Source organism: Falco rusticolus, chromosome 4 (genome assembly GCF_015220075.1).
Source record: "Falco rusticolus isolate bFalRus1 chromosome 4, bFalRus1.pri, whole genome shotgun sequence".
NCBI lineage: Eukaryota > Metazoa > Chordata > Aves > Falconiformes > Falconidae > Falco > Falco rusticolus.
In genome coordinates, this window is record NC_051190.1 from 29,911,383 (window position 1) to 29,964,643 (window position 53,261).

The 53,261-nt window shown below is 43.2% G+C and overlaps 2 protein-coding genes across 10 annotated transcripts; one reads left to right on the plus strand and one right to left on the minus strand.

Moving 5' to 3' along the window:
• Positions 1-14,974: 14,974 nt before the first annotated feature.
• On the minus strand, positions 14,975-24,402 carry BRAT1 (BRCA1 associated ATM activator 1). Of its 2 annotated transcripts, none has more exons than XM_037382420.1 (13): positions 23,967-24,402; positions 23,508-23,662; positions 22,580-22,724; positions 21,290-21,662; positions 21,077-21,196; positions 19,842-19,933; positions 19,468-19,586; positions 18,788-18,974; positions 18,330-18,403; positions 17,675-17,777; positions 17,300-17,398; positions 16,159-16,337; positions 14,975-15,949 (listed from the first exon to the last, which is right to left on the minus strand). In XM_037382420.1, the coding sequence occupies exons 1-13, from the start codon at positions 24,139-24,141 to the stop codon at positions 15,218-15,220; spliced, it is 2,553 nt and encodes an 850-aa protein (XP_037238317.1). In that variant the 5' UTR covers positions 24,142-24,402; the 3' UTR covers positions 14,975-15,217. The 2 variants fall into 2 exon arrangements, with proteins under 2 accessions (XP_037238317.1, XP_037238316.1); XM_037382419.1 differs by having other exon boundaries at positions 22,580-22,727; positions 23,967-24,400.
• Positions 24,403-24,542: 140 nt separating this feature from the next.
• On the plus strand, positions 24,543-51,594 carry IQCE (IQ motif containing E). Of its 8 annotated transcripts, XM_037382422.1 has the most exons (24): positions 24,543-24,735; positions 26,078-26,125; positions 26,766-26,808; positions 28,232-28,372; positions 28,630-28,785; positions 29,742-29,812; positions 30,466-30,579; positions 31,192-31,239; positions 31,772-31,842; positions 32,055-32,127; positions 32,528-32,577; positions 35,239-35,396; positions 35,890-35,945; positions 36,259-36,467; positions 37,241-37,345; positions 38,097-38,199; positions 39,723-39,818; positions 40,538-40,561; positions 41,616-41,711; positions 42,752-42,882; positions 43,594-43,712; positions 45,156-45,262; positions 48,025-48,161; positions 49,124-51,594. In XM_037382422.1, the coding sequence occupies exons 1-23, from the start codon at positions 24,694-24,696 to the stop codon at positions 48,130-48,132; spliced, it is 2,169 nt and encodes a 722-aa protein (XP_037238319.1). In that variant the 5' UTR covers positions 24,543-24,693; the 3' UTR covers positions 48,133-48,161; positions 49,124-51,594. The 8 variants fall into 8 exon arrangements, with proteins under 8 accessions (XP_037238319.1, XP_037238318.1, XP_037238324.1 ...); XM_037382421.1 differs by having other exon boundaries at positions 48,025-51,594; XM_037382427.1 differs by lacking the exons at positions 45,156-45,262; positions 49,124-51,594 and adding an exon at positions 47,076-47,142 and having other exon boundaries at positions 24,545-24,735; positions 48,025-48,155.
• The last annotated feature ends 1,667 nt before the right edge of the window (positions 51,595-53,261 follow it).

The window sequence follows — 53,261 nt, forward strand, 5'->3', positions numbered from 1 at the left end:
CCCCAAGATCCTTCAGTGGCCAAGCGGTGCCCTGGCCACCAGCCAGCTGTGCCAGCCCGGAGGGTTGCTGGGGGAGAGGCATGTTCTGGAAACGCTGCAGGAACGGGTCCCGCGCCTGGGACACCCGGGCCCCCCGGGCCCGCTGGTTTGGAGAAGGGGCAGATGCTGCTGCCCCCCGCGGCGGGTGGCTGCTGCGTGGGGAAGGACCACGGCCCCCAGCACCCCGGCACGGCGCATCGGGCACGGCGCCGGCACCCCAGACCCCCGGGAGGCTGCACCAGGGAGGGACCCGGCACTCCAGGAGAGCGGTCCGAGCGCGGCCCCCCGCCCCCCGCCGGGGGATGCCCCGGGCTCGGACCCCCGCCCCCGGCGACGGTGCAGCCCTACGCGTGACCCGCCACCCGCCGGGGGAGGACGCCCCGAGCGCGGCCCCCATCACCCGGGCAGCGCTGCCCATCACCCGCGGAGATGCCCTGAGCCTGCGCTGCCCCGCCGGGGGGGCTCCCGCCGTCCCCCGCCGCCGGCCGCCCCCCTCCCCTCCCCGCCGCGCCGGGCTGTGCCCTCCCGCCGAGGGGGGCGGCCCCGCGCCCCCAGCCCCCGGGGAGCGGGGCAGGACTCACCGCCCGCCGGGCCGGGGCTGCGGAGCCGGGGAGGTGCGGCAGGGCCGGGGCACCCGGCGCGGGGCTGGCGAGGCGGAGCGGAGCCCGGCAGCGGCGGCAGGAGGAGAAGGAGGAGGAGGAGGAGGAGGAGGAAGAAAAAGGGGGAGCAAAGGGGGGGGCTCAGCCCCTCCGACGGGAGCCGCCTCCCGCCGATGCGCGGGGCAACCGCCGGGGGCGCCCTGGGGGGGGCGGGGGCGGCTCCGCAGGCTGGGGGGGGGGGGGGGAGGTGTCCGGGGAGGGTCGCAGGCTGGTGACAGTGGCAGATCCCGCCCGGCTGGCTGGAGCCTGGGAGAGCGGCGAGAGCCGTCAGACCCGGCGGGGGGCGGCGCGGTGCCGACCGAGCCCGGGGCTGGGCGAGGTGACAGCACCCGGCGGCCACCGGCCCCGTCGTCTCTGCTCGCCACCAGCAATCGCGACGGGTGGGTGCCTGGGGACCACAGCGCTGGTTACATACTGTGATGCCGGCGACCGATGCCATCTCCTCCATGGGAGCCGCGTCTGCATTTGCCTTGATGCTTCATTCATCTCTCCCACATGACCTGGATGCGTCTCTGTGTCCCATGATGTCCTTTAATTTGGGAACATTATCTGCTCTCGGAAAGGTTAATCATGTTAAAGGAGTGCATCTCCGTTTCTCATCTCTTCATTCATTCCAGCTTTCATGTTTTGATCCCTTCAGTGCTTTGATCCCTCAGTTCTGCCATCCCTAGATGGAAGGAACCAGGAATACCCTGGCTGGGACCCAAGCATGTCCCTAAGTGACATAAACTGAAATTAGGAAAAAATATATAGTTTACAGCCTCAGGAGCTGTAGTGGTCCTGGCAGCCCCCGTGCTGTCCCCACACCCAGCACAGCCGAGTGCCTTGCAAGGGCCAGCAGAAATGTCCTGCCGGAGCCAAGGTGGCCACAGATGCCCACCTGCAGTGGGGTCAGTGAGCACCAGGACAAGACCCTCGCTGTGTGCCGCAGCCTGCCGCCCCCAAGACCTGCATCACTCTTAAGGCACTGACAGCATCGCTGGGGAAAAATTGCCCTAATTTGCTGCTGTCATCGTCGGGCCAAGAGGTGAAGCAGCAGCTTATCCCAGAAGCATCGGCTGCTCGTGAAGCCCCTTTGTGGGAAACTTTCCTGAGGGTCAGGTGGGGGGAGGGCAAGAGGGAGTCCGAAGCCTTGCAATGGCATCATCCTCCACTTTGGCTGCTACCCCAAGTGCAAGAGATGCCCTCTGTGCAGTTTTAACTGGTTGCTGCTTGTAATTAGAGTTTATTTGCATTAATTAACTTAAATTAGCTATTTGCAAGTTGCTCATAGTACACCATCAACATGTTCAGAACCACACAAGCCTCAGAGAGCTGGCTCCTGCCTGGAGGAAGCCTTGAGCTAAAACCAGACAAAAATACTGTCCCAATACAGCGTGATCCAAAATGCTTTTTTTTTTCCTAAGAAACCTATTGCACTTAAACTTAATAATTAATATTTGGCTTAGTGGCCAGACCACTGACTGACCAGCAAGGTAAAGAGGACTGGTGTTGCTATTAAATGCACTCATAATGATGCATTTATCGATGCGTTTATCCTGGGCATACCCAGGAGGAGCTGGGCAGGAGGTTACAGTGAGGGTGATGGAGACCAGGGGCAGAGCCAGTGATGAGGAAACACGCACACAGTCACTCTTTGACTTTTTAGGAGGCTAGTGGTTTTATGAAGAGACGATCAGTACGATGGGAGGGGAAAAGGGAGAAGGAGGTGGTCAAAAATAGGGTGAGAAGACAGCCAGGAGTTGGAGAGGGCAGATGTGAGTGAATCAGAGGGGCTAAGGCTGGGGAGGGAGTGGAAGAGCCCCGGGATGGCTGCCCTCCGCTTTAGCTCAGCTGTGATTAAAGCTGGTCACAGCAGAGACGTGGTGCTTGCCACAAGCGGCCTTTATCTGCAGTGAGCAGCAGCAATCATTATGCTGCTTCTGAACTCAATTGGTTATGCCAAGCTGCGTTTCCCAGAGAGGCCACGATCCATTGCCTCCGTGTAGAAGGATGTAAAATAGAGGCGCGTGTCTGGGGTAGGTGACTGCAGGAAACTTCATGGAGCAGCACGTCCTCAGGGGGAAGCAGAACGGAAACATTCCCAAAGTGATGCCTAAGACTGGATTTTAAGCAACTGTGGTTGTTTTAGCTGAAGAAAATTGTATAGCGATACATAAACAGCTCCACAAGGAAACCAGGCAGGTACCCAAGAGCTGTTTAAGCCAGAGAGAAGAGACATGGCCCAAGCCCACAGCTGCAGGTTGAAGCCAGACACATTGAAATGAGGAAATAGGTGTTAACTTTTTAAGAATGAAGTTGATTAGCTGCTAGAACAAATTACTGGGGAGAGGGAAAGTCTTTCCACATGGTAGTGTTTTCTAATCAAAGTAAGATGCCTTTCCCCAGATGGGCTTCAGCCAAGCACGTGTTCCTGGGTTCAGCAGAGCGGGGGTGGGATGCAATGCAGAAGTCTCTGCTCTGAGGAGGTAAGGTGACTGTGTGGTCCCACCTGGCCTTTGGGAAACGAAGACTCTGCTCTTGGTGTAAGTTTCTAAATCCGTCCTGGATAGCTGTGGTGATGCTGTACCGGGCTGTTCCCTTTGAACAGCAAGCTGAGCCAAGGTGGCCAGGGGGTTGCTGAGACCCAGCCTGTCGGGGGTGGGGGGGTTGGTGCAGACCTGTGTTGGGCCTCTCTGTGTTTGTCACTGATGTTTGTTTGCTGATGTGAGGCTGCTGGGTGCCTGGCTGGAGGTAGGTGACCCCCAGGCAGCATCAGTCAGTGTCCCTAGGCTGATGGTGAGTGAGCTCTGTGCTGGCAGCCGGGGCCTCTTTGGTTCTGCTGCTGACCTGCGGTGTGACTGGGGCAAATAATTTTGCTTCTGACTCCCAGTTGCATTTTCCAACTTTGCTTGCCCTTTCAGTTTGACCAGGGTTTTTGCGGGGGCTCGCTCCTGGTGGGGTTATGCTCTGAATATCAGTGCAGTTATTTTTCAGAAAGCAAACTGCTCACTGCAGGTGCAAAATATTCCCCTGTTATTGGAGTTCTGGCTATTCAAATGTCAGGGTGTTATTTCTGCACCTTTGTAAACACGAGGCAGTGTTGTAGAAGGGACCAAGATGCCACTTAATTTGAGTTTGTGCTGCCATCACAAAGCATAAATGCACAGGAGCAAAGTTTCTTAAAGTTTGGGTATTTATAGCAGTCTGGAGAAAGCCCTGTGTGTTGGGCTCTTGTTGTCTCTCTGCTGGTCAGCCACAAAGCACTGATCCCTGTTTGGGCAGCAGTGCAGAGCTACGAGCAGCCACTTTGCTGTTGGTCCTAATGCAGTTACATTAGTCTCATCTTTGGACTGTGCTGTGCAAAAGGAGGGGAATTAGGGAATGCACACACAAAAAAATATAAGGATTTAGTCTCATGATACCACTTCTATGAAAACGAGGTGGCTACAATATTTGCTGGGAGTAACGGGCACAGAAACCAAGAGGTGAGATCTGCGACATATTAATGGCAATGGAAAGGAAGAGGAGAAACAGGACTGACTGGTTTGCAGTGGAGATTGAGAGTTACCCTCTGGGAGTTACTGGGAGGGTGCAGCGTGGGCCTGTCTGGGGACAGGTTTGCTCCCTCTGCAAGCTGAAGATGTGGTGGCATGTTTCAGGTAGGCAGAGGGTCTGAAGAGGAATTATTAAAGGGGATGAGGAATTATTAAAGCAGAATTTCACCTTGAACAGGTGAGTCTGAGGAACCACATCCGACAGGACTGCAGGAGCTTTGTGCTTCCTCACCGAAATCCGTTGTTTTGGCTCTCTGCGTACACAGAGGGTGTGAAAGGGACTAGAAATGCTCCTTGTCTCTTCTACTTGATACCCTAAAAATGCTGCGTATTGTGCTGGTGCCCTGGAAAGGCCCCCCCCCTCGCCCAGCTGCCACCCTGGACGCTGCCCAGGCCACCCCCGCCTGCGTGCCAGGACGTGCCCTGGGATGCTGCCCTGTGCCCTGTCCATCACCCTTCCCCAGAGAGCCCTATGGATGAACCTCCTGGAGGCATCAGTGAACAGCGGTGGGCGGGTGGTGCTCCAATTTCCCCAGGATTCACCCAAGGAAATCCAAGTGAAGCAGCTCAGATCGGCAGCAGTGGACAGCTTCCCTCCCTCAGCTGGAGGCGGTGGGAGAGGAGAGCAGCAGGCACCTTCTGGTAGGTGATGGAGTGGAGACATCAGCATCCCTAAAGCGGTGCTCGTGCTCCATCTGGAAACACACCGGACCAGCCCAATTGCCCCTCTCTGCTGTGTCCTGGCACGGTCCAGGCTGTGTTGGCAGGCTTGGGGAGGAACATTAATGAAAACAAGTGTTCGGCGGGGGTTCCTGTAGTGCCACAGACTTTAAGAAACAAAACGAGCCCAGCCCTTCTTTGGTTAGCAAGCCAGTCTGCTGCCACCAGCTGATGCTGGAGGAAAAGATAAGAGAGGGAGAAAGGGAGCAGCTATGGAGCGAAGATGAAAACACTGGGCAGAACATCTGCGGGGGAATGAAAGGGAGCCATTTATTTGCAAATAAGTTCCTAGATCGTGCTTCCATGTGCGTCCTGGGCCGCTTCTAATACTAGGGGTTTATTCAGAGTGAGACTTTTTACTGGTGTTAAAGGCTTTGGAGAAGAGGCTGTCAGCCCACAGAGCTAGGCAGTAGCTGGTGGTCCAAATCTGTCTCATGCCAGTCTAAGGAAAATTTGTTTTATCCCAAGCTGTGCCCATATGGAGGGTCGTTTTCCCTTTTTACCACTGATTTCATGTTTGAAGTCTCTCTGTAGGAAGTCAGTGTGGATGCTCCATGATTCATTCCCATGAGGAAGCGTGATTTCAGGCCCCCATATGGTCGCAGAGGCAGAAGAGGGGGCAGATATATATTTTTACAGCAAAGAGAATGCAACTTTGGTGTACAAATTTGGCCTGATGTAGAAGATCTGGGCAATGTACAAAGTGTTTCTTAATTTTTTGTTTGTTTTGTTTTCGTGCTCACTTCCTCTTGGCTCCTGATTAGGCTTTAGGAGCAATGAGGCTGCTGCCTGAGCAATCCATCCCAGGATTTAAACCCAGCCTGATATCTGCTCTGTGTGTTCCCTGGGATTCAGCAGGGTCCACCTATTGAGGCCAGCAGAAATAGCATCTCGCTTCCTGGTTTCAGAGGAGGTGTTAAGTAGGACATAGTTAAATTTGGGATTATTAGTAAGAGAAGAAGGACAGCTATTTCTTTTTAAATGCTTTGGTTTGACAATAGATCTTTGGGCAGAGAACTGCAAAGTGCTGCCTTTTGTAGAGGGCTCAAGGATGAGATGTCTGCAGTAAGGGAACTGTCTCTGATGCAATGACTTATTGGGCAGAAGTAGATAGTTGGGAGCGTTTCAAGTTTTGATACGTGTAGCCCTGCCTGGCACCCAGCCCTGCAGCATCTCAGCCCAAGGAGTATCTTGCCAATATCAGTGACCACTATAGGGCTGGGTCACATCCTGCATCCTGGTCTACAGGAATCCGGGGATCAGTGTGTGACAGGGCAGGTGGAAGGGTTCTTCTTGGTGGCATCTGCATTTTAAGGTTTATCAGAGTTTTCCCTAAGACAGAGACACAGAGACATCACGTTTCACATGGGCAATGATCTTCTCGGAGCTGTAGAAAGATGTGCTCCGCACAGCAGAACGGAAGGCTGTGAACGAGAGGCGAAGCCCCGCAATGAGCTGTCTGCATAATTAAAAAGCTGCAGTGAGATGGAATAGGAGATGGAGAGGAGCGATAGTTGGAGGCAAAGAGAAACAGAAGTGCTTTCAAGTATTTCGCTGCAGAGATGACTGGAGAATTTGCCAGGGGCCTGATACTCTCCTTGCGCTGTCCTCACCAGGTGACTGTGCAGCCTGGTGGGCACCGGCGTGACCCAGCAACCTCCAAATGCTGACACAGGTGTGAGCCCTAAACCCAGCTCAGGTGTAAGGCATGGAGAGTCACAGAGCTGCAGAGTTCTAAGTCAGAGCTAATATCTGTGTCTTGTTGGAGTGATGCATGGCTGTGACTTTTTTGACACTTTTTTTGGCTTTTTTTTTTTTTTTTTTTTTTTTTTTTTTTTTTGCTCATGGGTAGCCTACAGCCTGCGCTGCTCTGGGCTAGGTGATGCTCTGCTTGCACCCAGTGATTCTGCGAAGGTGGCAAAAGGCCAAGTGCTGTCACTGGAAACCAGCTGCAAATTAATACATGGTGTGTGATTAATGTGCTTTTTAAGTACATTCATGTCCTGTCGCACTGGCTGTGGCTCTTGTGTCACATTTGGTGTTCTCAGAACATTTATTAGCCTTACAGATCCCTTGATTATTGCTTTCTCCTTATAATTAAGCTATGAAACTCAGCATGGCGCAGCTTATGCGGTATTAATTCATGGCTGGCGTATTCTGCCTGTGCCCTAGGATAAGGCTAAACGCTGGCAGCTGGATTGCTGTCGGCACAGTTGCTATTCTGAAATTCTTTAATATGATTAAAAAAATCACATTCTGCCTGCATACAGGCAGCTCAGGGCTCACCGCTGCCACAGACAGTAGCGAGATGGGGTCTGAGTTCCCTGGGAGCAGGATCTGCCCCTAGCAGCGCTGTGAGATGGGGTGTCCTCCTGCCCCCGGCGCTGGCTGATGCTCTCGGTCAGTGCTGTCAGCTCTGCTAACGCATCTCCACGTGCTCCCTATTCGCCCTTCTCAGGGTGTGCCTGTGAAAATGTGAGTCTTGTTAGCCAGTTCTGTTTCACCCCTTTTTCTCCTGGCTTTTCTTCATAAGAGGTTTAAGCTGAATCCGGATTTCCTGCAGCTCCGCATCCACTTTGTGTCGGCAGCAGCTGCGGTGGCGGTTTGAAGGGTTTTCCCATGGCTGGGCGCTCCTGCCCCCGGTACAACAGTTCCACAGTTTGTGTGGCCATGCGGTGAGCTGTGCAGGGAACTAAAATATTGTAACCTGTGGCTGGCTTAGTTTTTTATCCCCCCTCCCCGTTCCCTTCTTGGGAATTAGTTGTAGGAGTGTGCTGAAGGAATGGGAGCTCAGTGCTACTGGGAGGGAAGTCACTGGAGTGCCCCAGCGGCTGCTGGCCCAGGGGTAAGGGCTGGAATGCAGAGTTGATGAAATCTGCTGGGCTGGGTGTGGGGCCGCTTGCTGTCTGCATCGGGAGAGCCCAGGCAGCTCTGCAGCCGCTCCCTTGGGATGCAGAGCGGGCAGTAAGGGGCCCTGGTGGCTCTGCCCTCTGGTCTCTACATCTGCTGGAAGTCCTACCAGACTTCAGCTGCAGGGACAAAGTGCTGGGGTGCTAGCTAGTGAAGAACACAAGTGTTGGTGTCCCTCATCTGCTCTGGACACGAGGGAAAGAGCCTGGAAGCCGTAGGAGCTGGGGCACGGGATGCCTCGGTTCTGCGTGGACCGCAGATGCTGTAACGTGGTGGCAGCTCTGCGCGGCAGCCCGTGCCCCGGTTATACACGTGTGCACGCTGCTTGCGTTATCGATTGTGACTAATCAAACCGTTTCTGTACAGACCTGAATGCTGATCGTCTCAAAGCTTCTGTTTCACAAACAGTGCCAAAACCTACGTGCAGGATGTAAAGCCGTAGTGCAGAAACTCTTTGAGCTCAGATGTTTCCATGGAGATGGATCTTTGATCTTGCTGTAATAAATAAAGGGTGGAGAAGATGCTCCAAACTAGGGAGGAAGGCAAGGCTGATCCCTGTGGGGCAGAAGCTCTCAACAGGAATTAGGGTGACAGGAGATATTTCTTTTTTTTTTTTTTTTTTCTTTTTTTTTCTTTTTTTTTTTCTCTCCTCTGTGATGCCCGGTCTGTAGTAACAGTGAGGTTGAGCTGTCTGCCTGCCAGCACTGCGGCGTATGCAGTGTATGTGCCTTTCATCCAGCCAGCCAGACGGTGTGCTACACCTTTGAGCTGGCTTGTTTAATGCTGCTGAAAAGTCAGACCTTTGTCTGCATGGCAACATCCACCCTGTGCTGCGGGATTCAGAGAGCAGCGACACAGGGGTTTAATACTGGTATGAGACATGCTCGTCTTCTCGGCTGTGGCCAAGCAATCTGAGGAATAAGAACAGCTAGGGAAAGTGCAGTGTTTATATAATCAAGGGATCTGTAAGGCTAATAAATGTTCTGAGAGCACCAAATGTTCAAATGACCACCCAGCCCTACAGTGTTCACTGTCATCAGCATGATACTCCTTGGGCTGAGATGCTGCAGAACTGGGTGCCAGGCAGGGCTGCACGCATCAATATAATAAAAATATGATAAAATATAGAGGGGGGGGGTGGAAATCACATTTTACACTGGCACGATGTGCAAAAATAGAAGTGTTTAGGATGCTGACATGGAGACAGTGACCAAAGGCAACAGTCAAGCTGGCTTTATCCACGTGGATGAGCTTTGACTGCGCTGGCAACTCCTGTGTTGTCAGAGCTGTCGGCCAGCGCAGGGCTGTTACTCCTGGCACTGGAAACTGAGGCTTCTGTGGATGGAGCCGAAAAAGAATTCATTAGGAAAGGGCATAATTAGCTTCAGTAGTCGCTGAGAACTGCGGCTTAATGTGGTCACAGGCACTCTGGCGGGATGTGTCACGCCACGATGCGCTGCGTCAGCAGCCGAAGCTGGTCCCTCGTGTTGGGGTGCCTGGATGTGCCCGTGCAGCTCTTGTGAGCACGCTACGGCCAGTGTGTCTGCCAAGCTGTGCACGCCTGTTTGTGCTTTTCTTGCTCTATCTGGCAGCCGGGTGGTGGCTGTTCCTGGTCACTTCTGATCTGCTCGCAGGACGCTGACAGATCTGTCCCATCGTTTCCGCTACCAGCATGGCATCAAACATTTTTTTCTGCAGCGTGTGAGAGCACACGGGGTGAGCAAGCTATTGTATACAGCCTGTTGCAATGCTCTTTTCCCCCCCCCCCCCCTTTTCTTAAAAATGTATCTTCCTCAGATGCATCAAGCTGCCAGTTGTGCTAATTAGGGTCTCTCTGCGTTGGGGGTTTGCAGTGCTCCTCCCAGGCAAAGTGATGCTTAAGTACCTGTTACGGTCCTCCCACCCAGTCTCATTGCTGTTTTCACCGGAGCAAGTGACCCTTCGTGCCTTGCTGGATCCCAGACTCTTTAACAACTCAACCATCGCTTTATGTAATATTAAAGATACTGTATTTATAAGGATGTATGTTGTTTGCAGCTCTGAAAAAGTGAACATCTTTCCTCGATATCTCTGGTGTTGAACACAGCCCGCTGGTTCACTGTAGAAGCTGACAGGGGAAGTTTTGTTGATTTTTGTTTTTTCAAACGACCCTTACGGAAACTACCGCCTGTTTTTCAGAAATGGACTGTTTAGCCGAGAAAGCTGTGTTGTTGTTTATACACGACTTCACTGGGAAGAAAATATGTTTAAAGAGCAAGCGATATTATAGATACCTTTAATCAAACTCACTTCTAGTGGTTTCAGTGGAGGCTGTAGCTTTGTTTTTGCGAGCCTTTTTGTCAGAACCTAAAGCATAAAATATTCTGACAGGTCAAAGTTAAGGTTATTAGACAGTAAGGAAAAGTGTTTTTATCGTCAGCTACATGGACAAGACAGGATTGCTGTGCAGCTGTGGCTGTTGGTCCCCTGGCTGTGACAAGCCTGTGCAGATGCTGTCACTTAGCAACCATTGCCATTTGTATTTTAACTGCAGCTTTTTGGATGTTGGCACATAAGGAACGTTGTAATCATGAGATCAGTCCCATCAAAGGTGTTTGGTTTTGAGGGCAATGGGCTCCAGGGCTCACCTGTGCTCCTGCCCAGCCTATACAAGGGTTAAATCAGAATTATTTCAGGTCCGATGGCTAATGCGGCTTAATAAGGGTTTATTTTGGAACTGGCTTGGGTGGACTAGGCCGTGTTTCAAGAGGGACAGCCTGGCTTCGCCATCTGCCAGACCTGGTTCTGCCGCTCCTTCCTGCTGGTCACAGCTCAGCCCAGGAGCTGGTCTGAGGCCAAAGCTCTGGGCGCGGTGGTGGGGGACACACACCAGCCAGGCAAACCTGGATGTCCCTACAGACAGCAGTGCGAGCCGAGCCCCCTGCCCCCTTCAACTGACCCAGCCTGAAAGCTCAGGGAACATGGGGTCAATGGAGATGGGAAACACGAGGACCAAGAGATAATGAAATGGGAGAAGTGAAGATCTGAAGGTGTATCTAGCGACTAAGGGCAATCCCCACCTGTCTCGCCCTGGAGAGGGGCTGCCCTGCCATGGTTCGAGCCCTAACGCCCTACAGGAGCTGGTTCAGGCTGTAATTTTACTTTACACCTGATCTGGTCTCATTGGGCTGTGTCCCCCAGAGGGGCAGGGGCACCTCTGTCCCAGGCAGCAGCTTCCTGCCCTTGCACTGAGTTTAACAACCCTGCAACTGCCGAACAAGCTTGGTTTGGGTGGGTTGCTTTGGGAGGCAGCCATGGGAAAGGCGCCCTCGCAGCTGTTACATGTTTACAGTAAATAAGCACATTAAGCTGCTGTGCTCTAAGCAGAGACTTGACATTGATATTACAGATAGAAATGCTGGTTTTAATTTCTTTTTGCTTTAACTGGAACAGTTGTGTAATTGCACCTGTAGCATTGCAAGGACTTTTGATGTGGACTACTTGTTTCCCCTTCCATCTGAGGATGTGTTACGTGTACCCATGATGTGTGTTTGCAGGTACTCAAAATGCTGTGCATCACCAGCTTTGTTCCACCTTGTTCAGGCAGACACACAGCTTCTTTGAAAGCAAGCCCTTCCACTTCCCTGTGTGCTGGCGTGCCGGGCTAGAGACAAGATCTGTCCTGTCTGTGGAGAAGTGCGTCTGACGCGAGCTGAGGTCTGGCAGGGTTAAAGTGGTGCTTTATTTGTCAGCAGGGGACAAAACCCGCTGCTCTGAAGGGAAATGACACAGACTACAGAGGTGCTGCCACTGATCTGTTTTTCCATTGTAAATTGCTGAGAACTTCTGCAGTGAAGCTGGTTGATGAGTTTTCTCTTTAACACACTGTGGTTTTTAGAAACCTTGATGAGTACGTATTGAAAGGTAGAGCAAATTTTATTAGAGGAGGACAAAAGAAATTGCAAAGGTGTGTGCAAGTTGATTTGTAATCACAGATCACATATATCTAAGCTAAACCAACAGTCTTAGACATTTGTGGCCCATTTTTGACTAAGTTGTGCAATTAGTATAATTAGACAAAGAATACTCTTTGGATTTTTAATGTCCAGTGTATTAAAACAGAGAATTAACAGCTGTTCTTTTGGCAGCTTTTATAAGGCAGTTGCTGGTGTTGGGCTGAGCCAAAGATGCCGATTGCCCCGTGTCTGAGTCCGAGCAGTTACAGGATAAATCCTTTCTTCAGAGCTTTGTTGAAAGCAACTCCAGGAATTTCATACCTGGTACAGATCAGGCAACAGGACTTACGCTGCCCCTGTGCACATGAAGAGCCAAAACGAGCTTTGTAACCTTCTTCTTTCACAGTACCAGCTATCAGAGAGACAAATTTTTCTAACGTGATGTTCTGCATTGATACCACTTGTATTGCCGCTCCTGCTCTCCACAACCATGTTAAAGTAAATGACAGTCCTGTGTGCCAGTGACTCTTGCGTTTAGCAAGGCCCATGTCTGGCTGCAGCTGAAATCAGCTGGGGTGTGTGTGGAAAAACTCTCACCTGCAGAAGTGGACACAGCTACAGCGCTGATGGCATGGAAGAGCTATTTCCAAGAAATCCATCCCAAAAAGGCAGCTTCAGACTTTCTCTGTGCCCATAACAGCAGCCAGAGAGCCGCATCCTTGGAGTCCTCGGTGCGTTACAGGAGCGAGCTGGGTGTGTAGCTCAGGGAGGGACCACTGCTGTCACGTTGCAAAGTGGTAAGGAGCAATAGCGCTTGTTGAAATGAATGCTCCAGATGTACGTGGGGGTAACTAGACTGCTTCTCAGGACTGTCTCCTCAAGCGTTAATCCTTCCCCCTAGGTGCACCAAGACCACAGCTCCTTGGCAAGACATATCACATGGTGTAAATTCATCACGTGGTGTAAATTAATCACATGGCAGAAAGCTGTGTGGCAGGGATAAGCATCTTGTGGAGATACAAACTGGTAGGCAAGAAATGGGTTGCAAAGAAGTTCGCAGTGTAAGTAAGTGGGGCAGCACTTGTGAGAGTTCTCAAGTGTGCAAAGATGGGCATCCTAGAGAGGGTATCCCAGCATGATATATGATTCACATTAGTAGCTGCCGGTGAGTGTTTACAAATTTGGTAGCTAAACTTTCAGCTCACAAATCCCACTGTCATCATCCTCTGTAGAAAGTATCGCAGGGTTTTTAGCTTGCTTTCATCTCTTTAGTTTGCTTTCATCTCTCTTAACATCTCTAGTACCTGGCATTTGTTCCTCACACTGCTCAGATATTCATGACCTTTCATGTTTCTCCCAATTATCAAGTGTGGGACGTCAGTGCAAGCATCTTGGTGTTAATAAGACTCTACTGTAAGTAGAGCAGCAGAGAAAACAAAGTAAGGCAATGCAGAGAGCTCAGAAGAGAGAAGTACAGAATCAGCACTGAGTCACCTAATTGCTGGAGGCGGGTACCTGTTTTTAATGAAAGATGAAAGGACTTAGCTCCCTTTCTAAAGATAAGGAGCCCTCCCAGCTTGTTGTACCTTTGGGTTTTAGTGTACAAGCATCCTGTGTATAAACAAGACTTCGGACTGCAATTAGGCAAATGGTATAAACTTAACAATGTCACCATCACCCCAGTAGTTTAAAAAGAAAAAAAAAATGCATTAAAAATTAATAGGTCTGGGAGTCGAGAGACCTTGGTAATAAGCAGTGAGTTTCCCTTCTGTAACAAGTCACTTTTTCAATTTGCTGGTATTTGATTAATTCCTTGGCATCTCCTAAACTGCACAACTCTGAAATCGCAAGAATTCTAGCGCTGATCAGGAGGCACATGTTTACTCAGCAACTGGCTGTCTCCTTTCCTGGAATATATCTGACCTATTGTTAACACACAGTGCTAGTTTTGGAACTATAATCCCTCCACCAGACAGAACTACTAAAACTCCATGAACAATGCACACTTTAAAAGCAAAGCCCTTCTCTCTCACTAACCCTTTCAATATCTGAGAAAAATGCAGCGGCAGGAAAGGGCCTGATTTCTAATATCTTCTGTCTTTTGCCAGGTGTGGACCCTGCTCTACCCAGGTAGAACTGTGTATCAGAAGCAGAGCTACTTTCTCCGAATAACAGCTGCTGGTGCAACACCCAGGGGCTCTGTCATACATAAAGCTGTGCACAGAGGGATAGGTAAGCGCGCTGACTTCATTAAAAGGTATAGAGCACATCTTCAACCTCAGCAGTAAGATATTCAAACTACATCCCACCCCATTGTACTGCTGCAGGGATAATATTGAAGGAGCAGACAGTAGTTCTCCCACTGTGTTAGATACTATAGCCTCCATTAGCCTAAAATGAGGGTGGTGCTCCTGCCCCTATGTAGGCTGCATGAGGATAAAGGATACTCCGTTAACACCTCAGTGCTGGAAAGGAATACAGTGTGGTTTGACCTACTGATAAAGGTAGGTTTTGGGTGGGTTTTTTCCCTCCTAGGTTTCAGAAAGCTTCTTAGCATGTGACAAGACATTTGAGTAAGTTGCAAGCTACAGTATTCCTCGAGTTTCTAAAAAAATTGTATTCTCAGAAAGCAGTGTTGCCATTCGCACTATAGCTGCTGTTTTCTCATTGTTTACCCAAGCTAAGCACAGATCTATTGGATCACGGAAAAGCTGCAGGTGTCAGTTTCTCTTACTAGTTAGAAGCTATCCTAGTCCTTCCTTTAGGAATGGAGAATTGAAGCTGTTGAAAAATTCAACAAAAGGGACTTGCTTTTGGCTTCAATTAAAAACAAAGTCAGCTTTTTAGTGTCACTACTGAGATCAAACAAGTATGTTATCTATAGAAGACAGGTTGTAATGTTAAGGATGATCAGGTTTTGACTCCTTCAATGCCACCTTCTGCTCTAGACCTCAAAATGCAACAGGGAACCCGAGAACTCAGGTTTTATAATGGAGATATGGACAAGGTCAAAACAAGTGTCCTTTAATACCAGTTTTCTTTAGTTTTAGCTACTCTAGCTCTAAAAGGAGCATGCAACAACTTGCTTTCAGTCACTGTTTTGCTTTTTAAAAATGTTTCCTTATGTAGGGATGGTTTGGTGCTTTCTTAAAAGTCAAAGGACTTAAAGAACAAATGCATTTCTTAATGTGTTTATTTAGAAAACCAGGAAGTTTATTGGAGACTACACTTTTTAACAAAAAAATTATCAGTATTAAACCAAAATTTTCTAACCCATTTAACAGCTAACAGAACCATCCTTTTCTCTGTTAAGCGTAGATTTTTTTTATCCTCTCTCAAGAAAGACTTATGACTGGTAGCAAAAATCTCTCCAGAAGAAAACTGCTTAAGCACTGCTCCCTCAGAGTAAAAGATGGCTTCAGTAACAGTCAGCTTCATTCTCTTCTACGGCCCCCGCAGTAGCGAGGATGTCCTGCAAGAGGGACTCGGGGCTTTTCTCCACATAGTCACTACTTTTACTTAGCTCATAACATAGCTCTATGAAGTCTATTGTACCCAAAGCTAGCATCATGCTCTCTGGATCTTGAAAATCCACCCCATTACCACCATCTGTGGGGAAGTTCTGGGCCAGAGAACCCTGCTTTAGTGTCCTCTCTAACCAGGCAATGCCATGTTCTACAGGTGACTCTTCAGTCCCTTGTGAATCCTGCAGGGTACTAATCGGATAGAAACTGTTACTTAAGCCAAGCAGTATATTGCAGGCTCTCTGACCTACTGGTTTGTCGCAGTCACACAAAGACCGAAACAAAAAGCTGAACAGTTTTGCTCGGCAAAATATCTGCAGCGACTCGTTCTGATGAATGGAACTAGTGACTGCAGATGAGACAGGAGCATATGGGCATTTAGGAAGGCTAAGCTGGCAAATTGTCTGAGTACAGAAAACTTGAACCAGTTCCAAGCCACCAAGTCTGACCTCCCAGTCTAAGTCATGCTCCACCGTTTGGACTACTCTAGAGACAAACTGCTCTGTATCTTCCAGCTGACCTGTGCAGCCTTGTCTCAGCCACTTGGTGAAGATGCTGATCACAGCCCTCCTAGGAAAGCCCTCTGGATCCGTTGACAAAATTTCTTGAAGCTTTGCTACAGTGTTCTAAATGTAAAAAGAGAAAGCACAATGAGGGGAGGAATGTGCAAAGAAACAACAGCAGAACTAAAAAAAAACCTAGTCTGCTCATTACTGGCTGCAAAATCTGCCTGCCTGAGGCTGCAGATAACTTGTGAAGAAAGTTATTAGTACAGCAGTACACTTGATGTGTAGTTCTGCCTGATCCTGCAGTGGGCTACATAAAGTTGTCATACCTCTTTATTATACTGATTCCCTTCAGCAGGTGACTCCGGAGCGAAGTAAGTAATGAAGGCCAAGTGTCCCACAGCAGTGACAGCACTTGCTCGCACATAGCTTTCTGGATCCTCAAGGAGACTTTCTGTAAGTCTGGGCACCTCCGAAGACAGGAGAGACTGCCTGAACTCATCCTGGTCTGCATACAAGACAGCAATCCAGAGAAGCAAGTTTTTATTCTCTCAGAGCTTGAAGCTGTTTCCAATGCAAACAGTTCTTTGCGTCATACGAGGATGTGCACTGACTGCAGGGACAGCTGCCAGTGAGCTGAGCCACTACAGAGTCCAGGCATCTGCTCATAAGAGCACAGATACTCTGTGTCAGGTTCCCCATTTTCCAGCAGCTTGGTGACTTTCAGTCAAGCCCTGCTAGATACTGGAACTTGGAAAAATCCATTTACGGTTGTTATAGCAGCAAGAAAAAACTTTCTCTGGGCAAGCAGAGGCATAGTCTTCCCTTCTTGTTGTCAAGGCATATGGCAAAAAATAAGAATGCAAGCGCAGCACTGAGAGGGGCTGCAGGATAAACTGCTAATGCAGCTGAGTCTGCTGGATACTTCCTTTGTGACCTGGGGACAACAGCAGTCGACAACAACCCGCCCTCTCTTCCAACGTTGCAGAGCTACTGTAGGAGAACTAACATTGCCTTAGTGCTACCTGCTGCAAAGCCTGAGCTACCAGCGAAGTGGAAAATCAGTAACTAATCCGAAGCACGCAAAGCAGATCTAGGCTTTTTAGCCTCCTAAATCCCAGCCCCCAGCCTGAGGAGTGAAACCAAACAGATTCTACTGCAGAGCAAACTGAAAAAAGGGGAAGTATTATCTGCCATTAAGCACTGTCACCTGACTTGACATACAAGTCTCAACACCTCTCAGTTTAACTCACCAAAACTGCCATTAAGGTGGGCACAGCGATCTGAGCTCAACAGAAAAATAGGATAGGCTTATTGATCTTTTTGTCAGATTTTGATTGTGATCTAAGAGTAAAAGTCTTGACACTTCCTTCTTTTCATAGCCTTCCAGTTACAGGTCAGATGCCTTACCAGCCTTTCATAACGTTAAAATAAATACTCCTATCTGAACCGTTACATCTATGCACCTACCTCTCAAGTGTTTAATCAGGACAGTGAGGAACTCCAGAGAAGAATCTCTTACTTCCCAGCAAGGACTGCACAAACGCTTCTGCAGCACCAGAAACACATCTGTAAAAGCCAAGCGACAAATGTGAACGGACATGAGAAGCCACATGCCTTAGTGCAGCAATCGTTGCACAACTTCCACATAACTTCAGCTGACCCAATCCCTTTTGCTGCTGCTGTGTGTTTCTCACAGGGTTCTTCAAAGCACTATTTGGGCAGCTAAACCTAAATTCACCATAATTGCAAACAAATGAATACTAAGTGCTTTGAGCAGGAAAGGCAGACAAGAGCAGACTTCATATATGCTGCTGTTTGTCTCAACTCGAACAGCTTTCTTACCTTCCAAAATCTTCTCAGTTTGTTGCTGCTGACTGTTGGAGCAGGACAGCTCCTGCAAGCGCACCAACCACTTGGATGTAGCTTGAAATGTTTTCTTTAGAACCTGAAGCAACATCAAGCAGATTTACTTTACTACAAGAGGCCACATTGTTGCCTTTATGCTAAATACAATTCGGTTTAGTCTCAATCTTACAGAGAAATTCTCAATTTAAACAAATGCATATGCTTCTCTACTAAGAAGCAAGCTACAAATAGCTGCTGCTTATATAACATTCCTAACAAACACCTGGAAAATGCCTTTTGATTTATATATAACTTTTGATTTGTATTTGTCAGTGTCATTTGAACAAAACAAAGCAATAAAATATATCCCTTTACCGCAAAGAATTCAATACTTCAAGGCCATGTTGAGTATGTTTGCGATACTCTCAGATGGGACAGCTCCTGTCTTTTCAAGAACACTTGATGTATTGCTCAGTTACTCGCTCATTAGCATTTTAGCAATTTCCTGCAAGCCACCCAGAATCAAGACAACTCTCCTACATATCCTAATAGAAACTGTGCTAAGAAACAATTATAGTCAGACAGTTTCTCAGAACTACGTCCCACTGGGGCAAGCTGGTAGACTTTGATGTCTCCTTAGTTCTATACTCACAGTAGGGCTGGTGTTCGGACTCTCCAGGTATGCCAGAAGGACATCAAATAGATTTTCGATGAGCATGTCACAGCCTGAAATGTGGAAAACAAAACTGAATGAACAATACTGAGAGAAGCAGCAGCTGAATCACAATTCAACTACTGAAATACAGAAAGACATAGGATGGTAAAACTGGGTTTGGTTTTGTACAGTCTTCAGAGTAAAGGAAAACCATCCAATTTCTCACAACCACTAAAACCTTTTTAATCACAGTATTACCTGCCCTAGCTCATCAACAGAAATTAAGGCTAGCCAAGACAGTAGGAAGAATTGGAAAAATGAGCAAGTTTCAGAAATGGAAATGGTAGTCTTCGTTCTGAACAATCGGTGAAGAGGAACAAAAAATTCCGTGACTACAGAATAGTCAAGTATTTTTAGAATTTAAAAAAAAAAATAAAGTGCGAAGATTAACTCACTTCTTTGCTCAGAGAGTGCTGCTAGGACATCAAGAGCTGACCTCTGTACTCTGAAGCAATTGATCAAGATTCGGCTTATCGTGCTTCCCAGAGGGGAAGCTGGTCTCAGGAAGCCATTACAGAATTGTAATATTGTCATGAGAGAGCGTAGCAAAGATGTACAGGGTAAATCCACTGGCAAACAAATCTAATGGGAGGGGAGAAAGGGAAAAAAATAAGAAAAAAGTTTGCAGCTAAAGTCTCAAGTGTGTATACAGAGCAGGAGTTTTTAGTCAGGAGGCAGCAAAAATTGTAATTTCTAGTGTGTTCTTAAGGTATCAAAATGCTAATAACTACAAAAAAATTATATTCCCCTCTCCCCAAAACCCCTGCACAGATGGAATATGAGATTCTTCTCACTGCTTGGGAAAGCAGTTCAATTTATGTTTTTTCACTGGATCAGTAATTGCAGTAGAAGTAACGTATGGTAACAAAGCTCGTGAAGACGGACTTAAAATTAAGTGCGCTCCCTCTTTACAAGCCTCAGTATTCCTCTGTTTTCCTATTTGGAGTCTAAGCTCTCACTGTCAAGGTCTCTCCACATTCTGTTAAGCTGTACTGCAAAAGTTTGTAACAAATTTTAACACTGTGTTTCAAGGACCGATTTGATCCCTGGCTTTTTTTCCTTCTCTCAGCATTACCAGAGACAGCAGCTCCTCCAGATGAGCGAGGGTCTGACACAGGACAGTAGCACAAGTTGACTTGGAGGACAGAAGACTTTCAACAGCGATGGGATCACTAACAGACTCATCCAGCAGACCTAGAGGAGCAAAGGAGGGAAGAGTTTGGGTTGTTAGTGCATACAAAGGGCTGTGATTTTTAAAGTTAATCAAGACATTTAAGTGGTGTAGTATGAATATCCCCACAAATGCAACTGTTAGTAGGGTGCTGTACTTCACCGCAAACACTGCTGCTGTCCTTGACTTCTACTCTTCCTCCTCCAGTTTTGTCTGCACCAGACGCTTAAAAGCACTGGCAGGCAGACTAACCTCTAATTTTTCTATCACAACTGTACCTGCATATTCCAGAGGCTGGGAGGCTGCTCTCAAAATACAGTCCATTGGCTGAAGTAGAACAGTCAGTGCCTGAATCTTCACATCTTGGGGGCTTCAAGGAGGAAACAGGCAGTTACCAAAACAAGAACACTTTAACTCCTTCCCAAACATCTGCCCCCAAATGCTGAGCAGAATAATGTTTTTCACGCAGGCTCTTAAACAAGCCAGCAATGAAAGTATTATCATGATTCAAGTCATCTTTGAAGCTTCCCTGGCTAACTGACAGCAGAGAAGAAATGGCTGTGGAATTTAGAACCAGCCTTATCAAGCTATGTAAATGAGAACAGGATTCTGTGTAAGAAGGGGGTTTAGGGAGAGGCATTTCTTTTCAACAAAACCTTATGTCTTAAGACACAGGTGTTACTTATCCTGTAAACCTGTATCTGTATGTGCTGTATTCATCTGATTATTTCTTGATGATTTTCCACTACCTTAAGGGAGGTTATGGAGAAGATGCAGGCAGACTTCTCAGAGAGGCACAAGACAATCTTACATTGCAATAGGGTAGATTCCAACTGGATATACAGAAAACACTTTTCATAGTGAAATGGAACTGGTTAAGCACTGGAACAGGTTGCCCAGAGAAGCTGTGGAATCCTCCTCCTTGGGGGTATCTGCAACTTCTTGGGGATATCTGCAACCTGAATGGTGAAGGCCCTGAGCAACTTGATCTATCTTTGAAGTTAGTCCTGCACTCAGAAAGAGGTTGAATTAGATCACTTCTATAGGTTCCTTCTAACCTAAGTTCTTCCACAACTGCTGACGGTCTCCAGATGCACGCTTCTGTTGGACAGCAGTGAAAGTTCTTACACTAGTCAGTGGGTTTGTGACAGAGAAAACTTAACAGAGGTTACTGAATTTGACACGCAGTCAAAAAAAAAATCTTAGCCAACCTCAGCAGTATAAAATTAAAGGAATATGCTATTTCTTCCTAAAATCGACTGGCTGAAGGTAAGATGCAAGTGTGTACAATGAAAGATTATATTGGCTCATTTAATTTCTCTGTGAAACTTCATTATTCTTACTACCAGTGTCTGAAGTTTGTTAGCTACTGTCATGGTTCTTGCCAACCAGTCTTACATATTAAGGAACGTAGTGGAAAATGCACAGGAACAAACAGTTCTTGGAAAGACACCAGAGATACTAGCACAGAAACATTTGTAGAGTGCAGAAATTTCATTGCAGTAAGTCCTACCATTTGTAGAGCTTCAGAAGTCCCACTGCCAAAGGGCCCACTTGTACTGGGGTTAAGCGCTCCAGAGCAGAAGTCACTAACGCCCAAAAACTGCCTTCGGTGTCACAAAACAAAGGGGACCTGAGAAGAAAGCAGTTTAAGTCATGCGTCTTATTAGATGGTGGAAAACAGGTATATCTCATCACTGGATCCAAGGTCCCAGAAGGTCTTTACCATGCCACGTTAAGCAAAAGATTCGCCAGCATGTGCTGTGCTTGAACAGTCTCTTCTGTTAAAAGGGATTCTATTTTCTCTGCCATGCCTAACCAAAGCGCTACAGTCCACGGAGCAGTACATCTGCCAAACAAAGTAGTTAACAGTTTTAATGACTGCTCGATGTGAGAGGCAGAGCTGGACTGAAGAGAATCTTCTATACGCTTTATAATCATTCGGGCACATGCTGGCCAGTCACAGTCCTTTGTACTGAGAGGTGTAGCCGTTTCAGGCTCTACAGAGAGGGTGAGCATGTCCACCAGAAGCTGACTGGCAGCTGAAGCCACAAACAGGCTGGGATCCCCTTGCAGAGTGAAGATCACATCTATGCCTCCTGTGTGAAAACAAAACAAGTCACTGGACGGAAAAACAACCACCTTCCTATCGTCACGTGGAGCCTTGTTGCACTCCAACCATTTATTACTCTAATTCAAGTACCACACAGCTTTAAATGGTGTTGGTGGGGATTTTTATAGTTTATTTTGTAGTCTCTACAGCATTTCGAAGTCAGCCAGTTCTTAACAACACAAGCAAACAAAAGAAGAAAGTAAAATTGTTTTCAGATCTCCAGGTGGTTTAATAACTCACGAAGAGGACTTCAAAATAACATTAGTAATTTTGGGAGAGTTGACAGCACACTCGCTGTGTGTTTACAGAAGGAGCCTGTACCATCTCCAGACACAACCAGTAGGAAAGACATGAACAGCAGCAGCGCTACTCTTCCGTTGCATGGACAACAGCACATGCTGCGTGTTAATACCAATCCAGTCTTTTAGGCCGCTCTGTACATGGGATCTAAAGTTGGTGTTAACAACAGAACTCAGATTACTGCATAACAACAATGGGACTGCAAATGTGTGCAAGTATTAAGAGACACACGAGCCCCGTGTTAGTCTTTCTACACAAAAATCATACTGAAATGTACCTTTTAGTAAGAGTTACAAATAAGAATACAGAAGGCTTTTCTGTTTTTCAGAACACTTTTATCATGTGATTTGTAAGACGTGCCTCTTTCCCCTCTAAAAAGGGCACCATCTTCAGTGTTTGGGGAAAAAAATAATTAAAAAAACCTAAATGCACAACTAATTTAAGAAAAACCCCACCATCTTTCAATGACTTCAGTATTTTTGACAAATTACTTATTTTTATCTTAAATAAATGAAAACTCCCATCTCTCTCACCTGATATCTCAGCAACAGACTGGAAAAGACACAGAGGATTTGGGGAGTTACCAGCCCGAGAAGTACTCACCACCATTGCAGAGGAAGTGGAGGGCAGGGTGGTGATCCATCATGCTGCGCACACCCTCCACCCAACCACTACGCACAGATGCATCTTCCCACGCTGCGCTGCTCAGAGGCCCATTCCTGCCAAAGAGCCTGAGCAACAGATTCTCCTGCTGAGGCCAGAGGAGAACACACAGAGGAAACAGTAAGCAAAGGGGCTCAAGGGGACTAGAGAGGCTGCTCTGTCATCCAAGTCAAGCGTATCAATACTGTAGTAAAACCTTCTCTTGCTAAAAGTATCACTAAAATAGAAAATTTTCAGAATCCCATGCTTAAACTCAACATACGTTTCTTTCATGAACTAGGCAACAGAAATGTTCAAATTAAAATTGCTTGTTTTTAAGGTGCTAGGGACAACTTAGGTATGTATCAGTCCTATTAAGCCTGCTTTATGCAGTTGTCTGCATCTCTTTCCTGAAGGAAGCCTTTTGGGTTTTGAGTTTTGTATTGTAAATGTATTCTATTGCAGAAAACAGGGCTTTAAAAAGCTCCAGAGTTTTTGCAGGAATCAGGTGTTTCCCATCAACCTACTATGGAAGGAAAACTACATATGTTAGTGCAGTTTAAATCTACAGGATCTGTCCAGGGCTACAATATTTTGCAATGCCTACTGTGAGAGAGTGTTATCCCATTTTGAGCTGAAAATGAGCAGCACTACCTATTAGCATTCATAGTGCTACTGTGGCAAGACAGAAGCAAGAAGACAGCATCTTTACATGAGAAAATGAAAAACAATGGTACGATTGTAAGTCCTCATTATTGTATCACCATCTGCTGCATAGTTTGATATATGCCGTTAAGTTTTATAAGCAGAATACGTACACTTTCAGGTGTCCCCCGTACAGAAGGGGGAAACAGACACCTGGCAGCAGGTACCTGGGTAGCCGACTCACCTGCAGGTGTTGGAAGCAGGTTTCAGAAGAGGCAAGTATCCCAGCCAAGCGCAGGGTAAAGGAGAGGATGCTCGGGCTGGGCTCTGGCAGTGCCAGTACCGAGGTGATGAACTCTGTCAGGCAAGGGTTGTCCTGCAACAGCTGCATGGTGGGATCTAGCGAGCGGGTGTCGCCCGAGAAGAGGCCAGAAAACAGAGGGTCACTGCCAGGCCTTCTGCCCTCTCTGAGGGCCTTGCCTGAGCTGAGCGTAACCCCTCACAACCGCCAAGGGCGAACCGGGGATCAACCGAAGCCCAAGCCCAGGTACAGGCCTCAGGTACCGAACAGGTTTTCAGGGGTCACCGAGGACACAGCACCTGAGGGAGGCTTCCCCCGGGGTGCCGCCCCCCCGCCAAGGTCCTGCCGGCCATCAGCGGCCAGGGCGGGGAGGGGGGGCGCCTGCAGGCCGCGGGCACTCACCTAACGCCTTCAGCTCCCGGAACCAGTCGAGCAGCTTCTCCAGGCTGGTGTCGTCGGAGCCGGGCTGCCGGGGGTCGGCCAGGGCGGCGCAGACGCGCGGCAGCAGCCGGGAGCACTCGCGGGTCATGGCCAAGGGGCAGCGGCAACTCCACTCCATGACCGGCTGCAGCGACATGACCACTGCGCCCCTACCGGGGCGGCCCGCTGCCGGGCTCGGCCGCAAAGCGAGTGTCGCAAAGCTGGGGGCGTGGCCAAGGGTACAGGTCAAAGGGCGCAGGGGCGCTGGCGGGTGCGGGGCGTTTCGCGGCTGCTCTGGGGGCAGCGCCCGTGAGGGGCCGTGCCCTGCCGGGGCTGTCTCTGCGCTGCCGGGCAGAAGCTGTGGGCGGGGTGGCGGAGCGAGGCCGGCCCTCCCAGGGGCTGCCCACCCGTCGGGCCGCTTGGTGGCAGCCGCGTCGCGCAGCGAGGCCTCGGCCCGCCCGGCTCCGCCCGTAGGCGGTGGCGCGGCGCCCTCCCCCCCCCGGCCGTTCTGCGCATGCGTGGCCGCCTCCGCCCGCCGGGTGGCGCTGCCGCTCGCTCCGCAACCGCGCGGCTGGTTGCCATGGTTTCCGCAGCCCGGAAGTGCCGCGCGGGGCGGGCCGCCACAGCCCAGGCCGCCCCCTGCCCGGAGCCGGGCGCCATGGCCCCCGGGGGCCCCCGCCGCCCTGCCGAGCGCTGAGGCCTTCCCGCCATGGCCCGGGGGGCCGGCGAGGTGGCCGCGGAGGGGGAGCTGGTAAGGAGGGGGCGACGGGGAGGAGAAGGAGGAGGCCCTGGACCCGGCCTGGGAAACGCTGCCGCCTGCCCGCGGGGCCGGGGCGAAGCCTGGCGAGGAGCGGGAGGAGGATGGCTCCGTCTGCACTGACCCGCGGGGCGCTGGGTCCTGCCCGTGTCTCCCCGGCTGGCCGGTAGCACAGCGGGGCTGTTGCCGCTCACCTCCCCCGCCCTCGGCAGCCGGAGGGAGGTTTTGGGGCCCTTTGCTGGCAGCCACCCTGTTCCCTTGTTGTCTGTCGTAGGTGGCTCTTGTTGGGCCTCTTGCGCAAGAGCAAAGGGACTGTGAAGGTTTCTAAGGACAGCAGTGTTTTTCTTACTGCACATTTATGTCATGGTGAATGTTTTCTTGTTTACCATCTCCTGTTGAGCTGGGCACCTTCCATGTTTTCTGATTCCTGATGCGATAGCTGCAGTTATATAGGGAGATCTCCCAGAGTGATCAAAAGGCCTTAAAATAACAAAGGTAATCAGTGTGCTGCAAAGAAGATTGCCTCAGGAAATTAAAAACTATATGGCATGGTGTCTGAGAGGTATACCTGCTTGATCTCACACAAAACACAGCACAGAAAGCCGTTTTACCTGCTCTGTTGTCAATCCCAGCTCCTGTTATGTCAGCTAGGGTTCTCAAAAATACTACACACATACAGACGCACACACCCCTTACAGACATAGATCAGCATCTGCCCAAAGCAAGAATGGTTAAACACCATGGAGTCAGCAGCAAAGTGAAAATGTTCTTCATGCAAGGGCAGTTTACATTCAGATAATTGGAAAGCAAAGTGGAAATTTTCCTTCTACTGTGGATAGGCTTACGTGTGAACTGACAAGTTTCCCCACTTCTCAATCTGAGGAAAAATGAACCACCTTTGGTTCCTTGGTTTGGGGTTTTTCCTCAGCCTGATCACTCCTCGGGTCGCGTTTACTGGACATTCCCATAGCATAGGAAGGGTAGGAACAGCTGAGTGAGGAAGGGACAGGTGGGTGAGTTGCTGCTTAACTCTTGCTGGTGGAGAAATTCATGCCGAATCAGCATCGTGGAAGATGGGGCACCTGAAGCTTCAGGTATTGTAGTGCTGCGCACTGAAGTGCGTAAGTGACTTGAATCTGAAGTGACTTGCACTGGAACATACAGAATGTTTGTGTTAAAGCAAATGATGCTGTTGTTTTGCAGTACTGGTGACATACTTACCATTTGAATTTATTGCAACTTTGTTGTGATAGTAAAAGGATATAAGATCTTTTGGATGTGTATTCTAACCAATTATTTGGTAGCGAATGTCATTGTTAATGTCTCTATTTCCTAGGGAGATGACAGCCTGTCTGCAATAACCTGTGGATCAGATACAGAAATGGTGAGATTTAGTAATGGCGCACTGTGGAGGAATGCCTTGAAAGGCCTCTCAGCATGTTCTTACACATACTACATCCTTGTAACTCCTGGTTGGTAAGACGCCCTTCAGAGAGGAAAGCTAACAACGTTATTGCGACGTAGTTTGATTCAAAAACTTCCTAAACCTAATGTAATTCTGACTTCTGAATTCTCAGCACTGGGGGCTGCAAATGGTGATTGGCTTCATTTTGCTGTTCTACCAAGTTACGGGCCCAAGTAATCCTTCTACAGAGTTTTAATGGAATTGAGTAAGGCTTTCCTTTAGTGAAATGGTTCTGCAGATCAGCCTCTACTCTGTGATCATCTTGAATTTGCTGCTACTCGTATTTAATACTGATGGGGAAGGTCTTAGTGTTCCGAGCATGAACAGACTGCTTTGTAGCATAAAACTTCAATAGACACCACATTAATTCTGGTGACCGTTGCTGTGGTCAAATCTGCATGTAGGGAATGCTGCTGGTTTTCTTTTCTACACTGAAGATTTTATGTTATTAGAACAAATGATCTTCATACAAAATGGAGATTGAAGGCAATTTTGAAATTATATGCTGAAATCCTTGAAGAGTATTTTAAATACATTAAAAATTCTTTTTCTCTTCCAGAAGTTAAAGAAGAAAATTTTTCATAAGCCTCCAAAGTCACCAAGTAAGTGTTCCAAAATTTTTTCTTCTGCTTCCGTTATTGCAGAACAAGACAGATTTGTGGGATGTAGAAACTGGAAGATTTACTTGAAAGAACATCTTATTATTCTCTTTAGAGTTATTCACTGATATATGCAGAGCATGCCTATCTGAGATTTGTTCTGTAACCTCTGAAGTGAGACTTTTATAGGCTAAATATATGAAGTTTATTATAGATGTAATTCTTGAATCTCCAGCATAAACTATTTTCTTCTTGTGTTATCCCTTCTACTGGCAACCATTCTGAATTTCTTTTTCTCTTTGTCTCTTTGGAGAAATGATGATACTTGCTGGGTAGAAAGAATCTAGAATTACTGGAGTTACCTACCATCCAGTAGATATCTGTATTTGTAGAATAAGCAGTTTTCGGTTTCATTTGTTGGGTGGGGGTTTTTGTGCTTTTTGTTACGTGACCTTAGAAGTACAATGTTATTATTAGATCTGTAGTTTTAATGTGAGGTTTTGTCCTTTTTTTCTGGGGTTTGTTTCTTACTGTACTTCTCCATTTATCTTGCTTTTTATACTTCCAGTGAATATTTCAAAGATGGCATTTACCTCAAAGTGTTGCTGATTGTTGTTACTTTGTTTTGTTTCTAATAAATCAAATGATGCTGTACCTAAAAATATTGGTTTAGGTTGAGGAAGAGGCATACTTTTCTAATAGGTGTACATCTATCTTTCTTTTCCTAAAATCCCTTTGCTTGCCTAAATCATGGAATTTAAACTAACTGTTGAATCTCAACTATTTTGTTTGTGACATCAGTTCGCACTGTATATACTTCTCGTGGTAATTTGAAGACTGACTAGTGAGCCCATATAGTGCATATCTATATTAATAATTTGAAGTGGAACTGATGTCAGTATTTGACCCTGACTGCCATACCTGAAGCAGTAATGTGGGGGGCTCCCCAGCAGTTGTATCAGACCGATTCTGTTCTTCAGTTACTACAAGAAAATTGCTGGTGGATTAGTAACAACAGAGTTACTTCTGTTTTAGCCAGACATATTTTTCTCAGTGATAGGACGTTTGTGTATACATTCATTGAAGGGTCAATTTAATGTATGAATTCAGACACTCGGGTATCTTAAGGATGCCTGTCCAAACTGTAGGTGTAAATATTTCTACATGTGTTGAGTCATATTACTGTCGTTATGCCTCTTTCTAAGCCTTTTCATTTTTTGGAACTGAATTTTTGCTTTGTTGTGATTTTTTGTTGTTGTTTTTAGGTGAATGTCCCATTGCTCTGTATGAGCCATTTGTAGTATATAGTTAAATTCTGGTTTTGTAAGAAATAGGACTGTGTCTAGGAACCTTGAAGCACAAGACAGAAAATTTTTGTGACCTTGAGCTTTTTAAGGCAACACTGAGATATTTTCTTTTGTCGTAGAGTCTCCATACAGCTCTAGCATACAATGGTATCCTAAAAAATCTGCAGTTTGTCGGTCTCTTCAGGGAACAGACAGTGCACGTCTTGAGAGTGCAGCTGTAAAAAACCCAAGGAAGATGTGGTTGGGATCACTGAAACAAGGTATTAGTATAGAAACTTTATCTGCATATATAGATAAAATTCAGCTTAACATATAAACTCTTAAAAAATAGATTGTATTTGACTATAGGCTACATAGGAAGTCATTTCACTGTTGTTTATTTGGGTGGTTGGAATTATCTGATCTTGAGCATTGGAGTTTATACAGGGAATAATTAACAGCATCTGGAGCTTTCTATGTTGCATTTGCTCAGAATAAATCCACGAAGTTAATTCACAATTATCCCTGATTTTTGCAGTTTTTTTTCCATTTTTGTTGGCAGGAATGAGCCATCCTCTGAAATCAGATGTTGACATGGGGCATATGCGAACTAACATTTCTAGTAGCACTCCAGAATACTTGAAAGAAGCTCTAGGAATGAAGAAGCCAAAACATTCTCGTTCTTCTAGTAATGGTAAATTATGCAATAGTGTGGAAGATAAAAGTTAATGATCTTTTTTCTGTGTAAAAACACACATTGCTGAGGATCTTAGCTTTAGTAACCGAAGAGCCATTTAAGTTTAGCCGGTATTAAAATATATATGTCAAAATGTGATTCATGAGGTACTTTTTGAGATTTCTAAATTGGATAAGACAGGGATTTCCAAATTTTTTTTAGCAATGAATCACTATTAGCTTTCAGAACTTTTTGCAAATTGCCATGCATTTGCAGCTGAAAACATTGCAAATATAATACGGTTCAATGGGCCAGCTGTAGACAATTTATTGTGACTTTGCAAAACATAGTTTAGGAACCATTGATAGAAACCATCTGCGTGCCTGAAATTCTATGTAATTGGCTTCTTTTGCTTCTCTAGAAAGTGTTTTATCATGTGCTTGTGATATTAAAATCAATAGAGTTTTACGAGAAGAGCAAAATTTAAAACTTTTATCCTGCTTTTCTTAAAGGAGAACTGTAAACTTAAAAATCCTACTTCCATATAAAATGACAACTGTACTGTTACTGGTAATACACATTTTCTGGCAACTTTAAAAGGTAGTAGACTTTTACATGTTAAGCATAAAGAGAAAAATGTGTTCTGGACATCTTTTAGAGATATTTTTATAAATAATTGATTTGTTGAGATGAGAGAACTGCAGTCTTCTGTGGAGTATATCTTTCTTGGGATGACTATTTTAATAGAGATAAGAGAAATCTGCTGAAAATCTGGCAGAAGATTCATACAGCAACATTTCCATTTCACGTTCATTTCTAAAATTCATTTCCTTGCTGATTTTTCTTCTGAAGAGAAAAAAGAGTGTAGTTTCAGTTTGGTGCTGTTCTAGGTATTTTCCTTTAACTATAGAGGTTCTGGTTAGTTAAAAATACCTCTTTTGGGATCTGCTTATGTTATGTACCTTTTTGTGTAGGCTATATTCCTGGAACTCCTGACTACAAGGAAAAAGAAGATATGTATGATGAAATTATAGAACTGAAAAAGGTACAGTCTCTCTGAAACTTACATAGAAAGTCATAGCATCGCTTCAGCCAACTGTAGATGTCCAGGCCTTATTGGTTCAGAATACTTCGGTTTCTGCATTTGTAAGGCTAAACTAAACTTGTGTCTAAGGCAATTTCATTGTTCTTATGGTGTGATAGATACTTCTGAGTACTGGATGTGGAAGCCTTGAAGTATACCCAGTCCTGAACCCCAGCCATGGCCCTAGCTGGACACTGGAAAGGTTCATTGTATTTGGTTTCTTGTCCCCATCTCCTTTATTTTATTTTTTCCCCTCCGCTTCCTGGCTGTTACCCATCACATTTTAACAATTTGTCAGTTAAGTTTAGTGCAGTGTATGAAAGATGAAGACTGGGCATGTGGAACACTAGGGATACCTATAGACAAATGTCTTTGCTGTTGTAGATCATTTGTATAAGGTTGCCTTTCTGTTAAACCTTTTCCTTTTATCTTTGCCCTGTCACCTCTCTTATCTGTGAGCCCTGGTCTGGTGTGATGGTCTCTCTTCTGTTTGTTTTCTTTTTTTCCTTTCACTTCATCCTCACCATCGTAATTGGATTGTTATTGACATCAAAATGTGTTTCACGTCTTTCTGTTTCTGAAATGTGCTTACAATTTTTTCTTCCCTCTTTTAGACAATACAAGCTCAGAAAAATGAGCGAGATCGAATGAAAACTAAGCTCCGTCGACTAGAAGAAGAGAATAATCGAAAGGATAAACAGATTGAACAACTGTTGGATCCTTCCAAGGTGACTGTTTCTTAGGGGATACCTGTGGGGCAAAAGAGTGCTGAGCAGAGTGACCCTCTTCTTGTCTCCCTAGATTTCAGGAGTCTGTAGCGTGTTGGCCTCTAGGAATGATGAGCTTGATTTCTGGTTTTGTGTATCTCTGCTCAGTTCAAAGGGACATCATGCCATACTGTGCAGATAAATTTATTTAGCAAAGATACTTTTGATTTCTGAAGGTAAAATTAAATGCTGTCGGTTTAGGGGCCTGCTTTCTGAATATTTTTCAGGAAAGTAGAAGGGAGTTGACCTCTTGCATGGTGACCGATGCATGTAGTCCTGAGACCTGAACCAGGAAGACAAAGATGAGCCTTATTGTCAGATCCACAAGGCTGAGAAGCATTAAGGCTCGTAGTTAGAAGACCTGAATTTCACTGAATTCCTTGTGGCTGTCACTTTCTGTGTACAGATGTACATCTTGGAAGAAGTGTGCTAATATAAAACAACAATAGGCATTCCAAACCTAAGCTGTTGGACTGTGAAATGACTGGAGTTGATTAGGTTAGGAAATTCTGTGGAAAGAGCTGGAAGTAAAATAAAGTAGCAAGATTGGTCACTATCTGTCTTACCTTGCAGGGCTCTGAGCTGGCACGAACTTTGTCAGAAAAGACTTCTAATGGATGGGTAATAGTTTCTTCATTACCTTTTTGCTTTCACTTCTCGTTTTTTCCTCTTGCCAAGCTGAAACACTACTGATTAACAACATTTTAGTAAGAAAGAATAAGCAATTAGGGAATCATGTAACCATTACCTTTATAGTCAGATAAGAAACCAGTAACAAAGATCTGGAATTATTATTTCAGGGAGCCACCTTTGTCATTGTCTTGTATCTGTTTAGGGAGCATTCTCCCTATTATTTAACGGATTTAATTTAGCAGGGTAATGGGGAAGAGTTGTTTTTATTTAATGATTGTGTATAAATATTATGAAGTTGGCTGTGTTACCACAGATACAAGCTAGGGATCTGATTTCATTAGTGTTCTCTTCATCACAGGGTAGCAGACATGCATATGATTTACTAAGTACTGTAGTACGTAGGAATAAGTATATCTGATTATTTACAACTTATAAAGACAGGGCAAGACTATGGAGAAATAGAATTTCTGTGAAGAGATGGATTATTCTAGGACTCATGAGCTCTTTTTTCTTTCTGTAGGTGGTTAGTGGACTAAAGCAGAAGATTCTCAAGCTCGAACAACAGTGCAAGGAGAAAGACAACACTATTAAGTATGACTTTGGTGGAGGTAGAGGCTTGTATTGGATGAGATAATAAAGGGAATTTGAAATACGTGTTATTTTTCATCTGTTCTTTAAGTTTTAACGAACCCTGAGAACATACTGGCAATTATAAACCATTCATCCTGAAATTGTAAACCAAAAGGTATTGCAGCATCTTTGCTGGTCTGACTGGGTTTTATTTTGAATTATTCTATTTTCAGCAAATTCCAGGCAGACATGAAGACCACTAATTTGGAAGAAATGAGGACAGCTATGGAAACCTACTATGAAGAGGTATGTCTGGCAGATCCTTCAATGTGCATACAGGAGAGGAAGTTGTTCAGTTGTCAAAGTATTAATGGAATGTTTTAGGTAGCTTTTGTAGAGCTTAGCTGCTCTACAGTTGGAATCAGATTTTCATAGATATTCTCATAGCTCCAGGTACATGTACTGAAAAACCTTTCTTCTTCAATAAGTTGAGTGTGTTAACCAAAAAGGGGAAATTAGTGTACCTCCGTACGTGTACTATCTAGATTAAAGTCAATATAACAGCAGCCAGATTTTCAGCAATGGCATCATTGCCTCTGCTGCTACCTGAAGTTCTGATTTTCACTTAATGGAAAAATGTGTTGCAGTAGCAGTGTCAGCTTCCACAGCTAGCTCCTTAATGTAAACTACATTTCATGTTTCACAGGTCCATCGTCTCCAACTCCTCCTGGCAAAGTCTGAGACTATGAGGAAAAAGTATGTTTAAATTTTTTGAGGCACTGTTTACATATATGTGTTTGATGTATCACTCATGTACTACTTTAACTGATGGAAAACTACTACGTGGGAAGAGTTTGTTTTCTTATTTAGGTTGCTGGATTTGCTTTTTGGTACTGCTTTGGTTGGCTTCACAGTTTTGGGATATGTCTTAGTCACACTTCTTTTTCATGTAGATAGATCATTTTGTGGATGTGGAAAAAATATTAGAGCTATTTAAAGAGGACATGAAAGCTCTGAAAATTTGTCTCCATTACATAAAATCCATCTTCCCCCATAATCACACCTATTCTGACATCAGTGGTGATTGAAGCAAACTACTAGATATTGACATTTTACTCTTGAGTCAGTTCCGCATCTTGCTCTGGGGTGTATGCTGCAAAGAAGGTATTTTGGTGTAAACATTATTTTCCTGTGGTACAGGGAGGCAACCTGCACATCAGGGTAGCTTTTGTGAGATCTCCATGAGTGGTACTAGTAAGACGCTGGCAGAGAAGCTTGTACTAGTGCTTGTCACTAATGTGTGGGTGTCTACATGGTGGTAAGGGTAAAGAGTCTATAGAGGAAATAAAAATCAAAGCACAAAGACAAAGCTCCAATAAGAGAGAAAATCAAAAGCATCTATGCAAGTGAGTGTTATTTGAGCTGAGAAGAGGCTAATAGAATCTTGTTGGATAGGAAAATGTAACCACACCACTTAAAAATATGCCTGCCCTCCTAGTGTTAAGTACAGGCAGCTGTACTTTTTTGTGTGTAATTATTTAGATTGACAGAAAGACGTGAGAACTTTTTATGGGTCTTTATATATACTGCTTGTGATTCCCTAACCCACTGTCTTGTGGGTTGAAAACTACAATTTGTTTTGTCACTGTTTTAAAAAAAAAATATCTGTTAGCTCAGGCATGCAGTGGCTAGCCTCTTGAGGCTGTAAGCCATCACACCTGATTTATTTACAGGTGAAAATAAGTCATCAGGTCTCTTTCTTGTCCTCATCTATTCATAGCTTCAAAAAGCAGTGGTCAGGGCAGTCTCTTTCTATTATCTGACTCAGTCTCTACTTGAGAGGCTGAGCACAGAAATAATAAATGATGTTGAAGGTCAGGACTCTGGCACATAGAGTTGTACAATAGTGTTTCTTTCATGATACTTGTCTACGTTATTTCTGGCTGAAGTGAATGGCATTTAACTCCTTTTTTTCAGCATTAATTCTGAGACACGATTATTTATGTGTGAAGCTGTAGTATCCAATTGAAGCTAGAAACTAGGCAACCTTTCATATCCTCAGAATGATCTGCAGTTCTTTCATTTACGTTTTGATGAGCCTAAAATAATGACACTCCATGATATGGTTATGATTTCTATAATTTCTGTCACTTCCCATTTTTGGTTGTCTGTTGTGCTTTGTTTTTTGCTTTTTTCCCTGCCGCCCCCTCCTGCTGGGACAGCTGTATGAATAGTCATCTGTGATATATGGACAGCCTTATTTATTTGTTTTTATGGCTTCATTTCCTTTTAATCTCCAAAAGGTAGATTTGATTCAGCTTTTCACTCTGATTTGTTGATTTTAGACTGTCTCTCCCTTTACCTTGTAATTATTCCAGTGGATGGGGTGTAAGATTCCTTCACAAATTGTTCTGTGATTACTATTGGCAGTAGCATTTGTCAAAAAGTAGGTCCATCAGTTCCTTCAGACCTTTGTTTCCAGAAGTAAGTTTCTAAGAATTTTCTCATACCATAAAGAACAAGTATTTCATCTCACTAGAAATCTGTTTTGTGAACCAGCTTTACAACTTAGCGCATCTGGAAGCTGAAATTTCTTCCCCTTTTTATAAGAAAAAATAAAAAGGCAAAATCACTGTAATATATTTAAAACAGTTTTAACACGTAGCAGGCTTTCCCTTTTCTGATGCCTTTAATTCCCATCACATCAATGTTAGCTGTATTCTTCAAATCTGTTCAAAAATGTCTCTGATTGAAACATCTCAAATGAAGAAAGAAATTTCTCTGGGTTTACTTTCGCAGGAATAGTTTCTTTTACTTATTAGAGCAGCATTCACAGTTATCTGAAAATATGCATGTGTGTTGGATTTGTTTGAAAGTGGTTCCATCTATGTATAGCCCTCTCTCCCAGTCTCAATCTGTTTAAGTGAAAGAAGGCAATTCAGAACACGCAGGTTCGCTTTCTGTACTGAGCAGTTTTCTGGAGAAGTCTCCCAATTGGCTGAAGGTAAGTGTTTTTAAATCAGTGGTCAATAGAGCTCTGATAAAGCCTTATAAGGTTGGTTAACAAAACAAATAGAAAACCACATAAGTAAAACTCATACAAGGACCCTTGTTTGTGTGTTAATGAAACAGAGTGGGGGAGGAAGTAAAAATAATAAACTTTCACAGTTGCAAAGTATCATTTTTCTTTGATGCAAATTAAAACAATTGTGAAAGTGTTGAGCAAGATGGTCTTTGCGTGTTTTTACCTAAAAGAATAGGTAATTCTCAAGTGCAAAAATGTTGAGAAGTGCTTTTGGGGGGAGCTGAGATAGTTAGCCAGCTGACTAGAATAGTAAGGCTGTTGAGCTCTCTTCAATGCTGCTGCTTTGTTCTCTGCTTTTAAGTTAACTTTCTGGTTTTGACCCTGTTTCCAAGTACAGAGGGTAGAGATACCCAAAACCAACTAAAGGCACTGAATGCTGCTGTCCTGAGATTATCTAGGAATGTCAAGGAATTGCAAGATGAGAATCAGAGGCTGAAAGAAGATCTTGGTCATGTACTGAGCAGTTCTCCTCCTTCCAATAAAACAAGAAGTACGTGCTGAAAAGTTGGTGAGCGTGGGGCAAGGGTTTTAGCTACATTTGAAAGATTGTTTTGAGAGCAGGACCCTACAATAGTAGAAATAAGGGAGTTATTACAAAGGTGAAGATTCAGGAGGGGCAAACAAGAAGTTTCTACAGGAGTCTCTGACTTCTGGATGTGCTGCTCCAGTCAGACCTGAGTTTTTTTTGAATATTATCCCTGAGAATTCTGGACTGGAATCACTTGAAGATTTTAATGTTTCACTGGAAAACTGTTTTTCAGTTGTTGAAAATTGATGAATGTGAATGATTTATATTGATTTGAGTTAATTGGTGTGGAAGTCGAATATTTTAAGACCATTCTCATTTTTTCATTGCTGCATATTTAAAGTTGGGGTTCAGAGCTCTTTAGATGGTCTTTCTATATGGACAGAAGTTTCAAAAAGCAAGAACAATGTTGACTCACTGATTAGTTTCATGTTTAAAGCTTTGTTGTTGTATTTAGATTACAGTGAGTGGAGCAGACAGAGGCTGGTGAGGCGGATTTCAGAACTAGAAAAAGTAAGTGATCATAATCCTTGGGCCATCTTCCCCGTCTTGAAGCAGAAAATGCAGAACCATGGGCTTGTGCTCATGGCATGTAGTCTTTCAATATGTCGGTGTTGTGCATTCTGGCTCGTACATGTAAACTGATGTCTGTACCATGTACCTTTCCTCCCTTTTTTCTTTTCTTATATTTGTTGCATATAGATGCATGTTTTAGAATCAACTTTCATTTGATCTTTTCTCATGGCCTAAATAAAATAATTTTATGCTAGATTTGATTTTCTTCTTTTTTCTTTTGTATTTTTTTGTGTAAATTTATCCTGTTTAGAAAATACATGCCATGGAGAATGCCAGCGTGTCATCAGCAGATAGTGAGTCATCACAGGTACTTGCCATGTCATCTTCGCCTTCTGTAGACCTGGATCATCCAGCCTCTCAACGGTTAGACCATGCTGAGGAATGTCATCATCTCCAAGGGCTAGTGAAGAAACTGAAGAGTGATAGGAAGGCACTTCAAAACCTCCTGCTCAGTAAAGAGTAAGTGTGACTTTTGTCTGAGATGATGTTCTTTTGTAGGTGTGGATTATTTAATTTTTTCTTGTCATGTTACAAAAGAAAAGTCCTTCCTGTTTTCAGCAAGAAAACTAATTTTGATTGTCTCCTCAGCTTTTATTTCAAAAAACCTCTTCTAGTCCTACTAGGCGTTGTAAAATTACATTGCAGAAAAAAAGTCAGTGAGAGGATGAAAAATGAGTTGCTTGTTTTTAACACATTTCTCAAGGCATGGGGTTTTTTTGCCAGCCACACTGAAAACCCTTTGAAGGGTTGTATGTCATGTTATGCAGCACTTCTTGGAAGTATTTTGCTGAAAAAAAATCTGTCTGGTCTATCACTTTCTCTTTTTAAGCCTGCCTTCTGCCATATGAGGCACTGTGACTTCTTTTCTCCCCCGTAAGCAATTGATTTGCAGTTTGTGTTGCTTGGACTTGTTTGGTGGGTCAGTGCATAAGGGCAGACAGGTTAATCTGATCATGAGCAGAGATGTGCACACAGCTATGTATTGTTGATAAGACACTGTCTCCAGTGTCAACTGTGAGCAGAAATGTGTAGTGAGAGCATGTGAAGAGGCCTTTTGCTTCTGAACAGTGTATGTTTGCATTTTGTTTGATTTAAAAGGAAAACCTAAACATTTAGTTACTTTACAAATTTAAGAAAACCTATTTTCTTCAGATGTTTAAACAAAAAATAACTACTATGTTGGAAGTGTAAATGTGTTGAGTATTGCTTAGATTTCTTTGTACCTTTTGTAGATCAGATATCAAGCAGTTACTGCAGGCAAAGGTTGAACTGGAGCTGGAGCTACAGAAGTGGCAGAGTAAGATGGAAGAAAACAGTACAGAAGAGCAGACTTTCAGGTGTCAAGTTTTGTATTAGTAAATCCTTTCTGAACAAAGAAAATACCTGTTAGATTCTCTTTTGAACTGTATCGAAGTCCATAGGAGTTCATCTGAACTGCAGGAAGGTGGAAATTCATATAAGTAGAACTGTTTTGGAGGGATAGAATAAGTTACTAGGGGAAGAATTCTATAGAGTGCTTTTAGAGGAAGTGGAAGACTAAGTAGTATAGTAAAAATAAGAATTAAATTATAATAAAAGCTGCTAAGATAAATGGAAAAAGAAAGCTGCCATGTTGGGTTCAGACTTTTTTTTTCTCTTTCTGAGAAAAAACTGTAGTATCTTTACCTTACCTTAGCCTATGCTTCTAGACCATTGCCGATATGTCATTCCATTTACTTCATGTACGCTGTATAACTTTATAATAATCCTGTGCACGTGTGGCAAAAAACCTGATTTCATTATTACTTTGTAAGAAAGGACTTTGGCAAATATGAAACTGTAGCAGATCTAGATGCATTATTAATAGCATCAAGGGTACCATTGTAACCTTGTGACTTTAATTTTAATGTCAGGCTGTGCTATCAAAACTTTAGAATTGATGTTACGTGTCTGTTACTAGGAGAATATGTAGCATATTACCGTGAGCAGTTTCACACTTTGGCCTTAAAAAAGGCAAAGCAACCAATTCTTATGAAATGGGTTAGTATTTTCAAAGTGAGAACAACAGAAGACTTCTAGCTATAAATATGTTTGCTTTTCCAACCACAGTGAGGAGATCCAGAACTTGACTCAGAAGGTAGGGAAACTGGAGTCACAATTGGAGGAAGAGAAGAGACAAATGGCAGAAGAGGCAATGGAAAAGCTTAATAAGGTACAGACACATGGGGTTTTATGTGGTGGTGGGTTTCTAACTGATATATAGCAAGTTGAGCTGATAGTCCAAGTAGCTGCTAGTTGTGTCTTTTCAGAGAGGCTCTGTAATCAGTTGGGGTTTTATCCGTGAAATATGACTGCACTTGATATCTTTGCAGTCTTCCATCCCTCTGCCAAATGTTATAACTGGCCAGTAGAGATGAATAGGCACTGACAGACATGCTTTCAGATGCAGTGTGGTTATGTTAATCTCATTTCCCAAAAAACTAGTTGAAAACTATTACTGGGTATTTTGATCATTTGTACTTGAAAATAAATAGGCTCTGAAATACAGGTAGTAAAAAATATGAATAAAAATGTCGATTAGCTGGAGAGGGTGCTGGGTTTTGATATACCGTACAATTCTTTAGATTATTTTTTTTGTGTGTGTGTGTTATAGGCTGATGGATGCTAGATGATGTTTTGAATACCAAATAACTTGAGCCTTTAAAAACAGCCAACAAACAGCTCCTTCTTTCCTCTGCAGACTATATATATTCTTGGCCAGTAACCACCCATTTATTGAAATGTTCCCATTATTTGTAATTATCACTAAGTTCCTACCAATTTTTCATTTTAATAGTAGGTTGTCATTTTTAATATAACATGATCCATTTGCTAAACTTAAGCCTGTAACTCAGTTTTTTTAGGTTATAAATAACTCCTTTTCACAGAATCAAGAGTTTTTTTCAGAGTCTGTGAAATCTCTTGTTCCTCTACTTATAATTTTACACCAACAAATTAAATTTTTCTTCTAAAATTGCAGTTAACTTTTATTTGGCAAGTGAGGTATGACAATTAGTATGACATTAGGGACCAAAAGGATCAGATCGTGAGAGGTAGAATATGCAACCACACCTCAGAAGAAATAACTGGAAGAAAATCTTGTTTTATTCTTGGTTTCTGCTCCCCCCCCCGCTTCCTCAAGATAGAAGAGTAGAGTTATGGCAGTTTACACAAGCTCTCAGTCTTGTTGGTGTCATATGATGGCCAACTCATCAGTAAGCTTAAACAGATGATCCTGGGACCACACTTGCCAGGATGAGACAGTAGCGAGCTCCCTGGCTAATTAGTACGAAGAATTTCAAAATAGATATCCTGACATTTGTTCTCAGTCTGTTGATAACATATGAACCATTTCTGATCAACAAAGCAGTGGGTTCCACTGTTGGAGCTCTTACTGCTTTAGCAATGCATAGAAAAATAGGAGTATGTGTAAATGAAAACCTTCCATTTCCATGCTCTGCCAACAGCTAAAATGGGGACAGGAATGTGTTTCACTGTAACAGTCATCTAGATGAGTTTGAACATGAGCAGTATTTAGAACTAAGAGTTTTCTTTAACTTCCTTCTGCCCTGCAGGCAAGATTAACATTTAACAACTCTGGTGGTGATTTTTTCTGAGTCATTTGTAACCTGTTTCCCTCACAGAACTCTAACTTTAGTGTCTTTAGTGTACTAACTTAAAGATTCTTCTTTGTAGTCTTCGCTACCCTGCACATTTAAAGGCAGAGAAGATCACAGGAAGGAACAAGCAGCCAAAATCATCCAGAGACACTGGAAGATGTACCGAAACAAGGTGAAATTCTCCTACCGGGGAACAGTGAGGACATCCCCCTCTGAATCTTACTCTTGTTCTAGCATCAACTAGGCTCCAGGAACTGCAGCAGTGCTTCCCAGTATGATTCCTTACCACCATCTTCTCTTCCGCTGCTTTTTACAAGTTTTCCCCACTGCTTCCTAGAATCCTATTGTTTCTTTTAACTTTGCTCCCTAGAATCCTGCTCTTTCTTTTTTGAGATAGCCAGTTTCTGAATGGAGGGGTCTAGATAAGAAGGGAAAATAAGTAAGCATAGCAGTGCTTGAAGCAATACTGCTGCTGTTGCCTCTTGGAGTATGACTGAGAAGTTAAACTCCCCTTGAAGAAATCTTCCAGGCAATACAGGAAGTTTCGTATATTAAGTTACACTCAACTAGAACAAAATGATCTAGAGAAAAAGTGTTAACCTTACATTTTGTTCTATGGGCAGCAACATAATGCTGCTTTTTCCAGGTGTATGACATTCAATGTGAGGTTAGCCTTATAATTGCTTCTTGGGAAACTAAAGACGAAAGAACTATCCACACATCTTTTAAAGATTAAAAGCTTTTTTTCCTTAGGTTTGTTGTTTGAGTTTTCGGGGGAGGTGGGACAGGTATTTTCTATGTGTTTTAATTGTTGGGAAAAATTTGGAAAAATCTTTATTAGATAAAATGTGTATGTATCTGTGGCATTAGCTTAGGCATTTTTCATTTCAGAAAGAAGCTGCTGCTCTGGATGAGGTGAGTATGTTTGTTTTACTGTTTTGTTGGTTGTCAGACAATTTGTATCAAAGCACAAATGAATAATACTTTTATTTTTAAAGAAGTTCTATTGTAATATGAACTGTTGTCCCAAGATCATGTTTGTTCTTCAGACTGGATCATGACCTTCCTTCTGACATCCTGGTTTTGTTTGATATATCTTGTTCAAAGTGTTCTCCTTTTGGTCTCAAATTTTCTGTCCTTGATACCTTGCTTCTGAAAATTTTGCACAAAATTTGATACCAACGGACAGGAAAGATTTTCTAAATTAGGTAATTCTAATAATGCTTTCATTTTCACTACAAGAAGGATTTGAAGGAGGAATTTAAAGCTTTTGCTAAGAAGAAATGTCCCTGAATATTATGAAGAAATTGACAATTTTTTCAAAGTCGCTTTTTCATGTGTTTTGCACAAAGGTTATGATTAAACAGCATCTTACAATTGTTTCTTCCAGAATATTAAAAATCCTACTTTCAGAAATCAGAAAAAATTCCAACCATGTGATGCAAACATGCTGTTTTACTTCTAGATGCTTTTTGTTGATCTAAACCAAAAAGTAAAATCTCTAAAAGGAAAGACATGTTCAGTGTAATCACCACAATGGTCTGCCAGACTTGGCTTGATATCTGATTGCACCAGAGCATCACAGAGCCTGCTGAGCAGCCAGAATCTAATCTGGGAATGGGAGCATGTTGCTCTGTTTGTGAAATAAAGCTAGTGTTGGCATCTAGAACTTAACTGCGTTTGATAGGATCAATCATGAACACCTCCCATACTGAATTTAAATCATGGAGGTGTATGTCTATGGGTTGTCATAGGCTGGGGATTCTCTAGATTGCAGCAGAGTTCCTGTGAAGTAATGGGGACATGTGTGTATCCTTTAAATGTAAGAAAATGTCAACACATCAAAGAGTTTTTATTGCACAGGGAAAAGTTATTTTCCCCATTACCTCTTCCCTCTTGGACTCTTGCTTTAATTTATAACTGCTATCTTTCAAAGGAGCTAACATCTACTTATTTCTTTCCATGCTAGGCAGTTGTTATGCTTCAGGCAGCTTTCAGAGGACATTTAGCTCGACAGAAACTGTTACTGACTAATAGGATGCATGATGCAAAATCTCACAACGAGGTAACTGTTGGGGCAAATGGGTATCCAGGCATCCCATTATATTTAGTTTATGGTGTAAAGTACAGTACTTCCAGACTTAATTCTCTGAATCACCCAGTGATGTTTTAATGCACTGGTTGGCAGCACCACCGTAATTCCAGAGAGGCACTGAGCTCATTCCGTAGTCTCCCTTTCAATCTTCTTTATTTCACAGTTTTTCTTGGAAGTAAAGCTATAACTTCTGCATTATGGACTGTAACTAGGTCTCCTCTTTGTTTTTTCTGGTTATCATCAGCTAATAACATACCCTTTAACTTTTAATTTGGAGTGCTATTGAAAACTGTACTTGCTCTGAAGTGTTCCCTGCTGTATGATTGTAGTGATAGATAAAACTTTGTCATTGAAGTTCAGAAACAAGAATTTAGAAAGCATTGTTGATTGGAGTGACAAGTAAAGGAGTCTTGCATGTGGCATGCTCAACCAAAGACTTGTTGTGTCCTCTGTCATGTCAAGCTCTCTCCAGATTTTTCAGTTCTGAATATGAAAAAAATTCCTTAACAGTTAAACATTTAGTTTCTGTAAATTATTTGCCAACTTATATGAACATCCTTTAGACTTTTAGCAGGCTAAAGATAATTCAGAATCCTCCATCCAGTTTGTCCATCTGGTTGCACTTTACATGCGCTTTTACTTAGTAAACTGGCCCAATGTAGTAGGACTGAATACTTTTGCTTGATACAAGCAGAAGATATATCCATTATGAAGGTTGCCTTAGCTCCTCTGACTTCAAAAAAATGTCTTCCTGGAAAATAAATGAACTTTCCTTGCAGGTGTCTGCTCTTTCATTAATTGAATACAGGTGCTTCAGAGCTTGTGTGATGATCAGATTTGCATTTCTTGCTGCATTTCCTTCTTATAGAACCTTAAAGACTGCAGACCAAAAGATGGGAATATTTACTTTACTACCACTTCCATGATCAGGAGTAAGATTGCAAGATCTTCTCTCAGGCTTCTGTGCAATCTGTAAAAGGTCAGCTTTCTTTAATTTGATTGCTTTGCAGAACTCCTGCATGTCTTCCATGTCAAACTCCTTGAGCTTGTCTTCTGATTGCAAGGAGAAAGATGAAATTGTGACGTTGATCCAGTCCATTTTCAGGGCTCACTTATCACGTACAGTACTGCTTGAGGAGAGGTAAGTGAGGAATGGGTATTTGTGCAACATGCAGTAGCAAAATTGTTTTTATTGCAGGAGAGGAGTCGTCTTTTTTTAATAGAATTTTAGTGTGGGTTGCTTGGCAGAGAAAACCAAGGCCATTGCTCCAACAATGGCAAGGGAGAGCTTGCTTGTGAGAAAATTCAGAGTGTGTGCAACTGAAAGGGTTTCTTGCTTTGGCAGTAGTCTTCTCATATCCTGTTGCATGCTCTTTTCCATAGTAATGAGGAAAAGTAAAGTAAAAGTAAAGTAAAATAATTACTCTTCAGAGGAAAAAGAAATTACAGTTGCTATCAAACTGATTGTTAGTACCTTCACTTACATTAAGTGAATCTGAAGACCTGACATGGTGAAGTTAAGGGTTGTGTGGAGAAAGAACAGGGAAGGGCTGGAATACCATCTAGTGACTTAGCTCAGGAAACAAGCTTAGTTTACTTATTTAGGTTTTATGGTGACTCTGTCTTGAAAAATACTTCCTTTGTCTCTAAGGTTTACTGCTCTAAAAGTTTTTAGTATTGGCTGCCATGGTTACAAGAAGAGTTACATCTCACTTTAACATACTAGTTCACTTCTGCAAGGGATAGGCTTTTGTCTCTTGGAGGCTAGCAACACAAGAAACTTTTCAGCATGCCCTCTGAAGACAACTGCAATTACTGTTCTGTGCCTCATGCAATGCAGTATTTTTTGCAGGTCCTCTGTGTCCAGTGCACCAAGTGAAAAAACAGATTCTGCAGTTTACTTTGCAGAGAAGAAACCAGTCTCAGCAGCACTCCAGAGACCTCCTTCAATCTTCACATCATCTGTTCCTGGTAATCTCATTTCCCTCTATGTTCAAAAGTACGTGTGTTTTGAGTGGGTGCACACACAATTTTATAGAGAACATCTGCACGTGCACACACGTGCAAATGCATACTTGGACTCTGCGTGTCTTTTAATTTGTTGACTTGTTGCTTATACTGGCAAGTGCAGTCCCTTACATAAAAAATAAAAGCTTTAACAGTATCAGTCCCAGCTTCCTCACAGTGCTTTGCCTTTTTGTCACAACTGTGGTTTGGAAGTTCTCTCTCTGGGGTGTGAGTCGTAACTGTTCAAGGAACATGGTGTTCCCCTGTATTGCCTCTCTACTTCCTTTTCAGTCCCCCCAGCCCTGTAGCTGATGTAGTATGGTACTTTCCACTATGTTTTGGGACCAAAGCCATAGACAAGCTGTGAATGTTTTCACCATCCTGACTTAGTTTCTGAAGGGGGCAGACATCTGGTAAAAAGAGCCATGTGTATTTAGTCACATTTTTTTCAGCAGTCTTCAGTTGGTGCAGTAAGAGAAAAAACAAAGTCCTGGACAGCGTGGCCAGCTAGTACTGCTCTAATACAAACTGGGAAAATAATATCTGTCTTTTTTGATGGCTCTTATGCCATTTGGTTTCCTTCTTGACTCCTTCATTGCTGTTTGTGAGAAGGTGGGAGTTAAAAGTCAAAGAGGCTTTTAAGAGGATGTTTTGACTTTCCTACTCAGTACTTGTAACAGTGCTGAAAATAAGACAACCTTAGACATGCACCTTCAAAGGAGTTAAAACCAAACTGAAAAAAGTTAGTTCTATCTAGAGTGGGGTACTTAAGGCTTTTATGGACCAGATGGAGAAAAGAGAGCAACTTTGAGGGTGATCTGAGAAACACTGATTTGGGTTTTTTGTTACTGAAAAGCTGACAGTCTCTGCAGACTTGCTCAGAAACAGAGCATGCTGTAAGCAGCTGAGGCTGTTTCTCAAAGATACGAGATGAGGAATAAGCCAGACTTGCAGGGATTGCAAATGCAGAGGTTGCCCTTCGGTGAAGGAAAAAACTTTACTGTAGTCCATATTTAGAGGTGTATCCTAATTTGTGAAGGAGTAGGTAGTACTTGCTTCTGAAAGTGTTTAGAGTTATGAGTGATTTTAATTATGTCAAGTTACAGTATTCAGAAAAAATGCTGCAGCATCCTTTTTTGCCTGGGCTGTACTGCAGTAGTCATTATTGGCATGCTTAGTCTAAACCCAGAGTAAATCAGTTGACAAATTCTACCCAAACAGAATCTCTTTAAAAAACAACAACCAACCAACCAAAAACCAACAAAACTTTGTGCTTCTGAAGAAGGGCTTCTAAGACACAGAGAAGTGTGTAAGATGAATCTAGTCTAATAAATGCTGTAGTATGAATACTAATAGAGCAGAGTCACTGTCCAGCTATGAAGTCTCCAAAACTAATGTTTATTGCAGATTATGATGACAAAGGAGTGAAGAAGTTCTGGAAGAATTTATACCAGAGGGGGTATAGAGAGGAGATCATAAGTATTCAAACTTTCTTTCTTGCAGTCCCTTTTCTGGTGAGCATCACAAAGCAGAGATTGAGAACAAAGCAGGTTTTACTTGCTGATCTTTACAAATATGGGAGATGTTTTCAAAATCTGGGATGAGGATAGGTTGTATGTAGTTAGCTTGAAGAGGCATACCAGATATGTACTTCTCTAACTGCACAACTGCCTAAAAGACTGTCTTGCACTATGTAGCTCTGTGAAGTATTAGCTCCTGGTGCACTGGAGGGTTCAACCAAACCCTCCCAAAAGACAAATTGGGAAAAGGCTACTAAAGGAAGGAGAGTGTTCTGGTGTAAATGCCACCTCCATGAAGAAATATGACCCCTCAGTAATCAGTTTGGTTATAGCAGGTTGTTTGCTGTTTGAATTCATGTAGCTTAAACAGGTTAAAGTTAACTAAAAGTCCAACATCTGTCACTTCTAGCTCAGGACTGATGTAAAAATCCACAAGCAAAATTGGGTTTTGATGTAATGTATTTCACTGGTCATCCTGCAGCTTGGAAAGTACATGAGACAAGGAGCTTGTTTAACAGCTGAGTGATTTAAAGCCATCAAATTCCTTTAGCTTTAAATCATGCAGCTGTTGAACAAGCTCTTGCTTCATTTGTCCCAAGTCCAAACCTGCATTTCATGACCTCTAGATCTTGCACTTTAAGTGAAAGTATATATTGCAGTAAGTCATTTAATTTCCCTAGCCTTTTGGCATTATTTTGAGAGGAATGGAAAAGATGGAAATGTATTTTAAAAGAACCTTATGTATCTGCTAGAATAAATGTATATAATCCTGGTCAAGCATTTGCAGACTTTTAATTCATTGTTTGCTGCAGGTTAGATATATCTGTGTTTTCTAATTTAAAAAAATTATGAAAAAATAGCAAAAGTTATGTGGCATTCAATGTTGCTTTGCTTGTCTTCAGAATGTGGACAGTACTTGAGACTTGTACAGCCATTTCTACTGCTTCCCCATGACATGGAACAGTTAATAACGATTCAGTCTGTGAAACTTAGCATTTTGTTTGTTTCTGTCAGGTGTGACAGGAAGGAAGAATATGTTCTGTACATGCACAGCAGTCTTGAAGAAGAGCAGCATTTCTCTCTACATATCACTAGCCACTCCGGATACAACTGTTAATTTGAGGCTTTTTTGAAATTGTAATGAATTTACATACAACTCTTAACTCTAATCAGTGCTTACCCCTTCACAAGCACAAAGAGAAAGTCACTGAAATATATTAAACTGAAGATGAGGACAAGAAAGTCTCAGACATCAAGAGCAGTATATAATCAAGAATGATTTGGACAATATTAAACTATTTCATATATAGTATCTGGTTGTTGTTGAAGTTGCATCTTCTAGTTAAACTTGCCTGCTTCTGGAAGTTCTCTTTACTCATCCTTATTACCAGTACTACTGGCACATAATTCTTCCGGAAAAACTCCTATGTTATTTGCTGACTGCAGGGAAGAATTTCACTTAGCTGGAAAGTCACGTGTTTCTTTGCTTCTGTAGGTTGAAGCCAATGTAATGGCCTCCCTACATTCCTCCTTTCCGTTCACAGGCTCTCTCTCTGTCACTCTTTTCCTATTTTTGGGCTGGTTGCTCTCCCCTTTCTTTACTCCACATTCCAGTTGCTGTGTATGCGTCCTCTTCCATACTAGGAGACTTTTTCTCTGTGTCAGGAACCTCTTGTCTCACCATGACCTGTGGCCTGTCTATTGTTCTCCCCAGGTAACAGTCTCTGCGTGCCTTCCATGTTTCCTTCCATTTCAGTGTTAAAATCTCAGTGTATGGCTTCTTGTCTGTTTCTTCTTCCTCCCACAGGTTATCTTGATTTGTTTTCTTCTCTGGGAGATAGTCTTTTCAGAGAACTTGTATGTGAAACTGAAAAGTAAGTGGAGCTGAGGGGAGAATATTGTGCTAGGAGGTATTAATAGCTGAGGGGAGGATATTGTTCTGGAAGGTATTAATAGCTGTCGTCACTTTGTTCATAGATCTCTTGGAGAGGGGATATAAGCTGCTGGTTCCTGCTCATCAGATGTTAGGGGCCTTATATGTATCCATTTTATCCCTCTGATTTTCCAGTGTTTACTGGAATCATTATAGTTCTATCTGTTCATGCCCTGAACATTTCTTCAAATGTTGGAATTGATGAGATGCATAGAACGACACACCGAGAAACACAGCAAAGAAGCAAGAGAAAGAAATGAAAAAAAACCCAACAAAAAAACCCCAACCTAAGCCCAAAAACATGGTGTGGTCACCATTTTTTATTGTCATTAAGGTAGTACAGCATGTGAATATTATTTCTGGTATCTTATAAGGATGAAAAGACCTTCACTGAGAGCTTCCCTTTTTTTCTATTTCCCTTTGCTATCTATATCTGACTGAAGTTCTCATTGTGACCTTTCTGCTTATCTTAAGCTTTCTTGGGTCAATTTTTCCTTTTCTGGCCATCTAATAAATATTTATTTTTATGACCTGAGATGGCTTCAGTATCAAATTGCTTTATTTCGTGGTGTGTAACCACTTGCAAAGATTTAAAGACAATAAGACGAATCATGCGTGATCACTATGGCAATACTTGCCATGCGTGCTGTTTCATTAAAGAGGAAGAGGAATAGTTATATGTAGAAAAATATAGATCAGAGTTAATCATAACTGTAGGTGATTCTGGAAACTTAATGGCTCAGAGTATATTACGCTTCCCATAAGGGTTTGTTTTTATCAATGTTGTTTATTGATGACCTTGTTTCCTTTGTAATTATTTCAGCCAGGTCCTGTGAGAAGCAATCGCAGCCTACTCCCTCTCTGTCTGCAGATGAAGCTCACTCAGATGATTCAGATGATATCGTTATTGTCTCTCCGTTGTTGCAGATGAGGAAAACCTACACTCACTTCTAAGTTTTGGTAACAGGCTCTGGTGATCTTGAATTATTAGATTTACAAACAAAACTATTTGTACCAAGATAAAGCATATCAAAGATGAAAAAAGGGAGGAATATCAACCCCTTTTAATGACAGGTGTCATTATTTCAGCCATAAATGAGTAATTGTTTGATATGTCATCTCAGCAGAATTTATGGCTGAAAGACACTGACTGACTGTTAACCTTATCCTCCTGGTACACAGAGAGTTTGGATTTAAAAACTAAACCAAAACACTTTAATGTTTTCACAGTGAGGATTATAAATTCAGCTGCCAAATTTAAATGAAAGCAGTAAAGCCTTGAACTATTTCATGTCAAGCAAAGTTTTGTTTCAGGTAGACTAAAACAATTTGTCTAATCAGAAAGTGGTTAAAGACATGGCTCCAATTTCCAGCCTGTGTACTTGAAGGGGAACAGCTTGTATTTGTTACTGGATCCTCTCTACTTAAAAATTTTTACTGTGTTATATTTTAATATCTGTTTTGTTTATTTTTGTATTGAACACAGTCTGTGCAGACCTTCTAAAGGCTTTTAGAAAGCCATTTCTTGGTCATAAGGCAATTCTAGGCCTACTGTATCAGCAGGGTTTTCTTATTTATTGCGTTTTCCAAGCGTGCTTGCTATGGTATGTATAGTACTATTTTGTATTTGAAATGTCTGATCACATAATCAGTTTTTTGTATTTGTCAGAGAAAGAGTGTAAATAGCAGGAGTGTTCTGTGAAGGATACCCTAGTGACTGCTGCTTCTCCTTACCTGTCACAAATATGAGTGGATTATGCAGGGTGATCTGTAATATATGGCAATATTTGACGTAGGAGATATGTTGCTTTGTGTCCCGTTTTAGTTTACATCACTTGACTGTCTGAAACTTTCACCTAACTAGACTGCTCGTACACTGAACACTATGGGGTTTTAAGTCTAATGCTGATCTCTCTTCTCAGTACTACCGTCGCGAGTGCGTACATGATAGTACATCCTGCAAGCACGCAGTAAGCCCCATCACAGCCTGGGAGAGGGATACAGCCTAGGGGTACCTGTCATAAGGTAAATACTAGGCCAACTGCTGGAAAGCACGGGCACTACCTGCTGTATTCTGAGAGGTATGGATTAGGGTAAGCGTAATATCCAAAACCTAACCCGTGCAGTTAGGTTTAGGAGCAGAAGTGGTAGGTTGGGTTATAATAGAAATAAAGACTGCATCCAGAAATTACACCATCTGACAATATCATTGTCCACAGAAGAACCAAAACCATAATGGGATGTGGAGAATATGATCAGAGGGGTCTTCCCAGATCTCTTATGTAGACTGTATATAACTGGATAGTTCCTACTAATCTGCCTACATCTTTCATGGGCATTAAAATGTTTGGGATTTTTTTTCCTTTTTAAGCCAAACTAGATAAATTATATAACATATACTGGAAGGAGAACTTAATTTTACAAACACACAGTGAAGTTTTTGTGGAGACCCTAATGGTTTCTTTGTCATCAAAGAGTAATAAAGCCTTGTAAACAGAAAGCACACTTAAATATAAGATTTTTATCACCTTTTCCCTCTTCTCTTAAATTAAAAATCAGTCACCAGTGTTTTGCTGAATACTAATAAGTCAGAGCTGTCTCAGTTCTTTGATTTCAATGAAGCACTATCTGAGGCTTATCAGAGTTTATGCCAGTACTTGCAGCCAAAGAGGAAACTGGATGGCTGCAGCACAATGCAGCTGATTTCATTTAATCCCATCAGTGGAAATGCTGCCTGTGCTATTTCCAAAGGCAGTTTTGGGAGCTCTCCGTACCCAAAGCAGTCTGAAGAATGTCATTTACACTCCCGATGGGTAAATTTTTCCTGCTTGTACTTTGGTCACATGACTGTCATCTGCAATAAGAATAAAAAAAATATAGAAAATAAAAGAATAAAAGGGGTAGAATCCTCTTGGCAGAAGCTGAGATCTGTTTCCCTCCCATTCTAGAGGGCATGTTATGAAAAAGAGTAATTTTGCTAAATAGAAGCAGAGCTATACAGAGTTGTTTATGTATAATATTTCAGGTCTGTAACTGTGACTGTCGTGGATACCTACAGAGAGAGTGACTAGAGCTGAGGACTCTGACACATTAAGGGCAGGGTATGTAGTGTGTCAGGACTACATACTAATGATATAAAATACCTACCTGGCTCTTACTCTATAGGGAAACACTTGGACAGCAAATATAATGAAGATGGCTTTCTTTTACTTTACTGTGCTGTAATAACCAATATGAAAGTATTAGGAAGTAGATACAGAGCAGAAAGACTTGCATTTTAACTGAGTGTATGACTGGCTTTAGTGCTGTCAGCAGAGAGGTTCTGGGATGAAGGGGAGATAGTATCTTAGTGTGACCCAAAGGCACAGATGGCAATCAGCGTGAAAAGAAGCAAACATTTTCTGGCATGAATGAAAATGTGTCTAGAGCTTCCTAAATGTGAGTCTGCTGTCTCCTAGCTATCAAAAACCCGATACTTAACTTGAGCCAGGCTTCAAACTCATATCTTAGTTTGAAAAATAACTATGTGCTTGCTCACTATGCATCAGAAGTTTGGTGTGGTACAGTAGAAAGAGAAACCTGCACAGTATTGGTAGCCTTTAATGTTGTTTCATTATATACTGTACTGGAATGTGTTGAAAGGGGTAGCAATTGACACTAGAATTCATTCTGTGGTTATCTATCTGAATGCCAGCACCTGTAAATCTGGGAAGAAGTGTGGAACAATGAAGGAAGAAAAAATTAATTTTGGAATAATTGGCATTATTCCTTAAGAGGAATAACTGAGGACATTAAAAATCACTGTGGCTTAAACATGTCAAGATGGGCCCAATACAAACATACTCTGTTTCTAAAAACCACATCTTCTGTAGAAAGCACTGGTAACCTTGTGGGGGCGTCAAGGTCTTGAATTAAAATTAAACTCCACTGTAACCTATGTAATCTAACAGCACGCTTTCAGTTCTACTGGTATGGGATAATGTTGCCTACTTTAAAACCTTTTGCAATTTACAGTAGTGTTTAGTTAGAGATCGAGTGTCAATATAGAGATCTGACTTTCATGGGATCTTATCTCTCTTGATCTCTTTTTGCCCTGAAGTGCCTATGCCTGTAAATCTTTACTGAGGCATTAAGACCTGAAAACTGTATTGTTTTCTGTCTAGCTATAGAAATAATCCCTGCACAGGCAACTTTTAATATAGTTGAAATGGAAAAGGATTAATTCTGGCATATGAGAGCACCATTATTTTTTATGGTCTTTTTAATATTTAGAACTGCACAAGTCTTTTATGTAATTTATTTGGGGATCTTTCAAAAGCTAAAACAATTGCAATGTGTTTTCCTCCTGATTGTTGAACTTCCAAATAAAGGTTGTCAATTAATTGTTCATGCATTTCTGCTGCAGTTGCTGTCTTTGCATTGCTCCTCTGGCCTCTGCTGCGTGTTCCCGTTTTCACTTTGCACCTAGGTTGACCTTTTATCTCTGACTGTTCCTGAGCCAACAGTAACAAGATAACTCTGAAACATGTAAGAAGTGAAATTTCTTCTTTGGTGCTTGACCAAAGCCTAGTGATGGCTTTGTGTTCAGTCTTGCCTTCTAGTGTTTTATTCAGAAAAGCAATCCTGTTAAGTAGTTCTAGAACTAAAAATCATGCTATTGCCTCAAACATGCCTGGTTTTGTGCAGAGTACAGCATGTTTCGTTCATGCCTTTTCATTTGTTGTTGTGTTGCTTTCTTGTTGGTTGTACCAGTTGCACTGACCAGTTACCAAACCAGTGAAATCTAGATAAAAGATTGAAAAGAAATCATTGTGGTGACCATTCACAATAGTCTGCCAGAGAAGAATGTGCCTAATTAAGTTATTGATGCATGCTTCTCAGAAACCTATTGTAGGAGGGATGCAAAAGAGATAACCAGTGTTTGAACTTGCTACAGCCACAGAGCTGGCTCCCTGTGCTACGGTTTGGTGGTGCCATAGGCACGAAGAGAGAACTGGGTGAAATTGGTCTGCAGTCAGTGGTGGGGAGAATAGAGTCTACAGGGTTCTGAAGACTGTCCAGTTTATTTATGCTGTATCCCCTTACTTTGGTTATTGTTGCTGTTAATGAAGCTGTGGTGAAAGAACTAGGATCTATGCATTCCTTTCCACATCCCCTGAAAAAAGCCTTTAGGGACTCCCAGGAAAAACAAGCCTTATGCTGCTTTATGAAGATAGAAGACCCTACTAACTGCTGTGAAGACATGGGAATTCTGTTGTCCTTGTTGTAGAACTAAAATGGTTATAAGAGTACAAGATGAAACAAAGAATCAGTGTTTGATGAATATATTATCTAAATTTCACTTTTTGTTCTTTCCTCTCTGCTGTACTGATATATACTCTGGATTTCTAAGCAGAAATGTCAGTTTTAAATCTTAAGCACAGGAGGTAAGCCATGTGTTATGAATGGAAAAGTTTTTATATGATTTCTTGGAGCAGACTAGTCTTGAATTCAGTTGAAAGTAATTAAGTGTTCAAACTAGTTGTATTAAGCTGTACTTTGGCTTCATCTGAAGTAGGAATACCCTTGACTCTTGCAAGCTTTGCAGCATCTGTTTGTATTTGTCAGCTAACTAATTGCTTTCCCAATATGAATTTTTAAGGGGGAAGAGGGGGAGTTTCATTCAATGGGCATCGTTAAGACCTGCAAAGAGTGAAATAGCCATGTTAGGCTCTAGGTTATTACAGGAGGATTTTCAGGCATGGTTGATGGTCTGGTTCTGCATCAGTTTCTCTCACGTTTCCTTCTAATGTTTGCTGATGTGGTTCTTTGCCTGGCAGAGACAGCACTGACATCAGTTTCTGAATGTTTGCCCTATTTTCAGATGTGTGTAAAGCACGTTGGCTTTTGCTTGTACGTGGCTTTTAGCACTCATTCTGTCCTTGCTGTGCTCAAAGGAATAGCCTTGAACGGCGAGTGTTGCTGTGTTCTTATTAACTGTACTCTGTTGTAGTCTACTGATTAAGTTGCACCCTGCTTCTCTTGCTCCTTGCTGGCTGGCTGTCCTAATTACCTTTTTCA

Coding starts and splice junctions, on each gene's coding strand:
- BRAT1 (XM_037382419.1), bottom strand. CDS start 24,141: ATGTCGCTGCAGCCGGTCATGGAGTGGAGTTGCCGCTGCCCCTTGGCC. Junction 23,663..23,966: donor CCGGGAGCTGAAGGCGTTAG/GTGAGTGCCCGC, acceptor CCCGCTCGCTAG/ATCCCACCATGCAGCTGTTG. Junction 18,404..18,787: donor AGCACTCTCTGAGCAAAGAA/GTGAGTTAATCT, acceptor TCCACATTTCAG/GCTGTGACATGCTCATCGAA.
- IQCE (XM_037382421.1), top strand. CDS start 24,694: ATGGCCCGGGGGGCCGGCGAGGTGGCCGCGGAGGGGGAGCTG. Junction 32,128..32,527: donor TGGAAACCTACTATGAAGAG/GTATGTCTGGCA, acceptor CATGTTTCACAG/GTCCATCGTCTCCAACTCCT. Junction 38,200..39,722: donor CAATGGAAAAGCTTAATAAG/GTACAGACACAT, acceptor TCTTCTTTGTAG/TCTTCGCTACCCTGCACATT.